Source organism: Psittacula echo, assembly GCF_963264785.1.
Source record: "Psittacula echo genome assembly, chromosome: 7".
NCBI lineage: Eukaryota > Metazoa > Chordata > Aves > Psittaciformes > Psittacidae > Psittacula > Psittacula echo.
Genome location: NC_137740.1, coordinates 59581268 through 59633864, shown reverse-complemented (window position 1 = coordinate 59633864; position 52597 = coordinate 59581268). Strand labels below are relative to the sequence as shown.

The window sequence follows — 52597 nt, the reverse complement described above, 5'->3', positions numbered from 1 at the left end:
ACTGTTTAACTTGACGGGCACTTAAGGAACAAATCCTCAAGGGCCTCATTTTTCCAAGGGAGATAAAATATGAGACTTGAACACTGGCCTGTGGCAGTAATTGAGTTTACAAAAATTTTGTACTCCATCATTTATTTGGACTGGTGCCTTTTGCATTCTGTATTCTTTGACCCTACAGGAAATCATTTTCTTCAAGGTACTGTTATCAAGCAGAAAGTCACAACTTGGCTTCTTACAGAAGCAACATGTTCTTTGGCAAGTCAGTCTACCTGGAATGACTAATTCGGCCTATAGGGAGGAGCTAAGGGTTTGAATGCACCAGCTCGGATCTGGGCAGACTCCTCAGCCTTTTGCAAGGGGTTTGGTAGTCATCCTTGCAGGACAAGCACGGGTTAGCAACATACCCAAAAATCAATTGTTGTTTTTATTTGTAAAGTAGGAACATTAGTCATGGTACTACCCTTTACTAGGGCACCTAATCTATTTTTGCTGTAGCTGCTTGTTTAATAGACCTGGCAGATTCTTAACCAAATATTAAGATTTAAAAGTACTTAGAAAACCCTTAAAATTAGCAATATAGAATAAAACTAAAAATCAAAACCAAACCTAGAAGCTAATGCAGTGAAAGAATATAGAAAGCACTAGCAGTATAACTCACAGTAAAACATTCAAAACCACAGTACAAGACATTCTTCCACTGCATGTAATTATGAAAAAGATATCACTGTAGTAAATTCTAACAGGATTTGACAGCATCTTGGAAGCAGATAGAAATGGAAACCTCAAGTTGAATAAGCTGCAGCTGATAAATAGAATCATAGAATGAATAAAGCTGTCCCATTAACCAGTATGTAAGCTTTGGCAAACAATCCAGTATTGCTTCATGTATTTCACATTTAAAATCAATAGAGACCATTGGCTTATCTCAGTTAATCTTGTCAATAATAAAGACCACTAGACTTTACCACATTACCCTTACGTTGAGTCCAGGCTGCCTAACGCATGCCTTCCAGGAAAACATCTAATAGTGTTCGGTGGGCATTAGGGGGATGCACGATTCATAAGCTTTTATAAAGCTAAGGAAGTGAATTTTACTAAGTGTTAACCAGTCATGCCCCAGATTGAAGCTTTGTGGATAGATCATTTGGTCACTTCATTGAAAAGCCTTTTTTAATATATATTTCTCCTTTAAAAAATGTAACACAGATTATTACCTCAGAAAGCAACAGGATAAAAACCTTTATTGTTCCACCTTTGTCAGAGTTCATTTTCTATTGATATGCATTTTTGTAACTGTAATTTACATTAGAAACTTCAGCTCCTTAGACGCTTTATGTGGAGTAGCAGAAAACCAATCCCACATCTTCAAGTAATATACCACTTGGGCACAAGGAATTTCTAGGATTGGACTCAGTCAGATCTTCCACCTCCTCCCTTTCCTGTGTTCTTTGTCCTCATTTCATGCCAAGCTTTCACCAGCGGTTCTCTGTTTTTCCATATGAGCTCATGGCCATAAGTCACGTACCACCTGAGAAAAAGAAAATACTAGTTAAAACTAACAGCAACTTTTCTCTGTATCTGAGGAACAGGCTGATCACTAAAATCAGGTAACTGAAATGCCTGCAGGCATTTCTACTCCTAGAAAATACAGGAGACATGAAAAACCAAGGCAGAAAGAACACCACTCTTGGAAAGTGGCAGTGGCAGGTAAGCCACTTGTTCTCATGACTCCTAATAATTAACTTTCGTGTTCTTGCTTGTCTCAGTCCTGAGAATGACTGGTTTGCATGCCTTTAATTTCATGCTCTCATGATTTCTACTTAAGAGACTGTTAAAACAGTCTCTGTTGCTTGTGCTAATGTTTACTGACAACACCACGTAAATTTTTCTCACATGTAAATACAACTGCCCCGCAATTAACAGCCACATTTCATTCAAAACATTTTCTTCTATAAACATCTAAATGAGGATATAATCTACCCAAGTGTTTTAGCTTGATTGATATTCATAGAGAATTATGTATCTTGATATATGAATAGCAACATAAGTGATTCAGCAAGGGAGGTTATGGTGGAGAGGAGAGGTGGGAGGGGAAGGAACTCCATGGAAATAGGTTGAAGGTTCTCCTGCAAGTCTAACTTCACACCCAAGTCCTGGATAACAATTTTCCATCAGCCAGTACTGGGTAAACAGGCCATTCCTATAAATCATGTATCTTTTTTCCAAAGCAGACAGTTGTCTGTGAGGCAATGTACAGAAAATACTTCGGCTATTCAACATATGTGCTAAATAGAGGCCCTGATTTAGGATGAAGAAACCAAAATGATCACGGAGTAGAACATATAGCTGGAACGTATCTTGTCTTCCTCACCTAGTTGACTCAAGACAATTTTTACTGCAACTGCTATCCTAACATGTGAATCTGCAAGCTGATATAGATATATCATGGCAGAAAGTAGTTATGGATCAGCAAGACTACATCAGGTGCAGTTGTGATGCCAGAGAAGGGGAGAAAAGGAGACTGCAGCACAACTCCATAGCAAAGAAAGGCAAAACAGTTTGCAGACTAAAATGAAGTGTTCCCCACCTGTTCTTTGTCTGGCCTAGTTAAACCTCAGGTGGGCTTTTAAAATGCCTACACAAATGTTTAAAAATGCTCTTAGCTATAAGTGTGCAAATTAACATTGCAATCAAGCAGAAGGGAAAAACTCATTAGGTAATGTAGTTCAAACATGGAACAATGCAGAAGTGTTTCCTACAAACTGGTTTCTAATTATTCTTCCCAATTTGGAAGGCTCCACACAAAGACAATGCAGCAACACTGAGAAACAGCAGTAGAGGCTGCTCAAAGGAATTTGGCCTGAGCTTATACCAACTCTGGAGCTCTAAATTGGCAATTAAAGGAAAAAGACTTGGACAGGATTTTTTTTAGCTGTTTAATTCTGAAGTTATTTTAATTTGTCCATGCTGTGTTTTGTGAGAATCTTCTCTGCCTTATGACCCTCTTCAATGTGCTGGGGAGAGCAGGACAGAGGCAACCAGCCCAGGTTACGGTGACAGGACAATCTGACATCTATCATTCTAAGTCAGTTCAGCTCGGTTCTTTCAATTCTAAGCATCGACTGACAGCATTTTCTACACTATTTTATAACACTCAAGGATAACAGTGAGTTGTCTTCAATGCTGCTTAAGACAATCTTCACAAAAAGAGAAATAAGAGGAAGCAAAGAAGAAAAAATTAGGATGAATTTAAATATGAAACAACCAGAAGTTAGTAAATAAGCTTACATCCCAAAGAGGGCTCCCCCAAGATGTGCAGCATGGTCAAAAAGTCTCCAGCCTAGAGCAAGTCCTGCAGAGTCAAATGCGATTATGGCTTTCAGTGCCTGGAAAGGAACAGAACATAGTATGGACAGATCAGTCACAGTATAAAATGGCCACTGATTAACAGTTTCCTATTGGGCACAGCAAAAATTTGGGATCAAAAAACATTCCATGAATTTTATATCAAAGCAATTACTGTAAAAAACCACCTTCCCCCTCTTCCCCCCCACCCAATAAAACCTAAACAGACTCAGTTCTTAGCTGTACTGTCCTGTCAAAATACAGACATGAGCAGTTACAGAATAGTGCAGGGTAGGAATGTGCCCTTTTCAAATACTCTGTCTCTTCCAATCTGCACTTCTAAAGCTATGCGTACCTTCCAAACTGGGGTCAGAAGTTACTTAGTTACTTGATAGAGCACACAGTATAAAAGATATCACAGAATACATAATAGCAACATTCTCATTCACCATTTCTGACATAGCTTAGATTTATATGCATCTGATCTCCCAAACACAACCCTTCAGTGGACGGAACAAATGGGCAGCATCCCTGTCATCTAATATAAATTGGTCATCACACCTTCCTAATGACAAATCTCCTGGCAGGTAGAAAATGAGGATGATTTTGAACAACTCTGTGGCCAGAAAGAGCATAAGCAATGGTGCAGCATCCTCAGGAGACACAAACCACAATAACTGTAATTATGCAAAATTTTACTAAGTGCCTCATTCCAAAAAGTCCAACAGATTTAATGTTAGGATGAGATGTTACTTTAAGTAGGATTTCTTTCCTTAAGTGTGTGTCTTAGAATAGCAGCTCTATGGCTACACTGGCTTGTTTATCTTAAAAACCAATTACAGTATATGTGAGGTAGCCTGAGTATCTAAACCTAGTAAATAAGGTTTCAAAATGCAATTATATAGCAAGGCTGAAATCATTCCAACATTTACACTGCAGCAGCCAATACTGCTCTTGTTTTACTGTTGCAGTATGGCAACGTTCTCTATGGCTCTGCCAATATTTCTATCCTGGCCATCTTTTTAAGGAGAGATGCAATTAAAAGGTAGCAGCAAAAACCCCAGGTCCTCTCAAGCAGAAGTGCAAGAAAACCAGGAAGGCTACGTCTAAGAACACTTGTTTAAATCTGTAAGCTTCACTTCCCAAAAATACTAAATTGCATGATCTTGAAACAACAAAGCTTTAACTGCTTTAAGTAAAACAGCAGAACAACTTTAAGCAGTGGATCAAAGATGATTAACTCATTAAAGCAGGTCAAGATACACATGAGCAGCTTTTCTTAAATGGGGCAGTGGATGTGCTTAAAAGAACTTAATGAAACAAACGAGTCCTAGTGTTACACATGAAGAAAAGCCTCAACAGTGTACCAAACCATTCCAGGAAAAGATGGTATCCAAATGAGGAGGCAGGTATTCCTCCAGGATTGGAATGCTTTTTCCCTTGAGAAGTGACATTCTGTTTTTCCCATCCTGATATTTTTTTCTTCAAAAAGAGCATATCAGTATTGGATTAGCCTGTAAAAAGTGCTGCTATAAAAATGTGTATGTATATGTATGCACACCTCCTCATACAGGTGAACCAAGTCCCTCCTTAATTCTTTCACCTATTGGTATCAGATTTAAAACAGACGCAATGAGGATGGAATTTAGGGCAATTCTCAAGTCACTACACACTTGTGCAATGATTGTGCTAGGCTGCAACAATTCAGTCTCCAGGACTTCCATGACCTGTATTCACTTTGAAAACAAATCTAACAGCTTAGAAACACAAATGATGGACACATGTGCAGAGGAGATAGAGAGGATATAGGGAAAAGGTTTTAGGAGCAGAACTGATTTAAAGTTCAAAGGAACTTACGCTTCCTGCTGTAAACGTGAACATTGGAAGAAATATGATGGCGAGTTTTGCTTCTGGCATCTTTGTACATACAGCTGCAAGGACAGTCATTATAGCTCCTGACTGCAAATACATTAAAATACATGACAGTAAGCAGAGATGTTACATTAGGAAAATTTCTCTATTTTCCCTTGGGCTTTTATTTTCAAATGCAGCCCAATTTTTAAGATAACAAATTATGTTAATGTGCTTTTTTCCCAGTAAAGCCTAGAAATTTAACGCATATTAATCAAACACAGACATCTCGAATGAAGGGAATCATTCTGAAGCTTGTACCAAAACAAGGAAAATAACAGATGGACAGGGACAAAAAGCTTTTGTCAATGAAATGAGTAATTCTCTGGTCTGTACTAAACTGACCATGGGCTTTTTGTATCCATGACATATCTCAATGGAAGGGCTGTGAATACAGTAAAGTAATGCAATGTGTGGCAATTTCAGTAAGTTCAGATCAGTAAGACTAATGGGAAGTTAACTTGCTCCAGATATAGTTTATTCATAAGATAAAGGGACAATACATAGACAGCACTGCCAAAATTCTAACTCTGGGACAGTTCAACACCTGTTTTTCATTCCAGTTGAAAAATAAGATTGTAACTTGTGGCTTTTATAAACATTATTTAGTGAAGTAAGTTAAGAAGCCTTTAACATTTGGCAAATAGCTAGGTTCACCTCAAACTTATAGCGAGTTAATACTTGTAAAGAACAGATAACCACAACACCTCCTCAGCCTGTCTTATTTCTGTGAGACTTTTGGCAGGAGTGCTGCCCTTTTTGCATGGCATGCCTGACGCTTTCACTACCATCACATGCTGATTTTGACTGTCTGATTACATTGTCTCTTTCTGTTTTCAATTAGAGAAGACTGATACACAATTAATGAAATAATATTTACGAAATAAGTTAATAAAACTGAACTACCTGCTCAGTGACAAGAGGTCCTGCTGTTAAGTACGCATTTACAGACATTAAGTGGAATTAGTTCTGGGCTCCTGCTGCAATGGAGTTAACATATTTGAAGAATTGGCATGTTCTTGCACAGGGATCACTGCCTGGTTACTTGGTTTTGGTAAACCTTCCTAGTTTCTATTATCCCAAATATATTCTTGGGTTTTAAGCAGGTTAAAGAATACAGCAGGCTTTGAAAATGGCTTCAGAAACCATTATAAGGTCTCCCATATGCTGAGATACTTACAGCTCCAAGTGATGGTTCAAACCTTCCAGTGGCCATTTTAGCAACATAACTGACAAAAGTGGAGATAACCCCTAGAAAGGAAAAATTACTGTTGGAAACAATGCCAGCAGACAAATATCAGAAAGTACAACAATGTTATCCCAACACCTCCCTAAAGAAGCTAGTGTAGGTGATGTGGGATTCCTTGTTTGGTGGTGGTGGCTGTTTTGGTTTTTAAAACATCAGCTGTCATCTTTTCCCACTAAACTCTCATAAGTCTGTATTGAGCCATTTTATTTTGGTAGCTAAGGATGAATTAAAACCAGCTACTTGTATTGTCATGGTATTTTAAAGCTAAATATCCTAAACCCATCAAAATTCTGTACGACAGCAGATAAGTAGCGCAGTTAGTATAAAGCAATATGTGGGGCTGAACAATAGCCAACTGTCATACATTTATTACCATGCACACACTTCAGCTGCATGAATACATATTTAAAGTGTTGTGAATATATATCTATTTAACATTACCAGCAGAAAGATATACTGCAATGAACTGCTCGCATCCCAGAAGAGAGACAATGCTGCTGGAAAAGCTCCATAAAACATACATATTTGCTGCCATGTGGAATAGAGAAAAGTGACTGAATGTAGAAAGCAGCATAGGAGAACACAGGGCTCCTACAAGAGAAAAAACAATGCAAGAAGAAAGTCAGGGTTTTAATATGCTTCAACTTACATGTCATACAGATTAGAAATTTATCAAGACACACTACAGGCTAATAATGCTTTGAATTCTCAAATATAACCTATGTAATAAACCCAGAAATGTAAAATATTTCAAACTCCACATAATACCTTTGAAAGGGACAACACGTACCTCACAGATGTACAAACTGTACAAACAGCTTTATTACTTACTGGGGAATGTTTCATATAAAACATTTACCTTATGACACACCTCCTCTGCTTTGGAAAGAAGAGATTTTTATATATGTATATAGTGAAAGATTTTTAATGTCTTTTACGAGCGTCTAAACTTATTTTGCTACAGAGATGGGCTCAAAGAAAAGCTAGTTTTGAAAACAAGCTACTAGCTCTCCTCACTGAAACAGCAGCCTTGAAAGTGCAAAAAGTGCCAATTAGCAGGTTTGAAGGTCAGCATTATTTAAAATAGGAGTGTTTGGAGTGACTGATGCTCAGCTCTGGATACCAGCTTTTAGCTTTGGGATGTCTGTGGGGAATTGGCTGAATTCCCACTTTTTCAGCAGAAATTAAGAGGACAAGCAAGCAGAAAGTACTCTCCTTACACACACTTGTCTCATCCTTTTAAATCTCTTCTCCACCAACTAATCGGTCTACATTCAATACCACTAACTTACTTTCCTTAACCTGTTAAAAACATTTCACATACAGTGAAAGTCAAGTTTGTGGGTTTGTTAGGTTTTTGTTATTATGTGACTCAAAGCACAGCTTTGAAACAAGGACTCTGTACATGACATACAGACTAACACTTGTCTATTGATGGAAGTGCACATGCATGTGACTGGTGACTTCTATCTGCATCGCACAGAATATTAAAGGGGTGTGGGGATTACATTATGTGTAGCGTAATATGGGCATTGCACAGTACAATTTATTTTGCTCCTTCCCAAAGAGTGGCATGATTTGCATTCTGTTGTACAGCTTGATATCACTGGGAGAAGTGCTGTATCTGTATCCGTATCCTATCTTCACCTTTACAAATGCAGGAGCTGCATCCTACTAAATGCAGTAAAAGGCCAGACAGCTGGCAACAGTTTTGACATCACAATATTTAGAAAAGCACCAGTGTTTTCTTTGTTGTTAAAAATGAGATCTATTACTTCTTTTTCCCCTCAAACCATGTCCTGTGTAGACAGAACGATGTGATTGGGCATGACTGAGATGGCTTGTAGGTGGTGGAGCTACAAGTAAGCCATGCACTAGCTGAAGTTTCTGCAGTATGATTGGAGGTTCTATTACAGTATATACAGTAGCAAAGTCACTTACTGGAGGATGGATCTGAGGTGAAGTATGTAAACATAAACCGTCGCATACCAGGCAGCCTCCATAAACAGAATACAAAGACATTTGCAGCTATAATACCTATTAAGAGGAGGGGGAAAAAAAGTATGAAAGCAAATTATGAGTGTAATACACCGTAATGCTGACTGTAAGCAAGCATTCAAAAGTACACTTACAAGAAACGTACTTTTTCTTCACTATTCCATTTAAAGCAGTATCCACTTCTTAACTTTATAAAGTTTGAAAAGGCAAAGGCAAATTCTGAAAGCTACATTTATCAAGTGGAAGTCTTTCAGAAATATGACACTTAATTGCAGCTGTTTAAACATACAGTGTAATGAATGCAACAGTGCAGAAAATCTGTACTGAAGGCAAGCAAGTTACAACTTCAAATGCAGAACCCACGAAAAAAGAGCCAGCTTAAGAGGTCCCATTTCTTGCCTCTCTGGTGGCATTTGGACATAAGCAGCTAATCTGATGCACAGTAGGATGCAGATTTAACCACACATGGAGGGGAAATGTCTAGGAGAACCATCAAAACACACAGTCCACATCCCATCCAATTTGGGGGAAGCTTTGTTTTGAGGGAATTGTAAAGATACTGTTTAGAGATCGAGCATAAAAAGATGAGTTGGCATTGCTAAGGCAGATAGTTTTTTACTTCACAGATATTTATTGTGATCTTTATTTTAAATAAGAATGTAAATTATTAGAAACATAATGATACAAATGCGTTGTTTCTTGGTTAAAGTGCCTTCTCTATTTCTATCCAAGTGTTTAAGTATTTAAAATGTTTTGTAACTGCTAGAAACCTTAAAGGGGAAAATAATAATGATGCTTTTACATAATGGTAAATGCCACGTAATTATTATATTTGAAGCTTGCAACAAACTGTAGGAACTGTGAAAAACCATAAGTCCTAGAACGAAAATGTCAATAGATCTCTGTTTTCACTACTCTATCCTATTATGTCACACTCTTATTAGAGGAAGTGTTTACCCTGCATGCTAAACCAAGACATTACAGTACTGTCAACTATTTTAGTATAGCAAGCCATCTCTTGCTAGAATAATCAAGGGTAAGCATCTGAATGGGTTAGGGTCCACCAGCTTAAATTTGTATTGCTTGTTAGATCACCTAGAACTACTCTAGAGACTAAAGAATGGTATCTTCACCAACCCTGCCCCAGTAAGTATTTGCATCTGTATCCTGGCTGGCATGTTGAAAAGCATTTCAAAGTGTCATACACAACTTGTGATAGCACTTACTAACTGAGGGCCTGAGATTATTTTTGCCCAAAACATTCAGCACTTATGCAATCTATTATTGGGCTGGGAGTCAACTTTGCAAATAGTAAGTTGTCTGAATATTTTTGTTTTCTACAATGTTTCTGTAGAGAAGTAAATGGCACAGAAATAGCATTTAAGTAACCTTATGCTAACAAGTAAATACAGTAAATACTTAGTAGAATATGTAACAATGGATATGGCTCAGCTACTTTATTCGGCTTTGTATCAAGTTCTTCTCAATTTCTCACAACACATGACATTTACCTTGAGGATTTCAAGTGCTGTTAGGCTACCCAATCAAAACTACATCATAACCAAAGGAAAGCTCACAAGGTGTTTTTTTGTTATTTTACATGCATCATGCTGCAAACCAGAAGCAACTATTATGGAATTTTATTTCCACGTATCAGTGGAATATATACATCTTTTCTTTCTAAAAACATCTGCTGCTTTTCACAGTTCCTGAGAAAAATGTTGCCGGCAGGGAATTCCAGCTAATCCTCCACACTCTCACACTGATGCATAGGAATTTTTTTTATGCGTACAAAAAATAGGTTGTGTGAAGGAAGTGTAGCAGAAATAGTGTGTGTGCAGGTGTAAGTTTACACATGCTTTGTGCCTAACAACCTAAGCGTGGTGTGAAAGGCACCTGTTTTAACATACTGTACCTGTTTGCCACATTTCTCTTCCTGCGAATGTCTAATACCTGTAAGCTAACACAAACCTGTCACAGTCCGCTGACCCTCAGTCAGGCTATTCCACCAGCTGTTAACCTGAAACAGAACCGTTGTACATCAATGCCACTGTGAAGTACTTGCCATTTCAAAACCAGTCATTAAGGTTCTACTTTGTTAAGAATGGAACGCATTTGTTTGAAATCTGTTAGGTAAATCAGTTTCAAACTTTATTTCTGATTGGTTCAGCTTTTCAGGTTGGCATTTCCTTGCTCATCTACACTCCTCATAAAACAACTCGTCGTAGCTGAAGAGTTTCTTCAAAAAGAAAGAGGTTATATCCTTTTACACAACTCCGTGGGTTTACCTCTGCTCGTACTCAACTTGGATCTAGCCCATAATGCTTACTTTAGCAGATTAGCCAAAGTTAGCATAAACCCTGCCTTGACTAAGCCTCACCCTAATGCTGACTAACATCATACCACCCACCTTTGAGAGATCCCACTTTTGTGCCAGGGTCCCTTTTGCAGAGGTGACTCACAAGATGTGGAATCCATTCCCCCTTGCGTCCAGCTCACCCAGCCCTCCTCCAAGTTTAAAACCCCTGAAAAAGTTTATTTTGAGCGCAGTCAGCCCACAGGCAAGTTTCACCCTCCTTTCCCTCCCTCAGCTTTCAGAATCATTGTTGGACAAATACTGATAGCTCAATGACCTTCCGACCATACTGATGGGGACGTCGTATAAATTATCTGTATGTTGAAGGCAGTCGGAAATAATGCTGTATGAAACAATTCATTATTTGGTATCAAAGTAGCAATTTCATTGCATTTTTGATTCTCTCATCCGGGATAGAGATTCCTGTATTTCCTACAAAGTTCTCGTGTTTAAAAACAATAAACAAACATGCTTTCTCTAAAATACTAGAAATATATGCCCTTAGAAGCTATTGGGAGATCCTGAACTTTTAGAAGTAGGGCTTCCCAGTTGAAGATGGGGATTGGGCATTTAAGCCTATTAACGACAGGGCAGTTTTGTTTTATTTTTTGGACAGCTAATCACATCTTCCCCTTCAGGTTTTACAATTCTTAATATTTTAAGTGGCAATCATAATCTCCCCTGCAGTTGACACATATACACGGAGCAACAAAGCATGCTGTGCTAGGATTGGCTAGGATGTAAGTTCATTTTCTTTATAGCAGCTTATACATAGTGCTGTGTTTTAGATTTTTGACCAAAATGGTACTGATAACACATTAATGTTCTCCCTTTTGCTAACAGTGTTTGCACAGCATCAAAACCTTTTCCATTTCTCATTCTGCCCCTGCAGTGAATAGAGTGGGGATGCACAATAGGCTGGGAAGGGACACAACCAGGCAGATGACCCTAACTAACCAAAGTGATATTCCCTAACATATAATGTCATGCTCATCAAAAAAAACCCCAACACATTGCATATTTTCTTTAGTTTTAAATACACTTAATTCAAAACTAAATGACTGATATTTTCAGGATGTCAACTAAATTTGTAACAAGTCTCACAGCACATACGATGTTCTTAATGCCCCAACTCCAAAGTATTTGCATATAAATGTCAGCTCTCATAAAGGAAAAAAAGCCCTCAAAACCCTCACATTTGTTAAGCAAAGGCTGAAAATATAAATGCATTTCAGAAGCCAGAGCATTCAAAAGAAATCTTATGCTTAAGGTTCAGAATTTAGCTCTGTCCTCTTTGGGAACTCATGTTCACTTTTGAGAATACTCAGACCCAGAATAATTCTTTTATACAGTGAAAAAGTAAAAGGTCTACCTAGTTTAAACATACAAACTATTACTCCCGACCTCTCCGCCCCGCATTTCAGGGTGAAGATGGCATTTTTCTCCAGGATACTTGCTGTGGTGGTACTGTGGGTTACAGTGTTCTAGGACTAATTCTATCAGGTTTTTTTCCTGTACGAAAATGTATCTCCTGTAATTTGCCAAGAACCTATTATTTCTCCAAGTGACTTGTCCTGTTTGCCCCCATTTGTATGTGTTGTGCAAACGGTGCCGCAGATGCGCCTACACCAGAGGGCCGTGTTCTGTGCTGCGGCTGGGACCCACCCGCGTGCGGACAGGCCAGGTACCTGTAGGTACCGCGTACCTGCTTCCGGAAGTGCCCCCTCTTCTGCGGCCGCATTTTATCGAACCAGTCTGCTCGGGCTTCCTCAAAATAGCTCTGGACCCGCGACTTGAGCGACTCATACTGCCAGATGGCGGCGGATCCGAAGGCAGAGCCTGTGAACTGGGCGATAAAGTCCGAATGAACGCACCATCCCGTGCCTTCGCCCGAGGTTATGCCAGCCCCGAGCAATGCCTTCACGTTAAGGGGAACGAAGGCACCGCGGACACGCAGGGCGCCCTGCCGATCCCGCTCCGCGGACACGGCACCCCCGGCCCAGGGGAGGCACTTACCCCCACTGCGAACAGGAACGGCTTGACGAGGCGGCGTGCCGAGGGGCGGCCGGTGCGGGACGGCGGCGGCGGCGGGGGGCAGAGGCTGCGGCGGCGGGCCGGCGGGCCTGGCCGCGCCTCGGCGGCTGTGACGGCTGGGGGCTCCTCGGGCCGCGGCCTTGCCCGGCGGAAGCCCTGCCGCTGCTCCAGCAGCACCGTCAGCCTGCGGGGGAAAAGACGCGGACCGTCAGTACCGCCGCGACCGCCCGCCCCGCTCCCCGGCCGCCCGCTCCGCTACCCGGCCCGGCCTGGGGGTACCTGTGCGGCCGCGGGCCCCAGGCGTGGGCCCAGCACCGCCACGCCATGTTGGGCGCCTCCAGCGCGCCAAGCTCTTCCGGGGCAGGCGGACGCCATCTTGCGGCCGCTGTGCTGGGTGACCGGCCGGGGAGCCGCTCGGTCACCGACGTCTCGGGGGCTCCCCGGTGCCCCGGGACCGCTCCGCACGGTGGGCACGGTGCCGTGGGGGCCTGCCCGGCAGCGCTGCTGCTCCTGGCAGGCGGGACGGGAGTGCCCACATCCTGGCCTGGCCGCCATGTCGAGAGGGTCGCCCGGCTCTACCCTGCCGTAGCGGGCGTGGCGCTGAGGCCGCCATGTTGCGTGTGGCAGCTGCTTTATCTTCTGGGTCCCCTTGGCGAGTAGTGTGCTCTTGAGCCCAGAAACCACCCGGGTCCTGGCCTGCATCCCCAGAGTGTGATCAGCAGGTCGAGGGAGGGGGTTCTCCCACTCTACCCCACTCTGGTGTGACCCCCTCCTGCAGTCCTGATCTAGCTCTGAGGCAATAACACAAGAGGGAAGTGGAGCTTTTGGAGTGAGTCCAGAGGAGGCCATGGAGATGCTGCGAGGGCTGGAGCAGCTCTGCTCTGGAGCCAGGCTGAGAGAGCTGGGCTGGTTCAGCCTGGAGAAGAGAAGGCTCCTTAAGGGGAGACCTTAGAGCAGCTCCAGTGCCTAAAGGGGCTACAAGAAACCTGGAGAGGGGCTTTAGACAAGGGCCTGTAGGGACAGGACAAGGGGAATGGCTTTAACCTGACAGAGGGGAGACTGAGATGAGCTCTTAGGCAGAAGTTCTTCCCTGTGAAGGTGCCCAGAGAAGCTGTGGCTGCCCCATCCCTGGCAGTGTTCAAGGCCAGGTTGGACACAGGGGCCTGGAGCAACCTGATCTAGTGGGAGGTGTCCCTGCCCATGGCAGGGGGTTGGAACTGGGTGAGCTTTAAGGTCCCTTCCAGCCCAACCCATTCTATGATCCAGTCCCTTCTTGCTGACCATTAAACTTTGTCCTGAGCACTTAGAGAGTGTTATGCCCTCTGACTTGTATCGATGTACCAGTGCTAAAGTGATCCACCAAATGGGGCAGGCAGCTCCTGGCCAACAGCGATTTCAAACTTTATCTGCATCTTGTGAGGCAGTCAAATACTCACCATTGCTATGGACAGTGCTGCACACTGATGATGGAAACTGTGCCGGCTGTTTCCTGTTGTCCAACCATCTTATTTTTTCGGCCCTGCAGTGAACATTTAGAATCATAAAGGTTAAATTAGCATTTGGTATTTTTATTTACTAGTTTTTTAAACCAAGGGGAAGAATCGAATTAGGCGTTCTTATTTTGGTTTAATGGAACATCAGAGGAAAACCAAGCATATTCCCTTTTGTCTAGATAGAAATGGCTGGGTTTGCTGTTGGGTGCTTTCTCATTTTGGTAGAGGACTGTGGTTTAACAAAGGACTAAAGCTCATCCTCTAAATCATATTCTAACTATTAAACAAAAGTAAGTTTCAGAGAAAAAGAGCAAGCTTTTGACTTTTCTGTCAAAATACTGATACTTATCACCAAGACTTCAGAATAGAGCTTAACTCCCTGATGTATACCAAAAGCGACCAAAGCCTTTCGTCAAGTACAGGTAAAAGGCAATTACTTTTTTAGTCCTCACAGGAGAAACTGTGTTCTATCAGCTGTTCCCCAGTTAATTCCTTTAAAATCATTCTGTCTCTAGAGCCCCATGACAAGGATTTTATAGGCTAATGATTAGTTAAATACTGCAACTTTCAAAACTTTCAAAACTAAGAAAGAAAACACTTTTGTGACTGACTGAGCCAAGAGAGGAGCAGTTAAGTGTTAACCTGTGTTTTGATCTCTTTCTATAAGATAGGCCATAAGAACTTAAGCAAGTCTTTAATTCATCTGACTGAGACATCAGATAAAATAGCTGCCATGTTTCACGATGTTATTGCAGTAGCTTTGACAGCTATGGAAGTGTAACACCATATTGCTCTGAATACTAAAACATAGAAGTCAGGGCAGGGGGGATGGATGCCTGGTAGTATTGTTCATTATACATTATATACTATACTCTTAATGTGGGACCTTCCTGGCTTTAGAATATGTACTTCTGTGTAAAATTTTCATTGAGGCTTTCGGTATTAAAGGAGCCTTTTGATAACTTGGTGCCTGGAGATGATTAATATGAATGATTTATGGGGAAACAAATTCATGGGTTGTAAACAGCTTTATTATGAAATGTGGGAAATAGGAATAAATCTTCCTCATCGTTTCCCTCTGCTCGTAAAACTGGGAAACTGTATCCTAAAGAAAACTATACTTAAAAAGCAATTAGAAAGTGATCAGCTGTTGAGGTTTGCACTTGAGCATTTGAATGTACCAGACCCTACTGAAACCAGCTATCTTTAAGCAGTGCCTCCTACAGCCACTGTAAAGGATGCGCATCCATATTAACCAGTCTGCTAAACTTTCTTCCTCAGTTTCTATAACCAGATGCTGTTTTGAACAAAGATACTTGACTTGCCCAGCTGAAGCACAGAATGACAATATCTGTCATGATGTCTGTCTTGCTGGTAGTCCAGGTTGTAACTCACACTATGTCTATGTGTCCTGGTTCAGCAGCAGTAGCAGTCAGTTTTTCTCCTTCTTAGTAGCTGGTGCAGCGCTGTGTTTTTGACTTTCGGCCCAGGGATAATACTGATAAAGCCGATGTTTTCAGTTGCTGGTCAGAATGTTTACCCTGACCAGGGACTTTGTGAGTCTCATGCTCTGCCAGGCAGGAGGGGAAGCCGGGAGGAAGCAGAGACAGGACACCTGACCCAAACTAGCCAAAGAGGTATTCCATACCACAGCACGTCATGCCCAGGATGTAGAACGGAGAGTTCCCGGAAGGGCTAGCTCACTGCTGGGTGGGGGTGAGGTGTTGTATTCTCTTCCCTTGTTATTTCCCTTATCATTATTATTGGTGGCAGCAGCAGTGATCTGTGTTATACCTTAGTTACTGGACTGTTCTTATCTCAACCCGTGGGAGTTGCATTCTTTTGATTCTCTTCCCTGTCCTTCCAGGAGCGGGGGAAGAAAGGGTTGGGGGGGGAAGTAGACTGCGTGGTTCTAATTTATGGCGTGGACTTAAACCACAACAGTTCTTTTTTGTCATCCAATGTGGGGCATGAAGGGTTGAGATAACAACAGATCTGACCGAGGCACAATGCTGATTTATTGGCTCTCAAAGTTGTTTCTCTTGATGTCACAGTTTCAGTATGCTGTAACTTACTTAGAGCCGGTTCTTGTTTCATTGTCTTTTATGCTAATGGCTTGTAATACGGGCGGGCTCCGGCAGCAGGGCAGGATGAACGTGGCCGTGGACTTGTACCTGCCCGTCCCGCTGCTCTTCCTTGTCCTGGCCCTCGTCCTCGCCTCCGTCTTTGTGAGGCTGCGGGGAGCTGAGGAGGAGCGGCCCCGGGAGCTGGCAGCGGCCGAAGCAGCCTGGGAGAGGGGCCCCGGGGGCCAAGCGGCGGTGGGAGCAGGGCCGGAGGCCGGGATGGAGGCAGGTGCAGAGCAGCGGGAGGAGGCAGCAGAGGAGCTGAGCACCACGGCCGAGCCCAGCCCCGCAGGGGCCGAGAGCATCCCCCAGCAGCCTCCCACCGAGCCCCGCGAGCCTGAGCCCCAGGAGGCCCCAGGAGACCCCGCAGCATTTCCCAGCAAGGCAGAGGAGGAAGATCTGGACTCAGAAAAAGAGAAGCTGGTGGTGAGAGGGCCAGCTAGCACAGCAGCTACACCAGCCCCAGTGACAAGTACAGCAGCATCATTTGAGAGTTCTGAAGGTTTTGAATGGCCTTTGGGTATCCTTGGGACCTGCCTGCTGATTGTGATGGGGATCACCATGTTGGCACACACACAGAGTGTCTTCTACCCACGACCATTTTGTCTGATCCTGAGACTTAAGCAGAGTCGGGTTTGGGCCTTGTCTAGGGTTAGACGACGATATAGGAGGACCAAGAGGTTTTCCCCAAGGCTGGACAGTCATGAGTGGCAGAGTGTGTGGGACAGTATGAGCAAGTATCTGGTCCACTGGGCCCCTCCAGTGCTTTGGAAGCGTCGGAGATGGAAGGCAGCTGTGTGGAGTCCCCAACAACAAGTTGCAGAAACTGCTGAAGGGGAGGGTGAATTATTTTGAGTTTGGTGGGCCCATGACACTTCAGGCCATCAAGGCAGAGGTGCAACATAGAGATGGACTCATGATCGAGGGGTGGACTTAGCAATAGACACTATTGCCCAGGTTATTCACAAGTGTGAACACTGCACGCAGCCTCTCCTGCTCTGAAAGACTGTTACAAGAGATGGAGCCCAACATCATGGACCGAATGGACTCAGCAACTTTATAGGGATTGGTCTGTGCACTAAGATAATAGTGGACTGAGATGAGAGTGAGGGCATATTGAAAATGTGGGATCTGAGCATGACGTGAATGGTATGGAATAAGGGCTGGATACTGTCCTGGTTTAGCAGTAGCAGTCATTTTTTCTACTTAGTAGCTGGTGCAGCGCTGTGTTTTTGACTTTCGGCCTGGGGACAGTACTGATAAAACTGATGTTTTCAGTTGCTGGTCAGAATGTTTAGACTGACCAAGGACTTTGTGAGTCTCATGCTCTGCCAGGGAGGAGGAGAAGCCGGGAGGAAGCAGGGACAGGACACCTGACCCAAACTAGCCAAAGAGGTATTCCATACCACAGCACGTCATGCCCAGGATGTAGAACGGAGAGTTCCCGGAAGGGCTAGCTCACTGCTGGGTGGGAGCGAGGTATTGATCGGTGAGGTGTTGTATTCTCTTCCCTTGTTCTTTCTCTTATCATTATTATTATTGGTGGTAGCAGTAGTGATTTGTGTTATACCTTAGTTACTGGACTGTTCTTATCTCAACCCGTGGGAGTTGCATTCTTTCAATTCTCCTCCCTGTCCTTCCAGGAGCGGGGGGAAGAAAGGGTTGGGGCGGAAGTAGACTACGTGGTTCTAATTTATGGCGTGGGCTTAAGCCACGACACTATGACAGCTTTTTCTAAGCAGTGTTCCACATTTTTGTCTTTCAGGATGGCAGACTAGCAAGCAGCGGTGGTTTCCCGTGGTTTGGAATATTAATGTCAGCACCTCTTGTAATCAGTAAACAGCTGTGGCTAAAGGTGAAAATGAAAGCTCTCTGTGCATCATAAACCAAAACCCTAGGAATCATCAAGCTATGAGTATTTCAGACAGTTGAGGTTTCAGGAGGCAGTTCTGTTGCTCCATCTGATACACAGGCCTGCCTAAAGGCAGCCCTCTTTATAGTAATAGGTGAGTAAAGAATCACACACTGGGTTGATTTTATGTTAATTTTTGCACAAATTACATCTGTATTCATACAAAACCAAGGTAACTCTTCTGACAAACTGTACACGTAGGAACAGGTTTCTGTCTGGAGGTGAACTGAAATCTGTGGAGGTGCTCCAGGCCTCATATCACTTAAAAAAATCCATCTCTTCACAAAACCAAGCAGGTAAAAGAAGGTGAGTAAAACAAGGGTAGAGAGGACAAAACAGAAAGCCAGCTACAGTGCTGCAGCTCGCAGAAGTTGACTGATCTAGGAAAAGACCCCTGTCTTGTTAGGAGCTAATGCACATTCAGTTATCCCAGTTAAAGAATCCAGGTTTGTTGCAGGTTACTTTATGAGTCCAGAGTAGCAATCCATTTAAATATTGTCCAGGCAGGACTGGGTGTGACCCAGTCAAAGCCTCTTCTATCGGCCCCTTCCACCACCCCTGGAGGATCCTCTTCTCGATTGAGCAGAGTTCATGTTATTTCCTCTTCCCCAGGTACTTCCACTGCTTCCTCCTCGAGAGGGGTTTTTGCCTCTTGCAGGGCCTCCACCAAAAGCTTCATCTCTGTGGAATCCATCGTGATGGTCTCCATCTAAAGAACTGGATCTCCCAGACTTTGATGCTCTCTGTGAACTTCCTTGTCCTAAAAAAGAAGCAGTCAGTTACTGATGTTCAAGTATAAGCTAAGCAATGCCTCTTCTCAGCCATACCATATATTTAGCTAGTTCCTTTGTGAAAGGAACTATGGGATGCTAATTTGCAGACCAAACATAGTTGAGACCTGTAATTTTATGCCTTCTCCCCCCTCTATAAGATTTTTCTTACATAGATTTAGTGCCTCCATTACAGCCCAGAAGATGGATGGCAATCAGACAATTCCTTGGGAATTAATGGAGTTTATAGCTGATACAGTCAGCAATCACTTCAGTAAATTAGAACAGTGATAGTCACGGTGTGCTCCGAACTGCTAGGTGTACCCAACTCTTGTGCTTTAACTCCATCTGTGGTTCCCTGTATATTTTTGTTGAAAAACACTTTTTTTCCTAAACAAAGACATCGGTTGAGGTTGGTGGTGAAGACAATGAGTGACATTACTGGTTTTGTTCCATTTTTTGCTAGAAATAATGGAAAAATGCTCTATTTTAATCACTAACCAGGAACATAAACTACATCAGCTCTTACTGCCACAAATGGGATTTTTTGCTTCTCAGAGGTCTTAGTACTGAGAATTAAATTATTATTAAAACCCCCAAAGTCATTAGCTCAAAATAACAAGCAGTATTTTGGGGGAAAAAAACTCAAAAGTAGTAATGTTAACAGTGCTGTGTGTATACAACAAAGTGCTACAGCTAAATGTGGACATTTTTCCTCACTTCAGCAAGAAGGATTTTGTTGTTGACTGCTTGGTTGTGTGTAAAATAAAGGCTAAATTGTTCCACAGAGCTTATAATTCATGAAGTTTTAACCTTCACATGACTTTACCAATCAACTGAAAGTGACACAGCCCATACATGAAAAAGTATTGTTAATGTTTTGGTATCAGGTTTTCTTGCCGTTGTTCCAAGCTGTCTTTGGTACATTAGTGAGTTGTCTAGGCACAAGAATCAGAGAGTCATAGAATCATAGAATAGTTAAGGTTGGAAAGGACCTTAAGATCATCTAGTTCCAACCCCCCTGCCATGTCACCCAAAGAAGCGTGGTAGTTAACAACTGTTTTGACTTCAATAAAGCATCTGATGGAGTTATCACAAATTACTATTGAAGCTGGAGAAGGAATCTCCACAGATTTGATAAGAAGCTGGCTAAATGAGAAACCCAGCCTTTTGAAAGGAGAAATATTGATACAGATGGAGTTCACCAGCAAGGTTTAGTTAAAAACCTCTGTGAATGAATGGCATAACCTGCTGTCAGTACAGCGCTGGAAATACAATCCATGCAGAGGAGGACTGGCCTGCACTTAACACTAAACAAGGTTCAGGACAACAGTAAGAGAAGTGAAGTGAAATTTGGTGGCATCAAAGACAAAGCTGCGCAGTAGAGGTCTAACGACAGAAAACGACAAGCTCTCAACATCTGGAAGCAACTGAGAAGAATCTCTGTCACTGACCACTAAGAGTGGGTAGTCAATATGAGGACATTAAAAAGCCCCAAAGACAATGCTAACAAAGACGTCATCAATTCTGAGATTTATAAGAACAAGGATCAAGAACTGGTACAAGACTAACAGGATGATTGTGGAAATGGCACACACAGCAATAGGGTCTGAACCAGCTGCTAACTCCAGAAGAATGTTATTTTGTTGGTTACAGAAGCTAGTTGCATGAGGGTGCCATGTGACTGTTCAGTAGTTAGTTAAAAAGGGAAATAAATAGGACATCAGAAGCTATTAGGAAGCAAAGGAGAACAAAACCAAGTGAACTACAGAAATCCGTGGTAAACCATATCTTAAATAGTGAGTGCAGTTGCTAGTTACCCTGTTTAATTTACAAAAGGATAAGTTAAAAATGAAAATAATATATACAGAGTAATAAGGGGAGTAAATGATACAGATCAGAGCTCTGACTTGAAGAAGAGCTAGTTCAGGTTGGAAATGGTAGACTTTGATGCAATCAGAGATGGCATTCAGAAATAAGAGGCATCTTCCAACTGTTCCAGTTAAAACACAAGACATCATTGAATGAAATTAGTGAGCAAAAGGCTTAAAACAAGAGGAAAACATTTTCCTTCCTCTTTTTTTAAGCATGGTCTACTGCAGTTAAGTTTTAGAGCTCTCCACAGATGTTGCAGATGCCAAAAGTTTATATGATTCTTAAAGCAGTTAGAGAAGCACACAAAAGGTAAGTCAAAAGCCCTTTGATATAAAAATATTGTAGTCAGTCGCTGAAATACAGATCTCCATAGGTTGAGAGAGCATTTCAGGACATACCACTACAGACTTAGACTGTTAAGAACAGTGTAACACTTCCCTCTGTACCTGCTACTGAGTAGCATTGAAGACAAGCTAGTGAGCCTCATGAACTTCCGGTCTGATCATGGATGGCTATTGCTTACACTCTTACAAGTAGACAACTCACAGGCTGGTATGGGTTGGAAGGGACCTTAAAGATCATCTAGTTCCAACGTCCCTGACCTTTCACTAGACCAAGTTGCTCATGAGCAAAGACTTAAAACATTTGGGTCCCACAGAGTGAAGGCTGAGACAGGAAGGATATTTCAGATAAAGGGTGCTAGCACAAGCTTGAATAACAAATAACTATACTGAAAATTACAGGGAAAATAAGCTTTTACCAGTTTTCTAGCTGGAGTAATGGAGCCAAAACCTAACTGGTTTTGATCAGGGCAATAAAGGAGAGGACTACATAAAGCTAGAGTAAAGATTTGGATGTGATGTTCCAGAAAACCCCTCTGTTCTTGTATTCCTATGAGACTGGTGTGCAGCCTCACAGCTGGCAAGATCAGGTATTTATCAGCTTTATTCCTTCTGAACAGATGAGGAATTCTGGATAAGTCTACTGTTGAAAAATGTGCTGGTGTAAGATAAGGTTTTCAATACAAGGGGCTTTTTACCTTTGCCCCTCTCTTCTGGAGGTCCACCTGGAGCATCCATTTCTCTGTGGTCAGAGGTCTCTGGTCCATCGTGCCAGGAACGTTTACGTGGTGGCAGTCAGGCCATGTCCATGCCCTGGAGTGAAGAAGCACGTTCTCTGTTAGCTGGAGAATGCCTGTCATGAGGAGGGTGATCTGGATGAGGACCTGAGCATGAAGAGAAAAACCAGGATAATAAGTAATGTTGATGTGATTGTTATTCTTCACTTTTTTGGAGGAAGTCACGTCAATTTACACCCTTTCCGTTGTACTTGACACACAATTTTAAGTTAAAATTACATAAAGCTTCCCCCCGTCCCCATCCCAACAGGAAAACAAGCGAACATTAGATGAGTAAGGTTTAAGAAAGCTAAAGGTAAAACTGGTCTCTAAAGGATGATGGGAATGAAAGTGACAGATCTGAAGTGTTCTTTTTGGTGTATTTTCGTATATGTTAGAGACGTTCGTATCTTCATCTATTCACTTGTCTTCATTTTTTCCATGACATTTGAAAACTCAGGTTTTCCCCCATTAATAACACAAAAGCAAATTTCAGTAAGCTGTCAGACACTGCAGCTGAAAACATGATTTTTGCAACAACAGAGAAAATGCCACCCAAGAGAAAGATTACTGTTGGCTTTAATGTACACCTCAAAAAATCCCCAGGTATGTGCTTCAGTCATCTGCAGGTGACAACATCAGGCAGTCCCGGGCTGTACAATAACTCAACTTAACATTGAGGCTTTGAGGCCATGATAATTTTGTTTGCTGAGGCAGTTATATTTGGAGCCAGTTAAATTAGGTATAGTAATTTTTTTCCTGGATTCAGAAGTCCAAAAAACTATGTTTTTGTTTTCTTATAGTGAAAGACTGACAATGAGCATGTGAGGTACAGGAAGAAGAGGTGATTCTTACACATAAATTTTTTGGTCATTGGTTGGTTATATTATAGAAGTCTACAGTTATCTGAAACAAACCTCTCCAGTTTTTACCTGGTTCTCTGTTTCCATCCCAGGATTCTGGTTTCTGCCCTCCTTCAAAGTGTGGAAATTCATCTGGAGTAGGAAGTAAACCCTTCCGGCCTCCTGCACAGTAAGAGATGCAGTGGACAGGGACATTGGATTCATGACAACACCGTCATTGGCCCAAGAATTGCCTTTGCTTCCTTACCCTTGCATTTCAGTATGGAAGAATGTTCCACTCACCTCTCAGAGCACCACGACCTCGCCCCCGAACACCATGGTCCCTTCCTCTGGAGTTTTCATCTGGAGAGTCAAAAGCATCATCTGGCCCAAAATCTTCAGGTCCAGGAAAGCCATCTCTCCCCCTGGGTCCCCGGCCCTCGTGTCTTGAGGGTCCTCCTCTTCTGAAGCTACAAGAAATGTACATGGTACAAATGTGGGCTTTAGACAGAATTTAGGTTGAGAAACTTCAGTCAGCTGCAGTTACATCATCAACTCATTTCTGAACTGTTTTACTTAATACTATAGCACATACAGTGACTAGAATAGGATTTGTAGGTGGAAAAGCTCTCATTTTCTGCCTTTGAGCACTTTGTTTATTCATTTTTGTAGTTTCCCCTCATTTCCTACTGCTGATTGTGTTGGTTTTTCAAACAAGAAAAATACTGTCCAATATACTGTGTTCATTTAATAAAAAAGGCGGGGGGGGGGGGGGGAGAAATCAGTGAGTGATGACAAATAGAAGGTAAAGTATAAGTGAATTTCCCTTAATGTGGTGGTCTTCTTTCCCCTTCCATTTTTTTCCCCTTCCATTGTAGTGATAAAAACAAACTGGAAGAATTCAAGCAATGAGTCATGGCTATAACAGAACACATCAGCATCTCATTCCATTGATTTTTGCTATGCTAAAACATTCTCTTTTCTGTTCCATTCTTCTCAGTTTACAGTTTTAGCAGATGCATCTAGACTGCCTTTGGCTCTGCAGGGATGAGGGTGACTGTCGAACAGCGTGCACAGTGGCATTCTACGACCTGAAGAGCAGTTTAGTCAACTGCAATAATGAAGGATTTTGCTTTGCAAAAGGTAGCTTTGACACTGAAGCTGATAATTTCTACTAAGTCCCTGTCGTGGTTTAAGCTAGTCGGCAAGTCAGCCACACAGCTTCTACTCCCCCCCCTCCTCCACACACACACAGAGGGATGGGGAGGAGAATCGAAAGAATGTAACTCCCACGGGTTGAGATAAAAACAGTCCAGTAACTAAGGTATAACACAAATCACTACTGCTACCACCAATAATAATGATAAGGGAAATAACAAGGGAAGAGAATACGATACCACCTGCCGGAAATGAGCCCGACAGAGAAGAGGCTCTCTCTGTGCCCTTCCGGGGCACTCCCAGTTACACCCCCGGGTATGACGTGCTGTGGTATGGAATACCTCTTTGACTAGTTTGGGTCAGGTGTCCTGTCTCTGCTTCCTCCCGGCTTCCCCTCCTCCCTGGCAGAGCATGAGACTCACAAAGTCCTTGGTCAGGGTAAACATTCTGACCAGCAACTGAAAACATCGGCTTTATCAGTATTATTCCCAGGCCGAAAGTCAAAACCACAGCGCTGCACCAGCTACTAAGAAGGAGAAAAACTGACTGCTGCTGCTGAACCCAGGACAGTATCCAGCCCTTATTCCATACCATTCACGTCATGCTCAGATCCCACATTTTCAATATGCCCTCACTCTCATCTCAGTGCACTGTTATCTTAGTGCATGGACCAACTCCTATAAAGCTGCTGAGTCCATTCGGTCCATGATGTTGGGCTCCATCTCTTGTAACAGTCTTTCAGCGCAGGAGAGGCTGTGTGCAGTGTTGGATCATTGGCTGCTGATTCTGATCGTTCCTTTACTGTAGAACTTGTCTGGTTCTATCAAAGTTCACCTGTCAGTGCCACTTCAGGTAAGCCTGTCGGTGGCTGCCTGAACACTGGTAGTTTTGGTTTTCACCCTGCCAGTTTAAACGCTTGCAGCACAGATGTGTTCTGTGTGTTACTGCGCCTCCAGAAGTGTACCCTATCTAGCACCGGTTGTTAGGATTGCTTTAGTTTACAGCCCCGTTTCTGTGCAAGCACAGGCGAGAGCTCTATGCGGTACAGGCACACATGTTCAGGAGTGCTCGCGGTCAGCGCGACCCCACGCTGCTCCTGCCCACCCCTCAGCAGCAGCACACAATGCAGGGCACTGTTTCCTTATTCCCACTGCTGCCCCCCCCACCTCCCCTCTCTTCCCAGTTCCACGCTGGCCAAATTGTAACGACCATAATACATGGATGTGCTTGCTTTGTGCAGCGTCCCCTTCCCCAGCTCATTAACGACACAGTGCATCCTATTATAAGCAAAACTTTAGATACTTTTATTTAGAATTTTAACAACATTAACCTTTTAATTACAAAGTTAAATATTTTAACAGTAGTCAGAACACAACAGAATATTGTTAAACTTTTACAGTTTATTTTCATGAAGAACAATAGGTCTGTCTCCACCTCCCAGAAAACAACCACAATACAGAGAGGAGGCTGCTGTGCCTGTAGAGGTACAACAGTGGATGGAGGGAGTGCTGTGTATGGACAATGAACCATTTTACATTAACCTGGGTGATTTGGGAGAACAAACTGAGCAGTTTCAGGTACAAATGGTTCAGATGATCACATTGCAATATTGTTTAGCCTTGAAACAGCACAGTCCCCTAGATGTTCTTTAGAGGGCCACCCATTTTAATACTGACATGGTGTGATTCTGCTTAGCATGTAAATTACCAAGATTTGCAACGCAGTCTTATGGCTAGCAGGAATAGGGCTTTTCCTTTTTGTTTCCAGGCAACGTTATGGACACAGTTTAATTTTGAAATCTATCATACCTATGCCTGACAAAGCCACAGCTCCTGATATTGTGTTATGTCTATTCTATTTCATATCAGTCACGTGTAAACCCCTGCCTTGCATAGAGCTCAGTTTCTGTTTAGACTGCCCTTGGATCTTCTTCCCTGAGGCCTAAGACCATAATGTACAGAACTACAAACTGTGCAGATTGGCAGGCAGGAAGAGGCAGGTCTCTGCAGTAGAAGCGTCATGTTAACATGCATAGGAACACTAACAACAGGACAGGGATGAAAAGGACGGGAAATCAGAGAGAAACACACATACACACATTTCCCTCTCATGCCTCATCAAACCAGTTACAGTCTAAATTCCAAACCAAGTCAGCTATATGAGGGGTTGGGATTCTTGAGTTCACCTCAGCATCTGCAGTAAATGGCACTTAATTTGCCTTCATTGAAAGGAATTCATGAAGTATGCAAGCACAATAAGCCTTTTAGAGCCCTGTGCTGATTCCTTTTAAACCAGACTGTACAAGCACTTGCACTCTGACAGGCAGACTCCTCTTAGTTCAGAAGTTAGATTTACAGGTCACAAGGTCCTTAGAATCTTCCTGAAACCTTTCTAAAAATCAGGATCATCATAAAATACCTTCCAGTCCCACAGCATTTCCAATGTAAGATTTGAAAATCTCTACTGAGCTTCTAAAAGTGTTGTCTGCTGCGTCTTTGAGCGTTCTGTACTGCAGAGCATTCAGCTTGGGTTCTCTCTACTCTTTAAAAATGGCTTTGTTACCTTCTCTTACTTATTGTTCATTTCTTTTCATACTCTTCACACAAAAGGAAGGTACAGCTTTACAGAGCTAGGGAGAAAACAGCTAAAAGAAGAGCTGTGTAGATGCAAAGTAAAAGGAATGTGAGAAAATGATTAAAAAGGCAACTGAAACACACAAAGTTCACATTATGTGGAGACCACAAGATATTTGTACATGTTCTTACACATACAGAGTTGGTGGTCAGTGAGAGGCTTAGACCTTGGAGGCCAAATTTAACTCGGTTAAACTAGCATGAATGTGGAGCCATTTCGATGACAGTTAATTTTGCTGACTTAGCATGATTCCTCCATATTTACGTTTGTAACTAGACACAAATTCATCCCTTCCATTTGTTTGGAAATTAAAGGCAGCTGGGGTGTTGTGGCAATGAGAGCCCCTACGGGCTACGGAGGGCCCCTTTTTCTTGCTGGGGTGTTGCAGAGGGGCAGGTCTGCGAGGGTCCCCGTGCCACGTTGCTGGGGGTGGCAGGGAGGGAGCGTGTCGTCGCTTGTGCGGGGGGTTTGTGCTGGGGCTGCGGGGCCAGGGCCGTGCGGGGCTCTGTGCTCGGGGCGGCTGGCGCGGGGCGCGTCAAGGTCGTCCCGGTGCCGTGAGCCCCTGGGGCTGGGCTGGAGCGTGGCAGGGGCGGGATAAGTGGAGCGCTGGCGGGGTAGGGGGTGCCAGCGGTGAGACCCCCCTGAATGAGCCCGATCCCGTGCTGTGCAGGGGTGGGTGCATTGGTCCTTGCTGGGTGACCTCCCTTGGACTGGAGTTCCTCCGTGCATGGGAGACCCCCCTTCCCCCGGAGGAACGCCGGGTGCTGCAGGCTTTTGAGAGACGGTGCCGGCTCCCTTTTTGTTCTTGGGATGCTGCGGCTGTGCTGTTGTGGAGAGGCAGCAGTGCGGTTCTTGCAGGGGGCAGCAGGGAAGGGAGCGTGGTGTCTCTTGGGGCGGGGGGTTTGTGTAGACTAAATGACTTTTGAAGGTTCCTTCCAACCCAAGCTGTTCTATCGTTCTGTGACTTACACTGCAGTTGGAAATGCTCTGTTTGGGGATTAAAATAGTTACTGCTAAAGCTGAAGATAACTGAAACTAGAAATAATACCCTTTGCTGTGAGGTGTTATTAAAACAGGCTAGACAGAATTCTACTAGTTAGGACATGGGAATAGGTGAGCTTTCATTAGTTGGTCTCTTCCTGCCCTGCTTTTGCAGACATGTGCTTTGACATGCAAATTGAGGCAAATTAGAGATAATGTGACAGGAACACCTGTGCTGGGATTGAAAGCGGCAGAGAAGAGTCGAACTGACTGCACACTCTGAGTACAAATCAGTGCAGTCCCAAAGTGGCAAAACCTCTCACCTTAGTATGAGTCCTCCTTCTTTTCTGCAACTTGACAGCAGCCCTTTCACCAGGTGGTGTCACCACCAGGTTGAGCCACTGCACTCAATTAGGCAGGTTACTCCCTTCCTAATTGAGCCCAGGTTTGTTCCCTGGTCTCAGCAGTGGCTACAGCTGGTTGAAAGTCAGGAGTTCTCCCATAAATCATTGCACACTATAAAAAGAAACCCAGCAACAGAAAGCACCAAGAAAAGGTGGTTTTGAGAGAAAAACAAAGGGTTTTAAAAGTGGTGTTATTTTCTTCAGATGCATTTTTACCATCAGTTATTTGTTGGCAAGAGTGAGCTTTCCTGAAGCAGTCCTTTCTGGGTTATCATCTGGAAATCGAGGTAAGGGTGGTTGTATCTTATGTTAAATGTTTCAGGGCTTGGTTAAAGAGTATTCTGAATTTCACTGCTAATTCTGGTATTACAAAATATCCATTTTCCTGGAGCTTTGTCTAGCACAAGAAGGTAGATCATTGTATTTAATGTTGTATTATTTGGATAAACAGTGTCTAAATGTTTTAAAGTAAATTATTCTGCCAGAATCACAAGTGCTGTATAAAGAAAAGGGTAGAGATATTATCCAGGTGCAGTTGATACAGGTGACAAACCTGGAGCTTACTACTGATTGTTGACTGTTCTAGTTGGTTATTTTATCTAACATGGAAAATCATCTAGTAAACCTGTACAAGCATGATACCTGCTTAACAGTAAAAGAAATGTTATATTTTTACTGTTAAAGAGATTCACTTATGACAAACACTGTGAGATTCTGTTCTCTCATACTGAAATTTAATGATGAGAGCTTGCCCAAGTGTGCTCATTTGTGCATTGCAAGTAGATTAACAGCAGTCAGAGCATTACTTGTAAGTGGTGTCCCTTCATCTGGTGTTTCTGGCATTTGAGCAGCATTTTCACTGCACCCTCAGACCTAGACCACATGAGGGAGTGTTGAGAGGCACAAGAGCTCCTAGGCAAATGGAGGTGGGAGCCAGGTTTAGAGCTGGGGTGAGTGTGCAGAGAACGGTCCAGCAGCAGAGGCTACACTGGTGCTGGCAGTGTGTGAATCCACACATTGCCACAGCTTGCTGCAGTGGTTTCGGCTGAGGAGAGCAGCCAGGGTAAAATACTACCTTCACAGTCTTTATCTACAGTAACTCCAGCATTCCTGGTATCTCAGCCTCTATAGCCCATAGATTGACAATAACAGAAAAGCACATTTTTTGTGAAGCTCTTCTTGAGGTACAGCAGTTTGCCAGGCCTTCCCAAAACTACTTGAGTGCAGGATGTTTCTTATCACACATCAAAGCTTTTCCAGAAGTCAAACACATTGGTTTCCCTCTCTTCCCCCAACAAAGGGGAAGTGTGTGGCCAGTTGCAGTGATAGCACATGGAGAAGTGTTGCCCTGACACAGGATGAAATAGCTGCATTCTTCCAGGAGGCTGTCTCCGAAAGGACAATCGCCCTGTTGGAGCTGGAGTGCTGCAAGGGGAGAGCTGCCTCTGCAGGGGGTGTCTGCCCCCAGAGAGTGGTGGGGAGCTGGGGACTTAGCACCTTCCTGCCTGTGAGTAGGGGTGGAAAATAGTCATGATATGAAATGGTTTGGGTTGGAAGGGACCTTAAAGCTCATCCAGCTAAATGGGATCCACTGAAAAAAGACGTTTCTTGTTTAAATCAGTCCCTGCTTCCTACCCCTCTCCCATGGAAGTGACCAGAGCTAGAACATGAATGATGGTTATCTCAGTGGAGCTGAATGCATTTCAGGAGTAGCAGAACTGACACTCAGGGTTAGTTTGCCTCACTCCTGTTTCTTTCCTCCCTCTCTTTCATTTAACCCCAGTTTGTGTTTCCTTCCTCTTCCATCCCCCTTGTTTGGCTTCGAGGTGAGCTGAGGTTTGGTTTCACCCTAGTGGTTTGACACTTTCTGTGCAGCACTGAAGTAGAGCAGAGCTGGGGCCTTTTGAGGTTCCGAAGCAATCTCACTAGCAGAAGAAAATGCTTGGGCCTCTGTTTTGGGCCAGGTTCTGCTCCTGCAGCTAGGAGTTATGTGAGCTGTTACAACCAGGTGATAATGGAAAAAGAATGCCTAAACCCAGCTTTTATCCCTTCCCCTTATAGTGGTGCTCAGGAGAAGGCAGCCAGCATCCTCGCAGCTCAAAATGCTTTTGGAGATGTGCATCAAAAAAGCAGCTGTCCTCTTCTTTGTTCCTGAACTGTCTCTGCATCATTTTTCATTAGTGATCAGAGCAATCATTAGTACATCTCTTACTAGTTTTAGCTGCTGCTGAATGATGGCCTTGGTGGTAGCTTTTAGTGGCCTGCAGCAAGAACCAGAGTCAGGGGTCTGCATGCTGCCTTTCAAGGATTGTGAAAGCTGGTTTGCGTCTCAGAAGTGTTACAGCTTCTGCCACAGGTCCAGGCTCACCAATGCCATGGCAGAAAATGTGATCACCAGCCATGTGAATCAAGAGGTGGGCTGTGTCTGGTCTAGTGGGTGAGTTTATCACCCTGGATCTAAGGTCAGTATTGCTGTTTGCCCTCTTGTTTCAAAGGAGTTAATGCAGGAGTTTATTCCAGGTGCACTTGTTCATGGACAGAAAAGACCTGGGAGCTCTGAGGTGTCTTTGGATTTTCCCTGTAAGGGGAACATGACTTCATGGTGCAGGTTCCTGGGGCTCAAAAGCAGCCTGAGCAAGCAAACCATAGGACAGTGCTGCAGCATCTATGTGCATCTGCAGCTCTTGGCTAGCTTTGAAAACAGTGCTGCTGCAGGAATTATGCCAGGAGACCTCTTCAGGGGTGAGGGTGTGTGCTACAGCCAATACCTGAGGCAGCTCTATTCTTTGGACACAAGGACACAAGTTAGGAGTCCAGAAGATGCAAGAATGGACCATAACAGACAACAGGGAGAACTAGCCAAGGCTGAGACTAGCCTTAAGTGTACAAAGCATGTCTAATGTGGCCAGTATCAAAATGAGCCTTTGAAAATACACCAGTTCCAGCCTTCTCAGTTTGTCCACTGCTGTTTTGGTGTCCCACCACGGCTGGGGAGAGGCAGTGCCTTGCAGAGCTTAAATAACCAGGTCTGCAAATAGCCAGGAGGAATTACCTGCTCACTCACTGCCCTTGGAGAGAATGGATGTTCCTCACCGGCTGTGGTGTGATGTGCAGGCACCATGAGTCCTCCTAGCAGTGCTCCTGGTACGTGACCAGTGAGGTGTCCTGCAATGTCCATTCGCTGGTGGCTGTGAGAGCAGCGATGCTGGCCGAGAAAGCATCCCTGCCCCTCCTTAATGCACTTCCCTAGGGTTGAGCTTCCTCTGCCACCAGTGGCATGGTTTGTACCACCCCGCTTTGACTGAGGAGCCTGCAATAGTGAGATGAAACGCTCATTTGCTGTGCAGCCCTGCAGCAGTTCCTCTGGCCATGGAACAGCTTTGGGTTTCCAGTGCCTGATACCTCACTGGGCAATGCCCACTGACCTTCCTTGGCCAACAGGCTGTGCACGCCTCTTGGAGGGGACCTGTTGGCTTGAAACATCCTGAAGTCTTCTCTCTGCCTTCTAGACCCCTGCTCCTGCTGGAGCTGGTGTGGGGACTGCCATGTGAATGGGCCCACAGAGCAGTGGGTGCTGTGGTTTCCAGACAGCTTTGTGATGGTTATAACTGGTTTTCAGTCTGAATCACAGTAATACTCTCATGTTCTGTAGTGCTGTTTTTCCAGCAATGCTGAGAAGATGTGGCACCGTGCCCCTGTACCTGCTGACTTTGTAACTGCTCTGTGATTGCCGTACCCTGAATTGCTGTCTTGGGCAAGAGCATTTCCCCTTCCCATCTTCCAGGTTGTCTTAAAGCAGCTTCAGGAGTATTTCTGCCTTGTCTGTCTGTGCATTACAAAGCAGCCTTTGAGATTAGTTTCTTGTTATTAGAGTATACTCAGTATAGAGCTTGGTTTAATGCTTCTCTTCAGTTTCCAGGGACTGATTTTGCCTTTCTTAGGCTGCTTCTTCATGGATGCTTATAAATTAGTTACTGACTTAGTAGGGCCAGCTCATTGATCCCCAACCACAGTCATTTTCCTGTCATGGTCCTTGTGAGTACTTGAGTTTTCAAAGTCACCCAGCTCCTGGGTTGTGATAGTTTCACCACTGTACACAAACCACTTCACTTTGCATCATAGTCAGACGTTGTCCACATATTCCTATGGTCTGTATCAAGGCAATCACTGGCAGTATTAACCAGGAGCAGTCAAAATCAAGCCTGAAGGCAGCTCAGCTCATAGCATCTCTTTGGTGTGATGCTTCCCATCCACAGCCTGGTGCTGTGGTCACCAGACAAGGGCAGCTGTGTCTCCCATCAGCCTGGTGAGGCTTCAAGGGAGGGACAAATCCTGTTACCAGGTGCAAAACAGGTAGCTGTGATCATCAGGTTCACCAGGATGTGTCAGAGCAACTCAACAGCAGCTGCCAGTAGGCAAAGCTACAATGAAGTGTTACCTGCAGAGACCTTGTGTGTCTCCTGGTGTGGCTTTTGGGTCTCTGTATGATTCGTGGACACCACTGGGTCAGGGTAGTTATGCTTTTCTTTTCTCCACCTTGACTCCTTACCAGCTACCCTCTAGGCTCTAGCAGCTGCTGACAGTCCCCTTCCATCCAGCTGCAGGTTTCATCACCTCTGCCTTGGACCAATGATGCTCAGTTGGTGTTTTCCCCTGCCCCAGCAATTCCCAGCCTGTCTCAGCCGTGTGAGTGCTGTCACCATGCGGCACAGTGCAGGTTGCACTAGTGCTGTTTTCTCTCTTTCTTACTGGCAGCTCCATCAGGGTGTTAGCGTCAGGACAAACACATAACCATCGGAATGGTTATATGAGATGCTTTATTAAGGCGCCGAGAACCAGGGGTACGCACCCAAATCTGGTTCTAATCCCGTCACATCGCGTTCGCAATTTATACGTTAGAAATTTCGCAATAGGTATCAGGGATTACTTCATCAGTCCTTTACGACAGCAGCCTCTCCTGCGCTTGCGCGGCCTCCTCTGGTGGTCATCTGGTGGTCGTCCTGATGAGCTAAGGAGTCTTCCTCACTCTGTCCTCTTTTTACCTTTCTGTTCTTTGGACAAATCCCAACCATTATGTGGATACAGCATTCTTTCATCTTCCCTTGGTATGTGGTTCAGGCTTACTTAATCTTTGGTTCTGCTAAGTTGGAGTTTCTCAGTATATTCTTTTCTACACTCCTTTTATTATACAAGGTTATATTTCTTTCTATTCCTCAAGTCACCATTGTAGCGTTTAGTTATAAAGTAGCTAAGATACAAACCAGCACAATTGCAGTATTCAGTGTATGAAGCTTCTCTATTGATTTATGATTTCTAAACACAATCGCTTACTGGAATAGTGTCTAAAATACAGAACAACAAAGTTACAAAATTTTAACACATTTAACACATTTAACCTTTGTACAGGCTTTCTTCGCTAACTGCAAACTTTTCAAATATAATCACTGCTAGAATGGTTTCAGAAAATTTCACCCTCCTGTAACAAGGATAGACTGTGGGCACTGGTGGGAGTCAGCACCTGTATGAAGAGCAGGGGCTCTGTTTGGTGGTCCTTGCCCCCTGACCCTATTTTGTCTGACTTATTTAAAAGCCTTGTTGCTGCTGTGAGATTTCGTGTGCCAGTTGCTTTAAAATTCTGGACTTTTTGGGTTCTTCATCCTCACTGAAAGCTGTGACAAAGCAGTAAGGTGGTTTTCAGGACATACCTGGACAATTTTGTAGGTTTTAGCAGCAGCAGTACTGGGTGATCTCACTGCTTTGCTTGCAATGTGTAGGTAGCTTTTCACATCTAAGGGATGAATTTGCTGAGACCTGTTTGATCTTTGTTCTTCTTGATCTCTAAGATTTAATTCTGATTTGTCCAGTCACTTTTCCTTCCCTTGTAAGCTCTGCCTGATATCCTGCTTGAGGTTTTCTCAGTCAAAGAAAGCCCTTCTTGTGAGGTTTTCCTGTGGTCCTGGTACAGTTTGCTGATAGATTGGATGGGCTTCCTGCCTCCTTTTTCTGTCAAGGAAGATCTTGGCCTTGTCTGCCTTGCAGGGCTCTCTGTATTATAGCCTCTCCATACTCCCACAGCATCAGCACAGTCAAATAAGGCCTCTTGACAGCCTCTGCCTTCCCTGCTTAGAAGGGCCAAAACTGCTGAATATGATGGCTGCTCACATAGAAGCAAGAATCTGGATTACTTTCCTTGCATGTTATTTTTGCTTTTTGCTTGTGCCCCCCCGCTTCCCACAGCCTAAACTTATGCTGCAGCATCAATTTCCTGATTTAAAGCTTAAGCCTTTGTCAGCATCTTTTCCTTTTAAAGGACAGAGAGATTCGATCTGGCTGAAACATCAGCAGAATGCAGTGGTCCAGCCTTGCTTGTTGGAGCTCTGATGGACTGTGGCTGCTGCCTCCTACTATTGTTAGCCAGGCTTCTGTGCAAGGCAATCAGAAATATGTGTGGATAGCAGTGTCGCTGTCCTCATGGTTTGCCATTCCAGCGCTGTGCGATGGCTGCTAGTTTGTTGTGGCCCAGGTTCCATGGCTTGTTGTGGCAAAGGTGCTGTTTCATTTACTGGGAGCACTCATGCAGCTGAGGTTTTGGTCTGACTGAAGACAGAGGTCAGAAACCCACCATTAACATTATTCTAACTTGACATGTAAAGCAGATGCTAATGTTAGTCCGAGGCAGCATCTTCAGGTAATCAGAAAGTTCCTTGCTCATCTTGGGGTTACACTGTAGGCAGCCTGTTGTAAGGCAGCTTTGATATCATGTTAGCTAAGTCTCTTTTCACAATCTCTGATGTAAGTTTAGCATTAATAATAGAGGACTCTGATGTATAATGGTGGTGAATGAATATTTATTTATAGGTATAATACTATGAAATAACTTTATTATCACGTGCTAAAAATGCTTCGTTTTGTGTTTTCCTGGCAGTCAGTGCAAACAACAAAAACTATCCCTTCGTGATGACCGGGATCGTGAACTCCACAAGTTTCTGTTTTACAATCAGGAAATGAAACACCTAATTTTTTTAAAGTAGACCATGAACAGCGGAGGCCTCAGTTTGCTTCCTACAAAAGAAAAGCACTCACTCCATACAGCCTTATATGCAGCAAGCTTGGCTATGTATAGGAATGCCAACTATAAATGCTTTAGCCCATTTGTACTGGTTTTGGCATCGATATGGGGTAAGCGGGCGGCTGCGTGGTGCTTAGCTGCTGGCTGGGGTGCAACTATGCAACTATGGAAGCTGTTTAGTTTATTTAATAGAGTGCCTTGTCTGTGATCCTTCCTGGGTTTGAAATCTTTACGTTTGGGGAAGAAATTGCTCTGAAATCCTTTGGTTATAAACCAGTAGCAAATGGTATCTCGACAGCAGCTTTTATTTGCCATCCTACGAGGCCTATCCATGAGGCCACAGGAACAAAAGCGTTACTGTTTTGTATTTCAGAGTAGGCAACTTCAGTGGAGCTCACTGGAAATTGGGCAAGGTGCCCCATGTCAGCAGGCAGAAAACATGAACATGGCAGGGTTTGCAGAACAAGTATGTGGTTTGCTTTCTGGGTTAACATTTGGAGACCAGGTTGACGTGGCTCAGCCTTCATCTCTCTTCAAAGTAATTAACATTGCCATAATGGTCTGTTTGAAACAGGCATTCACTATAACCAATGAGATGTAGAAGCCCAGAAGGGGATCGGGATCCTATAGGGAAGAGTGGTTTTGAAGGCCCTTTGCGCTATTACTGAAAACAGAGGATGTCTTCCTTGCTCAACACCTCTTGCGTGGACACATAAGTGATGCCTATCATGGGCATTGACGGCACACCATAAAGGAGAATGGGCTAACGGGGGCCCTAAGCCCCTTGCTTTCCAAGGGTAGTTAATAGCAGCGTATTTGCTGACAGCTACAAGGGTGACGACACTCACGCATCCCCTTAAGCAATGGATGGTTCTTAAGTTCAGGCACAATTTGTGTCTGGTTTCTTTTGCTGTCTTTGAAAAGAGACTTTAAAAGGCAGAATGAGGGCCAAGCAGTGTGCGCTGTGATTAAGTTGGTCACATGCGCTCTGCTTGCAGTGAAAGACCATCAGTGTCAGAGCATTAAGTAAGACATCAAAGAAAACTGGGACATAAATGATCAACTGAGAGACCTGAATGGTTTCATCCGTTTTTATGCTGAGCTTCCATCATGATGGGACCTGTGCCAAGGTATTGACACAAAGCAGTTAGATCTGATGTTTGGATGAGGAGAGTTTTCTGTGATGGAAATAGTTGTTTTGTATGTTGTTTGTCTGGTGTCTAGACAGTGGTTTCAGCGTGTGGTCTGCGGACACTAGAAGGTGACAGGACACTTTCAGGGAAGCTATTGGTGAGTTGTCACCAAGAAAGTTGGTTGTCTGAAGGTTTAAATTGCCAGAATATGGATTTGCATTCCCTGGAGGAATGTTTTAGGTATTTACGAGGCAGAAGACACTCGGAGTCAAGGGCCATGAAGCCAAAGGAGATACAGCTATCACATGCATTTCAACAACTCTATAATGTTTCCCATGCTGACTCTATGGGACACTTCCTTCTAGTGCCCCAAGATTTCCATTAGTGGTTTAACTGTTTTGGCTGCTCTGTTGTCACTTCTCTGTGGGGTGGGAGGATACGCAGTGCATAGTCAGCAAGGACAGGTATTATAGGGGAGATTTGTAGCTGGAAAGTCAGGCATTTACATGTGTGGTCTGGGATCCAGCTAGGAAAGCCTAATGTTCTCTGTGTAATCATAGAATGGTTTGAGTTGGAAGGGATCTTAAAGAGCATCTGTTTGCAACCTTCCTGCCATGAGCAGGGACACCTTCAGGGTTAAATGTCTCAAAATGAAGTGCAGGAAAGCTGCTGAACCCCTACTGGGCACTGTTCAAGCAGCTGAAAGAGAGGAAGCACCAAATCCAGAGCAATGCTTCATCACACGGCAATGCCGAGAAGCCCGCAGCTGTGGGTCTGCCCCATCTGTGCAGAAAGGCCTCACACACCTCGCTCTCATCAAACCTCTCCTGAAAACTGTGCATGGATTGTAAGGCAGGGATCATGGCTGCATCTGCTTCATGTTGCTCGCTGCTGTTTGGTGGGCATCAATATTCATGCAGCGTGAGGCTGTGGCAACTTGAGCAGATGCGATCGCTTCTCACCTGTCAGGACACCTACTGAAGAGTTGATCCCATTGAAGTACAGCAAACCTCTCACCAGGGCTTACAGCAGTTGCTTGGGTGAGATCAGGTCTTCACAGATTTATACATGGTAGGCACAACGCAAAAGTTCTGTTCTGGGGTTTACAATGCTTTGTGGGGCTGTTTTTCAGTGCAGTAGTGGCTTTGTTTATACCCACAATGGTTTTAGTCTCACAAATGCCAGGGTTTTGTCACAAGCTGATACAAGTGTTAAATGACAGGAATGGGGCAATAGTCTCAGGCCATTGTCTTTACTCCACGCACAGCAATAGCTGTGTCCTGGTGATAGCTGCAAGCTTTGAAATCATATAGGCTGGCAGGGAGCTACCAGTGTATGGTTTGGTGTGAGCAGCACAGATGTATTAGGTTCGGCATTGTAGTACTTGGGATTTTCTTGGTTTTAAGTGACCATCTATATGACAGTACCAGAAGTGGATTTGTGTATTGGTGTATGGGTGCTCAGTTTCCTATGTTCAGTTGCATGTTATGTACAAATAAGTGCATGGTGGAAACAGCGGCTTTATCATCTCTTCTCCATCCTACATGGCTCTCCCTCTTGAAGCTGCGATACAATGGTCTAAGACTATGGTCAAAGTGGGAGTCAAGTCACTGAGGACAGAAGGACAGAAGTCAAGTTAATATCAGACCCCTTGGAAAGGATTGCCCCTTTTTGCAGGTACGCCTATAGCTACAATGATTGCAAATACTGTAGATGGTCCTATTCCCTCTGCCTCAAAACTGCAGCAGCCCTGTGGCTCTTAACACCTGTAGTGTGCTACACCTTGTTTATGTCTTGACTTGATCTGTGGGTAACTGGGATTCTTGGCTTTGGTTCATCTTGCACCTCATAGATAGACAAGGGGGGAACAGGGAAGGAAATTCCTGAAATTCCTTAGCTGCAAAGTAATAGCAAAATGCATCCAAACAGCAGTTAGTGTTTGCTAAGCATGCGCAGATCTGAACACAGGCTCTAACTTCCGAGAGCAGAGAACAAGCTCCAGCAACATCCACTGCTAACCGCGAGAGCAAGGCAATGAAGAAGGGTGAAAAACATACAGTGAACACGCACAGATTCACAGAAATAATGCGGATTGCTTTCTGGATTAATTTTGTCTCATGAGGGCTCGTGACCATCTTCTTCTTGAGACATCTGATGACTTGTACTGAGCAAAAAGTCACAATCACTAAGGGGATAAAATAGCCAAAGATGACGGGCACTAACAATGTATAACTAGGTTGAGTAGATTGTTTCTGAAAGCATACTTTTTCCTTTCTGTCATGAAGTTGTGGATGAAAGTAGGAATAAATCATTAGTATTATCCAAAGAGCCCCACAGATGGAAGCTGATTTCAGTGGGGATCGAAGAACCTTTGCTTTTAGAGGGAACTTGATTGCGATGTATCGATCGATTGCTATCAGGGTGATGATCAGGATGCTCATAGGCATGTTTGTAAAGTAGATCCTTTGTATGGTGAAACACAAGTTGTCTATGGGATGGTCATACTTGGTAAAATATATCAAGAAAGGCAGGGCAAAGAGCAGGAAACTGTCTGCGACTATGAGGTTGATCATGTACACCCTGGTCTCGGTCCACCTCTTGAGTTTGCAGCAGAAGACCCAGAAGGCAACCGCATTCAGTGGGATCCCCAGAGAGAGCACCGGGATGTAGACTATAAATTGAAACAGCACGACGCCGTTCCGCATGTCATAGTCTTCGGTGCAGTTCTCCATGTTGGGTTGTCTCTGCAAGACAAGAGGGCAGGCATGAGACCAAGCTTGGGGACAGGCTGTCTGGGCTGGGGCCGGCTGCAGTGCCCCGCTCCTCTGGTTCTGGGGCTCCTCCTGCCCTTGCACTGCAGATCAGCTCATCAGCACTGAGCACAGGGTTCGAGGTGTGGCCTCACCAGTGCCCAGTACAGGGCGATGATCACTGCTCTGGCCCTGCCGCCTCACTATTGCTGATACAGGCCAGGATGCTGTTGGGCTACTTGGCTGCCTGGGCACAAGCTGGTTTATGTCATGCTGCCATGAACCCACTCTCTCTGCGGGATGCTGGGGAGGAATTGCTCAGCATTAAGTACTACCAGCCCTAGCAGATCTAGTCCGAGGTCTCCAAAGAGAGAAGGGAATGTGATCACAAGTCTGATCTCAACCTTCAAAGACAGGAAGTCAAAATGTTGCTAAAGCAGAAAACACAAAACCAAGAACTTAGACTATCTCCTGATATTCCTTTAAATATTCAGAGTATCTTCTACCGGCAAGGAGGCTGTGAAAGATGAATCGGACTTAGTCTGCAGCTCATAAAGTAAGTGTTTACATCGAGGCAGGGAAAGAAAACACCCAGATTCCTTCAATGTTACAAATACATTGCCTTATCAGTCAGCATCTTGTAAGCACAAACATTTAAACTGTAGTGAAAACGCCCAGTTGCATGAACTGACTGAGTGAACTGGTTTTAGTGTGAGAGACTCTGAGACGGATCTGGCACCCACAGAGGAAAGCCCAGCAGCTGCCATAGCCCCAGAGCTGGTATGTCATTACTGAACCACAGGGGTGCGGTCATTTGTAGGGTGGAATTTATGGAGGAGCTAATATAAAGCTGGTGTCCCGTCTCTCTTGGGCTTCCAGCCTCACAGGTCCTCGGCTGCATTATGGTACCACCTACCTTGCAGCCGTTCCCTGCCAGCCTGCTGTGGTCATCCCACAGTGAAAAGCCACTCTGCCTGCATAGCTCTGCCCTGAGAAGCAGCTGAACCAGCTGGGGCTGGGCATCCCAGCCCCATCAAACCCCCTATGTAAGCACAGAGCCGGCGGTGGTTCCCAGTGTTGTGTGCTGCAGTGTGCCTGGAGCTGGGTATCTCCTTGTGTGCAGAAGAGGAACTGGTGTGAAACCAAAGCGGGGGATGAAGACCCCCCTGAAGACACAGGTGGCTGCAAAGCAGGAGGACACCAAAGCATCTGTGTGCGGGTGAGGATTGACAATGGTTTGGGTTGGAGGGGACCTTACAGCTCATCAAGTTCCAACCCCCTGGCACACCTTCCACTAGAGCAGGTTGCTCCAAGCTCCTGTGTCCAGCCTGGCCTTGAACTCTGCCAGGGATGGGGCAGCCACAGCTTCTCTGGGCACCCTGTGCCAGCGCCTTAGCACCCTCACAGGGAAGAGCTTCTTCCTTACATCTAATCTCAGTCTCCCCTCTGTCAGGTTAAAGCCATTCCCCTTGTCTGTCAGTACAGGCCCTTGTCATAAGTCCCTCTCCAGACTTCTTGTAGGTACTCGAAAGGTGCTCTAAGGTATCCCTGGAGCCTTTTCTTCTCCAGGCTTTTTCTCTGAGCGTGTCTTCATAGGAGAGGTTTGTTACAATAACCTTGGGTCTCATGCATGCATGTTAACAAGCAGGCTAGTGTTTTAGTTAAGAGGTGAGAAAGCATATTCTGTTTTGAGCAGAGCACAGTTCAGCATGGGAAGAATTAAAAGCCATTACCTGCTGCCTGGGGGGCTCTCAGGGTGGTTTAATCCTCCTTAAGGTTGCAGTGTAGACGCAGGCTTTGTGACAGGGGAGAGGACGTGCCAGGTCCGCGGGTACCAGCACAGTATGCTACTCCATGCAGGGCACAGCTGCCCCAGAGCCTGCTGCCGGCAGCTGAAACACAGCAATGAGCTCTTGTTCCCCCAAAGTGCTTCATTTATCACTTAGGTTTTGGGACAGTCGAGTCTCCGGTGCCCTCTGTTGTTCCGCTCGCATCAGCTGGATGCTTCACCATCATCCTTACCCACCCAGCCTGTGCTCCCCCACCCGCCTTACACAAACCCCAGCAATTAAAATTTAATGTTTTTAGTCTTGGGAAAACAAATAATTTCTGAAATACAACCCAGAATGGTTGCAAATTGTCCTTCTGGCAGCAGAAGGTCCTCAGGGAGCACAGCAGGGCTGGGCAGCCTCCGGTGTGGTTACAGAGTGTGTGCAGCGGGGCGGCTGACAGCCTTTCTGAGGGGACACGTCAGTGCTTGTGCGCTCCGTGATAGCGAGCCCAGGGTGAGAGGTCCCGGTGTACTTCTCTTCAGTGTCTTTACAGGAAGGGTGACAGACAGTATGGGCTGGCTTATCCTCTGCAAAGCAGTCAGGTGTCTAACACTGCTCATCCACACCACTGCAAAGCCCGAGCTGGCAATGACAGTCACTGGTCAGAGGTGCTGGTGAGGCAGTGAGCACACTGTCAGGACCTTTAGAAGCTCTTTTAAGTGCATTCCCCAGTGAGACTTTACAGTCTTTTTGATGGGTTTTCTGCCTGTTGGCTGCAGCAGTTGCAGTCCTGTCTATGGGAGCCAGGTTCTAGCTTCCTCAGGTTTTGTCCCATTAATCTGTGTCTCCTGAACTCACAGTTCCAAAGGTGATAAGAGCAGATTGAGCAGCAGCAGATGCAGGTCACATGCATGGATGGCAAAGGTCTAGGCAGACTTAAAAGGGCTTCCTGGGGGGGGGCGTGGGGAGAAGCAGCCCCTTGGGGAGGTGTCTGTGCCATGATTTCTCCTGGATTGTGTGCTTTTATGGGACTGTCCTGGGTTCAGCAGTAGCAGTCAGTTTTTCTCCTTTTTAGTAGCTGTTGCAGCACTGTGTTTTTGACTTTCAGCCTCGGAACAAAGCTGATAACAACTGATGTTTAGACTGACCAAAGACTTTGTGAGTCTCATGCTCTGCCAGGGAGGAGGAGGGGCCGGGAGGAAGCAGGGACAGGACGCCTGACCCAAACTAGCCAAAGAGGTATTCCATACCACAGCACGTCATGCCCGGGGATGTAACTGGGAGCTACCCGGAAGGGCACGTCCTCTTTGCGGTCGGGCTCTTTTCCGGCGAGCGGTATCATATTCTCTTCCCTTGTTATTTCTCTTATCATTATTATTATTGGTGGCAGCAGTAGTGATTTGTGTTATACCTGAGTTACTGGACTGTTCTTATCTCAACCCGTGGGAGTTACATTCTTTCGATTCTCCTCCCCATCCCTCTGGGGAGTGGGGGGGGGAAGTAGACTGCGTGGTTCTAATTTACAGCCGGGGCTTAAACCACGACAGTTCTTTTTGGCGCCCAACGTGGGGCCCGAAGGGTTGAGATAACGACAGATCTGACCGGAGTGTGTCTAATCGTATTTGTGATAAGCATTCAGTGTTTTAGATTAATAGTCACTCGTCACAATGCTGATTTATTGGCTCTCAAAGTTGTTGTTTTTGATCTCACAGTCTCAATATGCCGTAGGTTACTTAGAGCCGGTATTTGCTGTGTTGGTGTTTTTCAAGTGTGGGGCTTGGGCTAAGGTTGTTGTCTCGTTGTATTTTGTAGCAATGACTTGTAATACAATAGAAGGATTGATCATGAAACTGATCTGGCTTGTGTTCCCAGTGTGGTCACCACCTTTATACTTTGGGAGGTATATAATACAAATGCTTAGCAACTATACATCTTTTTTCTCCTTCCTGGGTGGTCAACCTATGAAGGAGACATTCTTTTACCCTCCCAGTGCCCCTCCCAGACCGTTTACAGCATCGTTTGAGAGTTTTGAAATTTTTGAGTGGCCTTTTAATATTGTTGAGACCTGTTTGCTGATTGTGATGGGGGTCACCATGTTGGCACGCATACAGAGTGTGTTTTGTCCACAACCATTACGTCTGATCTCAAGAGTTAAGCAGAGTCGGGTTTGGGTCTTGTCTGGGGTTAGACGACAAAATAGGGGGACCGAGAGATTTTCCCCAAGGCTGGACAGCCATGAGTGGCAAGGTGTGTGGGATAGTATGGGCAAGTACCTAGGTCAGTGGGCCCCTCCAGTGTTTTGGAATTTCACCACCGAACAAGTGCAAAATCCAGAAGAATTAGTAAAACACTTAAATGAGGTGTGCTGTCATCCTGGTCATACCAGAGAGGGACAAATCATGTCAACGTGCTGGGGCTTGGCCTATGCCTACCGGGCCTTGTTCAACGCTATCCAGCACCTTCAAAAGGGAAAAAATGTCCCTGGATCTGAGAGCGAAGCAACAGACAGCGCAGCTTCTCCAGCTCCAAGCACAGCAGCTACACCACCCCTAGCGACAAGTACAGCCACTACTCAAACTTCGACTGCAACAGACAGTGCAGCTACCCCAGCTCCAAACACAGCAGCTACACCACCCCCAGCAACAAGTACAGCCGCTACTCAAACTTCAACTGCAACAGACAGCGAAGCTACCCCAGCTCCAACCACAGCAGCTACACCACCCCCAGCAACAAGTACTGTTGCTACTCAAACCACAGTGATGACTGCAGCTAAACCAGAGGACCAATTCGTACCAATATCGATTGCCCCTCTACGCAAGAGAAAAAGCAAAAAAGAGGCAAGAAGGGTGAAGCAAGATGAAGAAACAATGTATTCACCACTCAGGACAGCATCTGGTCAGGAGTCATCATCACATGACGAAGAAGAAGAAGAGGTGACTTCTCGACCTCGGACCTCAACCGAGCTACGGAATATGCGAAAAGATTTTACCCGTCAACCAGGGGAGCACATCATCACCTGGTTGCTGCGATGCTGGGACAATGGGGCCGATGGTCACGAACTAGGAGGTACGGAAGCCAAGCAGCTGGGATCACTTGCTAGAGAAGGGGGAATTGACAAAGCAATTGCAAGAGAGAAAAAGTCCCTCAGTCTTTGGAGGCGGCTCTTGGCAGCTGTGAAAGAAAGATTTCCATACAAGGACGATGTTACGAGTCGTTCGGCCAAGTGGACTACTTTAGACAAAGGCATCCAGTCTCTGAGGGAATGAGCCATCGTAGAGATGATCTATCACATCAAACTGAATAACGGAGATATACCCATAGACCCAGATGAAGTCGAATGTACACGACCCATGTGGCGAAAACTTACACGGAATGCACCGTCATCATATGCCCATTCATTGGCAACGGTAACCTGGGGTGACATAGTAACACCAACAGTGGATGAAATGATTCATAAACTCCGAGAGTTTGAAGACAATCTCACCCCTTCCATCATCTCAGCTGTGGAAAAACTGTCCCAGGATGTCAAACAATTGAGGGACGATCTATCTGATTTATCCAGCTCCTCACGTGTACCAACATACGTCTCAGCTGTTAACAAAAGACGTCCTATTGTTCGAGACAGAAGATATAGAAGGCAAACACCACGGGCCACCCTATGGTCTTACCTGCGGGATCATGGAGAAGACATGACGAAGTGGGATGGAAAACCTACTTCAGCTTTGGAGGAACGGGTGCATGAATTGAAAATAGGAACAAGGGTCAAGACTAATCATCCCATGAGAGCTGCGGCTTCAGTCTCTGGTGAGCAGGTTCCCAGATGGAGCGGAAGAGCTGATTTTACTCCAGCTCCTATGATAACGAAGAATAATCCCTTTCAATACGACTTAGGTGTCCAACGTTGTGATGACTGTTAGAGGGACCCTGCCTCCAGCCAGGTGGAGGTAGGGGATAATCGGATTTACTGGACTGTGTGGGTCAGATGGCCTGGCACATCAGTCCCACCGAAGTATAAAGCTCTCGTAGATACCGGTGCACAGTGTACCCTGATGCCGTCAAGCTGTCAAGGGGTGGAACCCATCTATATCTCTGGAGTGACAGGAGGTTCCCAAGAGTTGACTGTACTGGAGGCTGAGATCAGCCTGACTGGAAGGAAATGGCAAAAGCACCCCATTGTGACTGGTCCAGAGGCTCCATGCATCCTCGGCATAGATTACCTCAGGAGAGGGTACTTCAAAGACCCAAAAGGGTACCGATGGGCTTTTGGTATTGCTGCTTTGGAGACTGAGGAAAATGAGCAGCTGTCCACCTTGCCTGGTCTCTCAGAGGATCCTTCTGTTGTGGGGTTGCTGAAGGTCGAAGAACAACAAGTGCCAATCGCGACCGCAACAGTGCACCGGCGGCAATATCGCACCAACCGAGACTCCCTGATTCCCATCCATAAGCTGATCCGTAGTCTGGAGAGTCAGGGAGTGATCAGCAGGACCCGCTCACCCTTTAATAGCCCCATATGGCCAGTGCGAAAGTCTAACGGAGAGTGGAGACTAACAGTAGACTATCGTGGCCTGAATGAAGTCACACCACCATTGAGTGCTGCTGTACCGGACATGCTAGACCTTCAGTATGAACTGGAGTCAAAGGCAGCCAAGTGGTATGCCACGACTGATATTGCCAATGCATTCTTCTCAATTCCTTTGGCAGCAGAGTGTAGGCCACAGTTTGCTTTTACTTGGAGGGGCGTCCAGTACACTTGGAACCGACTGCCCCAGGGGTGGAAACACAGCCCTACCATTTGCCATGGACTGATCCAGAATGCACTGGAACAGGGGCAAGCTCCAGAACACCTGCAATACATTGATGACATTATTGTGTGGGGTGATACAGCGGAAGAAGTCTTTGAGAAAGGGAGGGAAATAATCCAAATCCTGCTGAAAGCTGGTTTTGCCATAAAACGGAGTAAGGTCAAGGGACCTGCACAGGAGATTCAGTTTTTGGGAATAAAATGGCAAGATGGACGTCGCCAGATCCCTACAGATGTGATCAACAAAATAACAGCAATGTCTCCACCAACTAATAAGAAAGAAACACAAGCTTTCTTGGGTGCTCTGGGGTTCTGGAGAATGCACATCCCAAATTACAGTTCGATTGTAAGCCCTCTCTATCATGTGACCCGGAAGAAGAACGATTTTAAATGGGGCCCTGAGCAACAACAAGCCTTTGAGCAAATTAAACGTGAGATAGTTCATGCAGTAGCTCTTGGACCAGTCCGGAACGGGCCAGATGTAAAAAATGTACTGTACACCGCAGCCGGGGAGAATGGTCCTACCTGGAGCCTCTGGCAGAAAGCTCCAGGGGAGACTCGAGGTCGACCCCTCGGCTTTTGGAGTCGGGGATACAAAGGATCTGAGGCCAGCTATACCCCAACTGAGAAAGAGATACTGGCAGCCTATGAAGGGGTTCGAGCTGCTTCGGAGGTGATTGGCACTGAAGCACAGCTCCTCCTGGCACCCCGGTTGCCCGTTCTGGGCTGGATGTTCAAAGGCAGGGTCTCCTCTACACATCATGCAACCGATGCGACATGGAGTAAATGGGCTGCACTAATTACACAACGAGCTCGAATAGGAAATCCCAGTCGTCCAGGCATTCTAGAAGTCATCATGGACTGGCCAGAGGGCAAAGATTTTGGAATGTCACCAGAAGAGGAGGTGATGCGTGCTGAAGAGGCCCCACCATATAATAAACTGTCAGAAAGTGAAAAGCAGTATGCCTTGTTTACTGATGGGTCCTGCCGTATTGTGGGAAAGCATCGGAGATGGAAGGCAGCTGTATGGAGTCCTCAAAGACAAGTTGCAGAAACTGCTGAAGGGGAGGGTGAATCGAGTCAGTTTGCCGAGGTGAAAGCCATCCAGCTGGCCTTGGACATTGCTGAACGAGAAAAGTGGCCAGTACTTTATCTCTATACTGACTCATGGATGGTGGCAAATGCCCTGTGGGGGTGGTTGCAGCAATGGAAGCAGAGCAACTGGCAACGCAGAGGTAAACCCATCTGGGCTGCTGCACTGTGGCAAGATATCGCTGCCCGGGTGCAGAACCTGGTGGTGAAGGTACGCCATGTAGACGCCCATGTACCCAAGAGTCGGGCCACTGAGGAACACCAGAACAACCAACAAGTGGATAAAGCTGCTAAGATTGAAGTGGCTCAGATGGACTTAGATTGGCAACATAAAGGTGAATTATTTTTGGCTCGGTGGGCCCATGACACTTCAGGCCATCAGGGCAGAAATGCAACATGCAGATGGGCCCGTGATCGAGGGGTGGACTTAACAATGGACACTATTGCCCAGGTTATTCATGAGTGTGAAACATGTGCTGCAATTAAACAAGCCAAACGGTTAAAGCCTCTTTGGTATGGAGGACGATGGCTGAAGTACAAATATGGGGAGGCCTGGCAGATTGATTATATCACACTCCCACCAACCCGCCACGGCAAGCGCCATGTGCTTACCATGGTGGAAGCAACCACCGGATGGCTGGAAACATACGCTGTGCCCCACGCCACTGCCCGGAACACTATCCTGGGCCTTGAGAACCAGATTTTGTGGCGACATGGCACCCCAGAAAGAATTGAATCAGACAATGGGACTCATTTCCGGAATAACCTTATAGACACTTGGGCCAAAGAGCATGGCATTGAGTGGGTATATCACATCCCCTACCATGCACCAGCCTCTGGGAAAATCAAACGGTATAATGGGCTGTTAAAAACTACACTGAGAGCAATGGGTGGGGGAACTTTCAAGCATTGGGATACACACTTACCAAAGGCCACCTGGTTGGTCAACACCAGAGGATCTGCCAACAGGGCTGGCCCAGCCCAGTCGGAACTTTTACATATTGTAGAGGGGGACAAAGTTCCTGTGGTGCACATGAAGAATTTGCTGGGGAAGACAGTCTGGGTTATTCCTGCTTCAGGTAAAGGCAAACCCACTCGTGGGATTGCTTTTGCTCAGGGACCTGGATATACTTGGTGGGTAATGCGGGAAGATGGGGAAGTCCGATGCGTACCTCAAGGGGATTTGATTTTAGGGGAAAACAGACAATGAACTCAATTGTACGCTGTTGCCTGCTATAGCCATCAACTAGAAGTCTGCAGGGCACCAGCGACTGGCTCTGACTTCCCTCCGACCATCATCCCAACAGAGAATGAACTTTGATAGAACCGGATGAGTTCTACAGTGAAGGAACGATCAGAATCAGCAGGCAACGATCCAACACTGCACACAGCCTCTCCTGCCCTGAAAGACTGTTACAAGAGATGGAGCCCAACATCATGAACCGAACGGACTCAGTAGCTTTATAGGAATTGGTCCGTGCACTAAGATAACAGTGCACTGAAATGAGAGTGAGGGTATATGGAAAATGTGGGATCTGAGCATGACGTGAATGGTATGGAATAAGGGGTGGATACTGTCCTGGGTTCAGCAGTAGCAGTCAGTTTTTCTCCTTTTTAGTAGCTGTTGCAGCACTGTGTTTTTGACTTTCAGCCTCGGAACAAAGCTGATAACAACTGATGTTTAGACTGACCAAAGACTTTGTGAGTCTCATGCTCTGCCAGGGAGGAGGAGGGGCCGGGAGGAAGCAGGGACAGGACGCCTGACCCAAACTAGCCAAAGAGGTATTCCATACCACAGCACGTCATGCCCGGGGATGTAACTGGGAGCTACCCGGAAGGGCACGTCCTCTTTGCGGTCGGGCTCTTTTCCGGCGAGCGGTATCATATTTTCTTCCCTTGTTATTTCTCTTATCATTATTATTATTGGTGGCAGCAGTAGTGATTTGTGTTATACCTGAGTTACTGGACTGTTCTTATCTCAACCCGTGGGAGTTACATTCTTTCGATTCTCCTCCCCATCCCTCTGGGGAGTGGGGGGGGGAAGTAGACTGCGTGGTTCTAATTTACAGCCGGGGCTTAAACCACGACAGGGACCCAGTAAGTCGTGCTTTCATAGAATCATAGAACAGTTAGGGTTGGAAAGGACCTTAAGATCATCTAGTTCCAACCCCCCTGCCATGGGCCGGGACACCTCACACTAAACCATGCCACCCAAGGCTCTGTCAAATCTGGCTTGAACACCGCCAGGGATGGAGCATTCACAACTTCCCTGGGCAACCCATTCCAGTGCCTCACCACCCTCTCAGTAAAGAATTTCCTCCTTATATCCAATCTAAACTTCCCCTGTTTAAGTTTGAACCCGTTACCCCTTGTCCTATCACTACAGTCCCTGATGAAGAGTCCATCCACAGCATCCTTGTAGGCCCCCTTCAGATACTGGAAGGCTGCTACGAGGTCTCCACGCAGCCTTCTCTTCTCCAGGCTGAACAGCCCCAGCTTTCTCAGCCTATCTTCATACGGGAGGTGCTCCACTCCCCTGATCAGCCTCGTGGCCTTCTCTGGACTTGTTCCAACAGTTGCATGTCCTTTTTATGTTGAGGACACATCCTTCACATCTATCTGATGCACTGACTTGAAGATGAGGGGCACTTAGCAGAGTCTAGGGTGTTTTGTAGTCCCTTGTCCTTAGTAAGATGCTGTTATTGTCTGAACTCTCCCCCTTCCCCACCAAAGTAATATGAAATAAATAAGCGGGATTAACTTAATAATGGAAACAGCCTGAAATACACAATGAGGTAAAACATGATATATTCTTTTTGTATGTGTTGACAATAAGCATCAATAGACTTTAGATGTAAAAAACACCAGGGAGACAGGATTCACTTGTATTCTTATAAGAGTAATGGGAGCGTGGAATGGAGACACGTTAATGACCAGAGATTCCATGCACACTTTCACACAGATCTGTGAACTAAATAGAAGCATAGGGTGTAATTTACAGTTAACTTAGTAATGCTAAACCTAACAAAGTTCTTGTGCCATCCGTGGAGACATTGCAGGCCAGGCTGCATGTGGTTCTGGGCCACCTGATCTAGTTGAAGGTATCCCTGCTCATTGCAACTGGGTGGAAGTGAATGAGCTTTGAGGATCCCTTCCAACCCAAACTGTTCTCTGATTTTATGACCTCTTCAGAGAGAAAGGGGCAACACTTATCCCAATAACACTGAGGATGTGTCTTCTCTGGCTGTTGCAGAGATATTGGGTTTTATTGTTTTGGGTTTGCTGTTTTCATCCTTCTTGCCTCCCTTCTTCCACCCCTTGCTTTCCTTTAGCAAGTGTGTGTCTGCAAGGGGTGGATTTGTTCTGTTTTTTCACTGCTCGTTTTGCTCGTGGTAGAAGGGCTTCATGGAACTCCTTGGTCACAAAGCAGTAGCAGACACTATCCAGGCAGCAGTTAGATGTGGCAATACACCTTGTCACGGAGGAGATGTTCTTCATAACGTGGAGCATGAAACAGGTAGCTCCAACGCTACCCATTACAGACCCGGCAGGTAACCCAAAGAAGGCTGGCAGAAAACATACTAGAAACACAATCAGGTTTGCGTGAATAATGTGAACCGCTTTCTGGATTGGTTTCTGCTCTGGTGAACTGGTGGTCAGGCATCTCTTGAGGCTCCTGATCACTTCCGTGAAGCAAAAAGTCAAGGTCGCTAAAGGAAGAATAAACACAAAGAACACGGAAAGCAGGTTCAGAGCAGCAGGCACGGTGGTATCCTTCTGGAAGCAGAGGGTGGACTGGCTCTGCCAAATCTGTGCAGTGGCGCCGATGATCACAGAGACCCACAGAAGCCCACAGAGAAGGGCTGCCTTTGATGGAGACCTGAAGGTCTTGGCTTTCAAGGGGTGTTTCAGGGCAATGTATCGGTTAATGGCGACAAATGTAATCACGTAGATACTCACTAACATGTTGATGAGATACGTTGTGTTCATCAACTGGCAGAGCTCATCTCAGGCTGACTTTTTCCAGAGCAAATAAGGCATGAAAGGCAAGGTGCAGATGACAAAGCAGTCTGCAAAGACTAAGTTGATTACATACACCCTTGTTTCTGTCCACTTCTTTATCTTGCAGAAGAACACCCAGAGGGCAAGGGTGTTAAACAGAGCTGCAAACAAGAAAATGACGCTATACCCAGCAAGTTCAATGAGGCGGAGAACGTGATAAAGTTCTAGACTTGTGATACTGCAGTTGTTGGACACATTCATTGTCTTGTTGTGTGGATGTTGTGTGATGTTCTGAGACCTGAGATAAAAAATAACATGGTAACACTTTCTTCCTACCCCTTAACAGATGCTTATCCTATAAAAGAAAGGGTATTTAAGTAACTAGTAACTCTGCCCATCACAAATGTGAATTTGAGTCTACAAAGTTGGCCTTTCTCAGTCAGCCTCTAACAGGGATGCATCCTTTGTCAAGCTTTGTTTGTGCTTACTCAGTTTAGGAGTAAATATGTCTGAATACACTTCCAATAGGACATGCAGACAGTCTTTATTAAATAGCGGTATCTTGAATGGAGAAGTGGAATAGCAGTGAGAAGAACCCCTGCAGATAGTGAGGGCATCCTGTGATAACGGGATTCCTTAAGCCAGGCTGTGCAAATGAGGCAAGAGTACCCTTATCCTGGTTATGAGCTAGGCAGGGATTGCAGCAACCAAACCTAAAGTCCAGCAAAGCGCATGAGCAAAAGCTCTTATAGCAGGTCTGCTGGCTTGGGAGACGGAAGAGTGGTGTGAAGGCCTGCAGGGGCATAGCAGATGTCATTTGGGGGACTGCTGACACCTGCTGCTGATTCTGTGGCCCTAAACCTACAGGTAATAGCACTCGGGGTTCATTCTCTCTTCCTCTCTGTGAACTGCTGCTCAGGGTCCTGCTGGGGCTGGAGGGAGGCAGAGGAGCATCAGGTACCCGGTTGCTGTGGGTAGTGGTGCTCAGCAGGTGTGCATCTGAAATGCTGTGCTGAACCCTAAGCTAAGCAAGCTGGAAGCTGTGATATCTGGTATTAGACTATCCCGTGCAGGGCCCTCGAGCTCAGTGCTGGATTGGGTTGTGCTCGCCCAGCTCTGGGCAGGGAGATGGGTTCACCAAGCACCCTGGCATCTCACATGGGTGACAAAGAGCCTCCCTTCTTGTATTGACAGAAATAGAGGGAATAAGAGAGAGCTGTAGGCCCTGAAGGGCTCTGTGGTGGGCTATATAGTGGCTAATGAAGATTAGCATTCAACACAGGTGGTGGGTAATTGTCTCACTGCCTATTCAGTCTTAGTAGCTGACCAGGTGACTTCTTCTTCTTCTTCTTCTTCTTCTTCTTCTTCTTCTTCTTCTTCTTCTTCTTCTTCTTCTTCTTCTTCTTCTTCTTCTTCTTCTTCTTCTTCTTCTTCTTCTTCTTCTTTCTTCTTCTTCTTCTTCTTCTTCTTCTTCTTCTTCTTCTTCTTCTTCTTCTTCTTCTTCTTCTTTCTTCTTCTTCTTCTTCTTCTTCTTCTTCTTCTTCTCTTCTTCTTCTTCTTCTTCTTCTCTTCTTCTTCTTCTTCTTCTTCTTTCTTCTTCTCTTCTCTTCTTCTTCTTCTTCTTCTTCTTCTTCTTCTTCTTCTTCTTCTTCTTCTTCTCTTCTTCTTCTTCTTCTTCTTCTTCTTCTTCTTCTTCTCTTCTCTCTTCTTCTTCTTCTTCTTCTTCTTCTTTCTTCTTCTTCTTTCTTCTTTCTTCTTCTTCTTCTTCTTTTCTTC

At 45.1% G+C, this 52597-nt stretch overlaps 3 protein-coding genes and 1 pseudogene across 4 annotated transcripts in view; 1 reads left to right on the top strand and 3 right to left on the bottom strand.

Annotated features, from left to right (window-relative positions):
• Positions 1-1213: 1213 nt before the first annotated feature.
• Positions 1214-13319, bottom strand: PARL (presenilin associated rhomboid like). The gene is made up of 10 exons (XM_080623401.1): positions 13173-13319; positions 12876-13077; positions 12565-12705; positions 10475-10523; positions 8447-8542; positions 6947-7096; positions 6437-6507; positions 5203-5304; positions 3289-3386; positions 1214-1528 (listed from the first exon to the last, which is right to left on the bottom strand). Exons 1-10 carry the CDS (start codon positions 13217-13219, stop codon positions 1411-1413), a joined length of 1074 nt encoding a protein of 357 aa, XP_080479527.1. The 5' UTR covers positions 13220-13319; the 3' UTR covers positions 1214-1410.
• Positions 13320-38191: 24872 nt separating this feature from the next.
• On the bottom strand, positions 38192-39145 carry LOC308224197 (G-protein coupled receptor 35-like; the record flags this gene model as incomplete). Its single annotated transcript, XM_080623926.1, has 1 exon — positions 38192-39145. Exon 1 carries the CDS (start codon positions 39134-39136, stop codon positions 38192-38194), a length of 945 nt encoding a protein of 314 aa, XP_080480052.1. The 5' UTR covers positions 39137-39145.
• Positions 39146-50147: 11002 nt separating this feature from the next.
• Positions 50148-51082, bottom strand: LOC308223778 (G-protein coupled receptor 35-like; annotated as a pseudogene). Its single transcript has one exon. The product of its transcript is annotated as a G-protein coupled receptor 35-like (transcript).
• A 305-nt stretch (positions 51083-51387) lies between these two features.
• LOC308224298 (claudin-15-like) overlaps positions 51388-52597 on the top strand; it is a gene marked incomplete at both ends in the record, with an annotated part of 6069 nt that continues 4859 nt past the window's right edge. Inside the window, one exon of the mRNA XM_080624052.1 lies at positions 51388-51406. Within this exon, the coding sequence (XP_080480178.1) occupies positions 51388-51406 (19 nt within the window). The remainder of the gene's footprint in view (positions 51407-52597) is intronic.

Coding starts and splice junctions, on each gene's coding strand:
- PARL (XM_080623401.1), bottom strand. CDS start 13,219: ATGGCGTGGCGGTGCTGGGCCCACGCCTGGGGCCCGCGGCCGCACAG. Junction 8,543..10,474: donor GGGTCAGCGGACTGTGACAG/GTTTGTGTTAGC, acceptor TCCTCTTAATAG/GTATTATAGCTGCAAATGTC. Junction 7,097..8,446: donor CACCTCAGATCCATCCTCCA/GTAAGTGACTTT, acceptor TTTCTCTTGTAG/GAGCCCTGTGTTCTCCTATG.